We start from the raw sequence: 64,772 nt of genomic DNA on the forward strand, positions 1-64,772 counted from the left end.
TCCAGAATAGTAACCTTGTTCTCTGAGGTGGGAGCAAATGACAATGGACTTGTGTTGAATTCACCATTTTCAGGGATATCTGACTCAATGTTTGTCTCCTGGTCTTGACAATAGAAATCTGGAATACCGACCTAGCTCATGTGGGCAAAGTATGGATTTCTCACCACTTGTAAAAAGCTGCCTTCTGGCTTCTAGCAGTTACATCTTTGCTAGTCTTGGGTCCTTTGTGAGTTTTTGCTGTTTTCTCTCTGCCCTTCTTAGAAGGAGGCCGTCTCTTTTTCTCCTTTCAACCAGAGGCTGTCCACAGCTGGCTCAATGTCCCCTTGTGCTGTCAGGTCCCCTCCCCTCCTCCTTGGTTGGGGAGGGGAAGTTTCAGGCACTCCCTTTATTCTCCAAGCATGATTTGTACCCATAAAATGTGGTAGCTATGGGCAGTCTTTTTCTATAGCGGTCTTTCTATCTAGTCCATTTTAAAGACCTTGAGAAATGGAGATACCTTATCGTACTCTGACAGCTTATTTCTGCTATTCACAAAACAGCATTAAACTCCTTTTATGGGCTCATAACAAAATAGCCTATTGAAAGAATATAATGGCCCTCGTGCTTTTGAATGCTCATCATTTCACTATTACTAAGGATGCTTTATGTTTTTAGGGGCCTGATGATAGGTCTTCACGCTTTTCATTAGGGCATAATCCTTGGGAGAGTAATGCTGTATACCACTTCCAGGACTGTGGCCTGCAAATGTGAGCAGTCACCAAATATTATTGTTGGAGCTGATAAATGAGAACAATGACAATAGCTGTCATTCATATATTGAGCTCTTTTTATAGAGCAGATTTTGTATTCTTTATGTTGATAAGTGCTTTATATCCATTATGTGTTTGGATGCTCCTAACATTCTAAAAAAAGATATTATTATTCTTATCCCCATTTCATGGATGAGGAAATTGAGGCCTGAAGAGGCTAAGTACTCCCCCATTGTGAAAATCACACTAGAATTTAAACCCAAGTCTCTCTGATGCCACATCCTAGACTCTATGTTGTACTGTTACTGTGTCATCATAGATTATTAGATTCCCCTGTCTTCGCTATGAGGACACATATTTTCTTAGTTTCCCCCCCTATTTTCCTTCTCATGCTTTCTTGTGGTACCTCCTCTTCTAATGGAAATCTAAATGCTTGTGCCTCAGAGCCTGGATCTAGACCTCTTAGTTTTTCTAGCTATACTTTCCCCTAAGCAATTTCATCAAGTCCCATGAGTTTAATTATCACTATGCATATAGCACCTATGCGCTCATATAGCCAAAATCTAAATCTCTAGTCCAGATGCTTCCCTTACTCTCAGGTTCACACATCCAATTGCCTCTCCAACTGAGACTGGCAGTACCATTCAAGCACTCACACCAGAAATGTAGCATGGCTCTTGATCGCTTCTTTCCCTCATCTGCACTCGCAGTAATTTTTTAAAGTTCATTTTTATTTTTAACTTTCATTTTAGGTTTGGGGGTACATGTGCAGGTTTGTCATATAGGTAAACTCATGTCACGGGGTTTATTGTACCGATTAGTTCATTACCCAGGTACTAAGCCTAGTACCCAATAGTTACTTTTTCTGCTCCTCTCCCTCCTTTCATCCTCCCCCATCAAGTAAACCCCAGTGTCTGTTGTTCCTTTCTTTGAGTCCATGAGTTCTCATCGTTTGGCTCCCACTTATAAGTGAGAACATGCAGTATTTGGTTTTCTGTTATTGCATTAGTTTGCTAAGGATAATGACCTCCAGCACCATCCATGTAATTCTATGATTTTGACCTTTACCCATTTCTCTCTGTTTCCACTGCTGCCTCCTTAGTCCAAGTTGCTAATATTTCTTGTCTGCATGATTGCAATAGCTTCCTGACTGGCTTCCCTGCCTTCATACTTGTTACCCCCAGCTTCAATCCATTTTTCACATAGCTGTCTGAGTGACATTGCAAAACATTATTCAATGCCTCTCCCCTGCTTAAAACTCTTCCAAGTTTTTCTTCGGACTGGAGTCCAAACTCCATAGTTTGGCCTTCAAGGCCTGCATAATCTAGCATTGACTGTTTCTGCAATTTCATCTCATACTGCCCCTTCCTCATCCACTACTCTCTAGGTCTCTTTGCAGTTCCTCAGTGACACAAAACTCTTTCCTGCCTCAGGACCCTTGCACTGGCTGTTCCCTCTGCCTGGAATGCTCTTTCTCTGGCCCATGGGTGCTCAATAATGTTCATGGAATAAATAAGAATAGATTGTTTCTCTTATTTGAATACTATAAATAACTAATATGAGAAAAATAATGTGTCATTAAATTTTAGCCATTTGTATTTATAACATTTAAATTATATGGTCTTGATATGATAGACCTATGGAATTTCTGAAGCATGTTTATGTGTTTACATGGATGGAGTAGGGAGGATAAGCGAGTGAGAGGAAGGTATTTAGCATGTGGTAACCATGAATCATGCATCCTGTGAGATAGATTGCGATATCCCTATTTTTCAGAGTTCAGGTGGTTTGGGAAGTTAGGTCACTGGCTAAGGGTGAACAGGTAGAAAGAAGTGGGCCTGGAATTTACATGTGGTTTGACCCCAGGACCCATGTGCATTCCCCAGATCCTGGTGCCTTTGAGCAGACACAGCAGAGAGAGAAGTTTGAAGGTAAAAAAGAGGAAGGACACCTGGAAATACTGGCGTTTTTGTTCATCTGGGCAGTATCACAGGTGGTTGTGAATCAGAGACACTGGATATCTTAGTTATATCCAGTTCTGCCTTATTTGTCAAACATGGCCCAAAAGAGCTGAATTAGACCCCAACTTCAAAACCCAGTATCCATACACAAAGAAAAGGTGGTAAATACAGTTAGGTGTGGCAATTAATGAGCCACCATCTGCTAAAACATCACACTTTAAGTGGGACTTAACATGGTTATGGGTTTCTTTGAACTTTTTTTTTTTTTCCTTTCCCACCATATGTGCTTAAAGGCTCCAAAAAGGAAACAGCTTAATCCAGGAATGTGAAAAAGAATGGTGACATTCTGCGGTGTGTCAGTGAAATGAGAAACTTATCAGGCGCTGTCTATTTTGGGGGTTTTGTGGTATTTTATGGTTCCAGGCTTCTAGTCAGTGACAAAATGGCACTGCCAAGATGACTTACCACATGCGTGGGGTATAGCAGAGCACCATGATAGGTGCTGCTTCTAAAATTTACTTTTGGCTTTGCCCTGGACTGAGTTGACACACATACAGAAAATACTCCTTTTCCTCCAAGGCCTAACTAAGATAGCATCTTGGCTTACCCATATTCTTCCCAATGGAGAAACGAATCTCTCTGTAGTAGGTTTTCCTGTTGCATTGTTTTTGTACCTCGGTGACAGTACTAGTTTCAGGCTGTCCTCTTTGTGGCTTCATGCATTTCTATCTTCCTCTCCAACTACCCTAAAGCTCCCTGAGGGCACAGACCGTGTTTTCTTCATCTTTACAAAATCCAGTGGGACTTTGCACAATAACTTACATTGGAGGTGCTCAATAGATGCTGTTGAATTAAAATAAAAATGTTTTAGGAGAACAATTTACAGTGATGACTTTAACATAAGACACCTCAAAAATGTGCAAAATGCACATTTTGTATATATTGTACATATTTGTAGGTTAACAATATAATTGACTATGTCCTTATATTGAATGCTGAAAAAAAATCTGATATTACCAAGAGGAAACTTTCATACTCTTTATGAAACCTAGTGTGTAGTTTTGGTTAAAATGCATAGTCTAAACTGCAGAATCTAAACGTCTGAAATGAGGAAGGATGTTGCTTTTAGTCTGAGCACTGGTGCAACAGGGTGAAAATCTTTTAGAATATACATGGTTAGGATGGTTAGCTTAGCACAGGTATGTCAACAAAGCATTACCAGAGCTCTGTGTTTGAGATCTCTCTCTCTCTCTCTTTCTCACTCTCACTGTGTGTGTGTGTGTGTGTGTGTGTGTGTGTGTGCGCAGACTTTTTTTCTTAGGAAATATTTATTTAAATAACCTCCTGACTATAGAGGGAAATATGATGAATGCCATAGATATTATGGTAAGTGTGTTTGGAGAAGGCAAAAGTATTTTGTTTTCTAAATATTTAAACATGACCTGCACATCAGTTGTGATGTTTAGATGCCATGGGAATACCAGGAGCAACAAAGAAGGACTTTGGAATGGTAGAGTGGATAGTTCTCTATAACCCAGAAAGGAGAGGTGGAAGCCAAAAGATGACATAAAGTAACACTTGAAGAATATGCATTTAGCAACAATATGCAGGATAACTGCAGGAAGGTTGATCCTGAAATCATGGGGGCCAAGGAGGAAGCTGTAATATAATACAGATGTGAGGGGTAGAGGCATATTAAGAGCAAGTGGTAGAAATGTAGAGGAAGGAGTGGATATAAAAGAAATTTCAAAGGAAAAATCTCTCTAACTTTGTCAATGTGATAGATAATTCTAAAATACTGTGTCTGCATGAATTGAGTGATATAACACCAGCAAAAGAGTTGAGGAGGGCAGTTGGACCACAAGGAAATATGAGACTTTAATTTTTAATATCTTGAGCCCAATAATACAGTAAAATACCCAGGTGGAAATTCTCCGGCTCTCCCTGTCATATGAGGGATACTGTTTTTCTCTGAGGGATGCACTGCGGATATTGGATCTGGAGATGGCAAAGAGAAATTTAAGACAAGTAAAGAACAAGCCAAGTTTGAAAACATCGAGGTCATAGCATAGCCGAAGCTAAGATATGCCAGGTGTTCTGGCTGGATATTTGATCTCCCATCATCTTGACTCCATACTGAGCTAAATGGCCTCCTACATTGATTATATTCAGGCATAGACTTTTCCTTCCACACATCTACAGCTGTCCAGCTCATAGTCAGTCATTAGAACATGTTAACTTTACGACTTAAAAATGTACAAAAATACTTATTTTATAGTGGCCTAAGATATTGAAGCCTCCAAATGTATGAAGTAGACACTAGGCCAAAGAGGTATTCTCTGACCGCAGTACGAATATCTCTGATATCCTCTTGGCAAAGTTTAACTCATCCTTTAAGAACTAACTCAAAAGTTACTGTCTGTATGTAGCCCGCCTGACTCCCCATGGCAGTAGGCTCTTCATTGTCCGTGTTCCCATAACACGGTGTTCTCTTTTATTTTTTTTTTTAACTACAGCATTTACCTCTCATTCTGTCTATGCATCTGTTTCTCGCCACTAGGCTGGGAGTATCTTGAAGATGGGCACCACTTGCTCATCTTCATATTTTTCACTGCCCTAACAGAGTAGGGGGCTACTGGGTGATAGTTCATTGTTGGAAGTATCCAAAAGGGGAATCTGAAAAACATAGATGGAGCAATGTGCCGGTGCTGTAGCGAAATCTGTGTACACATCATATGCCACATCCCTGCTGGCACCGCTAATGCTGTACCAGCAGAGGCAGTGCTCCCATTACATACTGCTGGCCCATATTTGTAATGTGTGACATTTTTTATGAAATACTGTCAAGGGCAATCCATCATATAGTAACCTTTGGATTATATGCTGAGACTGGTCTTAAACATAGACATAAATGAACTTCAAGAATAATGCTATTTTCTAAAAAGAGTATGATCAAAGAGTTCTAGCTAGGAAAATGATACAGAATGGTAAGTCCTTTTAAATTAAACAGAAGTGCCTTAAAAAGAGGTTTTCTTCTGTCTAGCTCCAGCTGAAGATAGGGTTATTGTGTGAAGATGATTAGGCGACTCTGGAATGTGGCTGAGTATTTATTTCTTGTAATACATGAGGTGAAGACTTGAAAAGGGGATGAGGCCTTGCTAAAGGCTTGACAACCCTTGGGGCTTGCAAGGTTTTGATAACTTTATCTCAAGATGCATTTTTAAAAAATAAAAGAGCACATGATGAGTGAATTTCAGATGTCAACTGTGGACCCACAGTTAAAGGCATTCTCTCTGCCTATCCATTAAGAGCTAGGATTTTATACATATTATAGAGTATAAATTAAAGAAAGCTTCTAAATCTTATCATTTTTGTGTAAATCCAGATAAGACTCCTTTGATGAGCTTAGTGTTTCCTGTGAAGAAAAAGCTTATAGGTGAGAGGAACACTAAAATTATAATTCTTTGTCTTCCCTAATTAGACTAGAGCTCACCATAGATCTTGCTGAAACTGTGAGAAAGTCCAGGCAATAATTCACATTGTCAGGTCAGCAGAAATGGGAACCGGGGTCTGATATAACTGAAAGATTTGCTTAAGCGATCTATCTATGAACTGAACAGCTCAGAATAGGCACAGGATCTTCATTGGAAATGTACCCTCTGAAGATGCTAAACACAAACAGCAATGAAAATAAATCCCAGCAAGAGCCTTATACCACCTTTACAGATGTCATTCTAGAGGAAGGATATAAAGCATATTAATACCAATTGATGTAGGGCACTAATTAATAAGTCCCATTAAATCATGGAATAATGACATTTAGTATATAATGAATGCCTCATAATTTCTTCATCATTAATATTTCATAGCATAAGAACACAAGCATTTTCATCCCTGGGCCAATGCAGCATGGTTTTCTGTCTCCGACATGATCACAAGGGCACATTGAGTGGCACGAGTGTATTGCACCTCTGTGGTATAGACTGACTATACCGCGCAAATGATTAACTCTTAGCACCCCGGGTCCTAGCATTTCCTCATTTTAGAAAATGTGAATCTGCCTGTTATTCTTGGAAGTAACCTCTGTGACTGGAAGACGGCAGAACTGCCCCAGGCTCAGGTGTTGACTTTGGTGTGTAGCATTGCTTTGTTATTGACCCCGACCCCCCAGCCCAAGAGGGAAACCTACATAGGAGAAAATCATTACTTTGATTTATTACTGGGGACTTGCTGTATGCAAAGGCAATAATCACCTCATGGAGCAGGTGCCACTGCCAGGGTTCATTGATTCCAGGCTCCTCTAGAAATTCCAGGAGGCCAGTGAGTCTGGCGGGAGATGGAGGTAGTCAACGAAAAAAGAAGTCCATCTCATAGCAGGTTGAAATGAAGTGGGAGAAAAATCTCTGGTCATCATTCTATCGCTCCACTGACACTCGGTGTCTTTTCTTTCAGAAGAGGGGCTTGAGCAGAGAGAATGCTTAGAGGCTAAGCGATGGGCATGTGAGAGGGAAAGCAGCGACAGATAGAGCTGGCTGCCTAGGGGTCTCAGAGGCTTCATCCTGCAGGTGGCAGGACAAAGGGTCCTTCGAGCTCCAGATCAAGATTCCAAGGAGTTAAATGTTACCACGCAGCCCGACCTGGATGGGATTTGCTCCTGGGTACAAAACGGGACACTGATCAAAATCAACTTGGACAAGTGACAAGAGTGAGTCTGATGTCGGTGGATGTCTTTTAAGGTCGTTGGAGGGAAGAGGACGGGAGGGGTGTGCTGAGGGGTAGGTGGAGAGAGGCACCGAGTCCAGAGCCGGGATATAAAGGCACCAGGAGCCGGGGAGCAGAGGAGCAAATGAGTGGGGGAAAGAGCGAGAGGAAGAGTTGGAGAAAAGTCGAGGGAAAGTAGGGACAGGGTTAAGGAGAGAGAGGAGGATGAGGGCGGCGAGGAGAGATTAAAAGGGGAAGGGGGGGTCGCTGGAGAGGAGGGCGGACTGTGGATCGGAGGTAGGGAGAGGGGCGAGGGGAGGGCGCGGGGTGGGGGGCGCCGGGGCGAGGAGAGGGGGCTGGGGAAGAGGAGGGGGACAAGAAAGCGAGAGCGGCGCAGGGGAGGGCTAGGAGCCCGGGGGCCGGGCCGGGGGCGGGCGGGCGGGCGGTGGGAGGCGAGATCAGGCCGGGGGAGAGGGAGCGAGCCGGGCCGGGCGCGCAGGGTGGGGAGGCCGTAGGAGGGAGGTGGGGGGCAGGTGGGGGGAAGAGGGAGGGAGCGGGCGGAGAGCCGGGGCCAAGTGCATTGTGTCTGGCGGCGGCGCGCGAGCCCACCGGCGGCTGCGGCGGGGCGGGAAGCCATGGAGCCGCGGGCTCTCGTCACGGCGCTCAGCCTCGGCCTCAGCCTGTGCTCCCTGGGGCTGCTCGTCACGGCCATCTTCACCGACCACTGGTACGAGACCGACCCCCGGCGCCACAAGGAGAGCTGCGAGCGCAGCCGCGCGGGCGCCGACCCCCCGGACCAGAAGAACCGCCTGATGCCGCTGTCGCACCTGCCGCTGCGGGACTCGCCCCCGCTGGGGCGCCGGCTGCTCCCGGGCGGCCCGGGGCGCGCCGACCCCGAGTCCTGGCGCTCGCTGCTGGGGCTCGGCGGGCTGGATGCTGAGTGCGGCCGGCCCCTCTTCGCCACCTACTCGGGCCTCTGGAGGAAGTGCTACTTCCTGGGCATCGACCGGGACATCGACACCCTCATCCTGAAAGGTGAGCGGCGGGCGCTCCCCGCGTCCCCGGCGCCCGCGCGTGGAGCGCAGCCCGCGGCTTCCCAGGGGCGCGCCGGTCCCCGTGGCCCCCTCTCTGCCGCGGCCCCGCGCCCCGGCGCATTCTTGCATCCTTCCCGCCGCCTCCAGCCTTTATCTCGTCCCTTTCTTTCCCCTCTGCCTCCCCTCTTCTCGCTCTCCTTGACTCGCTTCTTTCGTCCTCACCCTGCGCGTCCTTTCAAGTCCGTGCCGCACCTCCCGCCTCTGTCTCCTTTCCTGCCTTCGCCTCCCTTTCCCCGGTTCTCTCTCTCTCCCCGTCTTCTCCGCCTTTGTACACCTGCCTGACATGTGTGTCTTTTCTTGACGCTGCTCCCCGTGAGGGGGACTAACCGTCAAAGACTCGACTTTTCTCAACCGGGCTCCTTCCTTCAAGTTGTGCTTTCCTTTTGGAAATACCGTTTGGAAGAAAAGTGGTGCCAACCTCCGAAGAGGGGGAAGGGGCTTTCCCTGTATTGTAAGGATGCTGGTGTCAGACAGAACTGATGTGGTCATCCCAGCCTGGCGGGGCTGATGGGCAGCGAAGGAGGCCCTGGAACCTTCCTCCACACCCCTGAAATGCAGGGTGTGTGTAGATTAGACTTCAGAGACCAATCGTTGGCTGGTGGAGGCTGCCCAAGGCAGATAGGACACCTGCTTTCCAACCTTCCTGAGGACCCCATGTCTCCACCCTTCTCGCTGTCCAGGCACTGAGGAGAGAAAACGCCCTCACCCTTTAAACTAGAGCTGTCCAGATCTGGGCACTCACTCTCTGCTTATCACTCTGTCTTCTGTTCGTGGTACCTTGTCAGGTTGTTTCTGTTGTTTGTTTTGTTTGGCACTGAGCTGTAGAGCATCAATTTGTTCTTCTGAAATCTGTGCAACACCTGGCTTCTGCGAATGCTATCAGATAGTTTGATTTTTTTTTTTTTTTGGTAATTCCATTCATGTAAAAATATTCAGTGTGACAATTTGTGAAGCTTCCTTTAACTTTCAGAACTTGATTCAATATATTTTTCCCCTCTGAGATGAAAAAAAAAATCAACATCTCTTCTCTTGGACTCATGATGTCAAAAAAGAAAAAGTCCAAAATCAGTACATTTTAATATTTAGTAGTCATTCAGGAAAACAAACGGACAAATTTGTGTTGAGTTACAGTCTGCAACGGAATGACATAGAAAAGAGGGGGTTAATAATGTGTTGGCCTTCAGAGTCTTGTTAGTTGGCGGATTCTTCATTTCTCAAACATGTCAACTTCCTCCTTCCCATGGCTAACTCAGCTGGGGACTGCCATCCAAAATCTGTCTGCGTGTGGAAGGACTCCAGCACTTTTGGGGGAATTGGATACGGTAAAATCTTCCTTTGGGAAGTGCACCATTTTCTTTTCTCTCCTAACTTGCATCCAAATCTGATTTCTCCTCATGAAGATGCTGCATAATTAATTCTGATAGTAGCATAGTACATGAACAAACTGTAAAAGCTGAATGTGGAGGCTCAGTTATGGAGTGCTCATTTAGGCAAGGCAATTTTGAAAGCTAAGCAGTGTAGTCTGTCTTTGGAAATGACAGAACTGCATTTCCTTACACTTTCTATGCTTAGAGTATTTGATTGCATGTAAATTGGATATAGAGCAATCCCTGAAACAGCAGGGCAGAGTCCAACCTACAGTAGAAGAGGGACCCCCACAGGATATTGCACCATGCCTCTGGAAATGCCCTGGCTAGCTGAGGTGCCTGTTCCTGGGCAGTCCAGGGTCAAATAATCATAGAGGTGGAAGGACTTTAGAGGTCATTGAAGTTGAACATCTACTGGTTGTTCAAACTCCCTTCTACAGTCTTTCTGACAAATGGTTACCTAGCCCAGTACTTCCATAAGACATAACTCATATACTCGTTAAAAGAACTATATTTTCCCAGTCATGAATGCCTATTTTTAGATGAGAACAATCTCAGATTTATAATATTGATGGTGTTTAGCTTATCTTTTGTGTAGAACACTGAAGAGTTCTAGGTTGTGAGCAGAAGATATGGGCCTCATTGCTGGCTCTGTTGCTAAATTGCAGTGTGTTCTCCAAGTATCAAGGCCTTCTTCGCCTTCAGTTTCCTTGTCTGTGGTATTATTAGGAGAGATGACTATTCTTTAGAGAATTTTCTAGTTCGCATATCTGTCATTGTTATAATTAAGAACAATGTAAATTTAGCTTCTTACAAAGTTAATGAGCTGACGCTATTAAGGAACGAGGAGTTTGGAGGAAAGAACAGGCATTGGTACATTATAGGATCATAATTTGTTGTTTGGGAGATGTCCAGAAATGCCTTGCAACATTGCTACTAACCAACCTTGGGCTAGTTACATAATTCTTCTAGATCTCAGTTTCATCATCTGTGAAATGTATGGGTGACATGAACAGCTTTAAAATTCTGAGTCTATGAATAATTTGAGAAAAGAAAATGTCACCAACATTTTCCTGTCTCAAAGATGATTTTGGCACCCATATTAGGCAAACATTGTCACCTTTGTTTTGGCATCTGACATTAGTGGCTGTGGTATGAATTTCTTAAATGAGCCATTTATAAAACTAGAAATTAACACTATGTCTAATTTTAAAATTTGAGCAACTAGAGTCCCAAGTTCTATTCTTTCTTCTATGCATTACCTTGTTTATGAGTCTTAGCATCGTTTAGAAATTTTAATTGTAGGAAATGAAGAAAAGTTTTTTCAGATTGGAGAGTGGGGAGGGGTGGAAAAAGGACTTAAGAACTGCCTAGCATACTTAGTGAGCTTCTGAGAGGCAAAGATGTCAGGTCTAGGTCCACAGGACCTAGAGGGCAAAGCTGGGAGTTAAATGAGGAGTACAGGGAAGAAAATGTAGAGCTGATAATATGGAAAACATTCTCATAATAGGAATTATTTACATTTCCTATCACTGGAAGCAAGACAAGAGAGAGATATTTCTGAGAGATGTACAGGACATAGAAACATGCAATGTGGGCAATAAGAGATTAATTTAGAAATATGCACAGACTCTACAATATTAGTCTACTTAAGATAAATCACTGGAGCTAGAAAAGCATTTATCTCAACGGGATAAATATTTAGGAGAATCATCAAATTCTTGTTTTCACACTCTCATTATGATGCTAGTTCACTTCTATCTAGCCTAGACCCTGGAATGGTCTGGGCTTGACCTTCAGCCAGAACCTTCAGTAAGAATAGAGGTAAAGTTATTGATAAGCTCATTAAAAACCAAGACTAGAACCCTGTGCTATTCTACCAGACTGACAAATAAAACAATACAAAATATTTGCCAGCATAGTTTAAACATAGTTGTCTTTCTAGCAGCAAATTCTCTTAACAGTACTATATTGACCAATCCACACTTCACTATCTTGTTCACTGGGATAACATGAGAACTTATCAAATGCTTTAGAGATATTACATTCATACTGTATTTCCATATTTACTATCCAATTCAGTAAATGCCCATTAGAAGCCTATTATGTACAAGGTAATGCTAGAAGATTTTGGCTAAATATGTGGGGGTTCTTTTGTGTTTAAGTTGGTCAGATGATTCTCAATTAGTCTTCCATATATGCCCTTTTTGCAGCACTGGCTAACTTTTGATGCCGAGGAAGCTTTGCTGGTCCAAGTAAGGACTGACTTGGAAAAGTATGCAAATGAAATCAGCCTTCACCCAACAACTTGAGTGCTGGAATAGTTGAACAAAATGGACTTAAAGCCTAGGGCTTCAGGTACCTCTGTGGCACTGGGAATGTTGTGAGGTGTGGGGATGGGGGTTGAAAGAAGTCTTTAGGTGTAAAAATCTGTAAGGTAAGTGAGTGTGTCATGGATTACAAAAGGATGCCAAGAAATGACAAGTGACCTAAAGATAGTTCTTCATTAATTCATCCATTTATTCACTCAACAAATAGACATTGGAGGTTGGTTATTGTATCAGGTGTAGCAGATACAGGAGTGAATAAAATGGATAAAAATCCCTGCCTTCATAGAGTTTATTTCAAGGAGTGGAGTTTGTATTTCCTAGTGGGTTATATTATAACTACTCTTAGTAGGTCGTAGGACCAGGGTGGGAGAATACTTGGGGATGGCTGATAGCACTGATGGGTAAACGACAGAAAATACAAGGCAGAGTGATTGCATGCAGCATCCTTTGGGGGACTCCTAGCTGTTCTCTCCCAAGTGCAGTATGTTTGTTTCAACTACTGGATGAATAGGAAGACAGGACAGATGGAAGGAGACTCAGTTGAAAACATTATGCAATGCTTCTTTCAGTTCTTGAAAACACTGACTTTAATAAATAAACATTGATGTGACTTGCAAATACATTATGTAGATCTTTGGAGAAATCAATTTTGAATAGAAATCAGAGTCATAGAAATGACATTAGAAGTTCAACTGTTCACACTAGCCTTTAACTTTTAATGAAACATTTTCATTAAAAACAATTAACATTATTTTCTATTATATATACTTTGTGCGTGTCAATGAAATTCTAATATTACATATTATCTGCAATAAAACTGAAAATTAATGTTGTGTTTTGTTTTTATAAAATTAAAAATCATAGGATTTCAGAAATGTGAAGATTCTAAGTCTGTATGCACAATGTCGACCTGTATAAATCATCTGGGTTTGAATTCTTGAAACTTGGAACAGAACGTGTTCTTGTGGTTGGAGAAGCATTTTTCCTCTAATGAGATAAACAGATATCAAAGACAGTGGGACATAAATACTTTGTCATTTTGTTCTCTGTAAGAAAAGGAAAGTGAGAGATTTGGTAGGAATTCACTGGGTCTGCTTTTCACTCTGCTCATGATTTATCTGCTTCTCCTATTGCTTATTTCCTATGAAATTAATAGTCTGTACAGGACCCACCAAGTTCTACCTGACACAGAAATAGATTGATGATTTTCTTCAGCTCGTTTGTAGACCAAAGTATAATTTGTGTTAGAATAATTATCTTCCAAGAGCAAATATATCTAGGGAAGCTGAGAAACCAGCACCGTTTCTCCTCCTTGACCCAGTGGTTCACAGATTGTTCTCAGACCTTCTCTTGGGCTAAAAGATGCTGCTGGTAAAAGGGATTCTTCAGTTTTGGGGGTTCTGGGGATACGATTAAGACTTCATTTTTCTTTCCCTCTTTACTTCTCAAGGCAAGTAGTCTCTGAAATTCTTTTGAGCATCACTCTGTGATTTATGTTTATTCATTTTTAAATTATGTGCATGGACTGTACTGACACATACATCATAAAACAGGCAAAAGCAAATTTTGAAGGGATGTGGTAATAAATAGATATAAATAGAAGTTCAACTATTTTCCTGCTACTGTCCAAAGAATTTCATGTGCACCCCTGGCATGTACACACCCCACTCTCAAGACTGCTTCTCTCACTGCTCAGAGCCAAGTCTCTCATCTGAGCAGAGGAGGAGGGATTTTTTCCTATCACAGCTGAAATTCATGGCGGGTATCCCAGTGTGCTGTTATATCACACACATTTATCTTGCACAGGGGAGAGAAGAAGATGCATTTTATTTCTGTATCAATTCTGACATTAGGCACAGTATTAAATGAGCCCTTTTTGATTAAACAACTGCTAGCTCATACTACACAACTCTTAATGACTAGATTTGTAGTTTTAGCTTGTTCCACAGTATGCTGAGGCTGAACATACCCAAGTGTGATATTCAATGTTTCAACACATTCTATTGCTAACAATCATGAAGGTTATCTTGAATAGAAATTAAATTCTTGCCACTCTGCCATCAAAAGAAGACACTTGCTTCCATTCTTACTATCAGCACACAGGAATTGTCTTTTAAAAGTAACTTATGAACACAAAAGTGGATGGTACTTTAAGTGGTTTGTGATCAAAATTGCCAGAATCAATGACATTTTCATTCACTATGTTTCGTGGATAACATTTAGCAATGGCCTTGAGGGGAAAAAAGGAAGAGTTTGCTATGTCATAGAAAGTTCACATCCAATTATACCCGAGTTGCTGTGGTTTTTTTCCTTAGCTACTGATTTTTCTTCTTCAGATAGCAAAAAGAGCCCTCCAACCCCATCAGGCAGACTGCTCATAATTGTAATTGCAAATGTTCTTTTTTCATTTTTTTGAGACAGGGTCTTGCTCTGTCTGTTACCCAGGCTAGAGCTCTGTGGCATGATCATAGCTCACTGCAGCTTTCAACTGGGCTCAAATGATCCTTTCACCTCGGCCTCCCGAGTAGCTGGGACTACGGGTGTCTGCCAGCACACCTGGCTGATTTAAACAAACAAACAAACAAACAAACAAACAAACAAAAACTTTGTAGAGATGGGGTCTTGCTATGTTTCCCAGGCTGGTCTCAAACTCCTGGCCTCAAGAGATCCTCTTGCCTTGGCCTCCCAAAGTGTTGGGATTACAGGTGTGAGTCACTGGGTTTCCCTCACCTAATAAATGTCCTTGATTGCTATAAAAGATCAGCTTTTGTTGGAGGAGCATCTGGACATTCCATTCCATTGAGAAAATGTCAATGCTAAGTGTGAAATGCTAGGGAATGGGAACATTGAAGGAATTTAGGTGGGTCACAGGGTTTCCCCAACAGTTACCAAGAATGAACTTTGCTTTCAGCTTTGTGTACATCTGTAGTGCTGTGCGTTCCAGATAATCAGATTATAATTACAGATCATATAATTGCAGATTATCATATTATAATCACAGATTATTCATGCCAAGCAAACCATGACCTCCGACTGGCCATCTCTTCATGCCCTGAGCCTTCCTTTCTTATGTTTACCTTATCATTCAGGGATATTCCACTGTCCTTTGATTCTCGATTGTGTGCACATCTATGGTCCATTTTCTTATATTATTTCCTGGTTAAAAGAATAAAAATAAAATCAGATTTGGTCTGGTCAGCCTCTTCATTTCCCATTCCCTCCCAATAGCAATGATGGGATGGAAGAAAAAAGCTGAAACCAGTGACAGTGGAGGATTGGCAAATAATACAAATAGCAAATGTGTCTCCTTTGGAGTAAAACAGCTCAGTATTTGGGGGTAGTTCAGGTAAGATCATATCTTTAGGTTTAAACAATTTTTTTTTTCTACAGTTACTATTTTTTTTTTAAAACCACATCATCGATATTGTCTAAAACTTTGCAAAGCTAATTGTAAAGATTTTTATCAAAATGAATTTGTAAATAGAAAGTGAAATTTATCTTCTTAAACTAGCAAAATTTATGAGTTTATCTTTTACTCTCTCATAGTGTTTCCCTGTGGTTAAAAGTGATTGCAGTGATTAGTCTGTTTTATTGCAAGTTTTATTCATAACTAAAAGGATGCAACAGAACTTCTTGGAGCATGAGAGAGTCCGCCTCGGCCGTCGTCATGAAGCTGACAGCCTTTGTTTGCTGTAGAGTCATGGGAAACTACATGCTGCACTCCATCTTTCTTGTAACTCCGCCAGGTAGCTGATTGCAGACCCAACAGTAATGTCATGGGGACACCCATCAGGGAATGCATTAGCAAGTGAACAAAGGGGGACAATATAAACCATATTTTAGTTTCTGTTATCTTTAATTACTGAGGACACAGTGAATTATTTTCTATAACTTGCTGGATGTCCTCCAGTGTTCAGACTTTTTAATATTTTGTTCATAGGTAAAAATCAATCAACTCATTTTTACCCTAAGAACCTGAAGGATGTAATATATTCCCTTTTGGTTTCACCAAGTGATTTGACATTCTATAGATAGGGAAGAGACTCCAGAAATGTAAGTAGGAAATTCTGAGTGTACAGATAATTCCAGAAGGCTTAATTGTCTCTTTACAACAGGTCACTCAAATGCAAACCCACACCATGCTTCCATCTGCCTTGCGAATAAGTACTAACTTGCATTCTTAAGGTCTGTGACAGCAGAACTAGCAGGGTAGGGGCAGTGGTGGATGGGAGGCTATATTAGGCTTGGATCTCTTTTGTCTACATTTTAAGGAATTTTTATTTGGTGTGGGGGATGTGAACACTTGCTTCACTCAACAAATGTTAAAAATGAATTTTTTTTTTTTTTTTTTTTTTTTATAGAAGGCTGCTTAGTGAAAAACATGGGTGTTAAGTCCTCCAGGTCCTATGGGAATGTGCTTTCCCTAACTACACCCAGAGTAGTGAGGAAGGGCGTCTGAGTGAGTGGGAGCAGGCTGCTGGTTAACTTGAGTTTCAATGCCTTTTTTTAAGCTCTCACAATTTTGAAAGCTGCTTACAGTAATATTTACAATTAGAATTTTAAGTATGTGCATCCTGTTAAATGTTATTCAATGAGCTATCCTGGAAAAACAACAACATCAATCACATGTCTTATGATTCGAAAATTATGAAACAGATGATCACAGCCACAGTTTGACATAGCAGAAGATAAACTGTAGGGTGGGGGGAACAAAAAACTTACAATGGCCAACTGGAACAACTGAACCTATGGCAATTGGAGCTCAATATCTGTTTTATGCCACTGATACTTAAGAACCATTTATTCCAGGTGATCTAATCCTTAGCATCCAACACATTGTAGGAAAACTTCTCTTGGTGTTCAGACAATGGAAGTTTGGTTGAAGGAAGCTACAACTTACAAGTATTGGAAAAACAAAGAGATAGGCTGAATTAAAGAGTGGCGGGAAAAGCAACAGTGACTGCCAACATGAACAGTTCTTAAAAATATTGTCTTTTTCTAAGATACTTGCACATGCATATTTATGGCAGCACAATTCACAATTGCAAAATCATGGAACCAACCCAAGGGCTCATTAATCAAAGAGTGGATAAAGAAACTGTGGTATATATACATACAATATAATATTACTCAGCCATGAAAAGGAATGAATTAAGAGCATTTGCAGTGACCTGGATGAGACTGGAGACTATTATTCTAAGTGACGTAACTCAGGAATGGAAAACCAAACATCGTATGTTCTCACTGATCTGTGGGAGCTAAGCTATGAGGACATAAAGGCTTAAGAATGATACAATAGACTTTGGGGACTTGGGAGGAAGAGTGGGAGAGAGGTGAGGGATAAAAGACTACAAATACGGTGCAGTGTTTACTGCTCGGGTGATGGGTACACCAAAATCTCACAAACCACCACTAAAGGACTTACTCATGTAACCACATACCAACTGTACCCCAATAACTTATGGAAAAACAAAATTAAAAAAATTTAAAAAATTTTTATTTCTCTTCGAATTTGAAACAAAAAAGACACAAAGAAACTGTTTACTATACAGCAGTAAAAGATAAAATCCAGCCAGAAGCTATCTTCTGAAGAAGCATCAAAGTCTTTGTATTCCTTTCTCTTTTTTTTTCTCGAGGGTTACCTTTTCCTTCTGAAATTCAAGTTGATAGGAGGAAAATAAGCACGTGTAGAATAAAAAATTCATAGAATTGAAAGGAATTTCAAGCAGTGATTCTTACCTGATTTTTATACTATAATGTGGGTGATAGGTGATTTGCACTTGGGCTGCAAAGTCCTGTCAATTACCCACAAAACCTGGCATACCAGCTCTAACTGCCTCCATTTCTCTCTGAAACCATATTATCAGAATGCCTGCGAGCAAGGGGGATGTTATTATCAGCATAATCTCAAATGGGTTTTAATTTGTAAGACAGAATATATTGCTTGGAAGGAGCAGGCCCTTTGATGTTTGTTTAGAAGATGTAGGGGTAGGGGCTTCATCCAGATTGCGCATTTTCAAGTGTTGGGGGTATACGGGGAGCTGCAGGTGGGTGCTTCAGTCCCCCAAAGTCATCTCTAGGCACCACCACTGATTTGGAAAATTGGCAGCTGTATAAATAATTTGTTACCTGCTAGTCCTCTGAACAGGTCCCAACACACCTGATTTGGGAAAGTTCAAAAATAATGACAGGAGAAAGCATAAAAGGGCACAGTTTTGCATGCCATACACATGTGACAGTTACTGAAATAAACAGGTCTGAGAGCCACTGAGAGGCGTGAGACAGAGTAGTTCCCTGTTTACTTAACCACTGATACGGATGATTCTGCAGTAATATTTTGATGATGCCATGGGGGAAAGTGAGTGCTGCTTGCTAATAGGCCCCAGATTGTAATTTTGGAAATTTGTGGCGTGGGTGTTTTTTAGAGCATGTTTTTATTTCTAAGTTATCACACAGTTCTTGTTTTCACGTTCTTCTGGCTGTATTTACAGGTTAAAATGCCAGACTACTTTTTTTTTTTTTTCCTGGTCAGGTATTCTTCCATACATGTAGTCTTCTGGAGTTGTTATTTATTTCTTAAAAATGATTTTCTTTTTTAGAGACAAGGTTTCATTCCGCTGTCTAGACTGGAGTGCAGTGGTGCAATCATAGTTCACTGCAGCCCCAAACTCCTGGGCTCAAGTGATTGTCCCACCTCAGCTTCTGGAGTAGCTAGGATTACAGGCATGCTCTACCATGCCTAGCTAATTTTCTTTTTAAATTTTTTTCTTTATTATTATACTTTAAGTTCTAGGGTACATGTGCATAACATGCAGGTTTGTTACATATGTATACTTGTGCCATGTTGGTGTGCTGCACCCATCAACTCGTCAGCACCCATCAACTCGTCATTTACATCAGGTATAACTCCCAATGCCATCCCTTCCCCCTCCCCCCTCCCCATGATAGGCCCCGGTGTGTGATGTTCCCCTTCCCGCATCCAAGTGATCTCATTGTTAAATTTTTTTTGTAGAAACAGGGTCTTGCTTTGTTGACCAGGTTGGTGTCAAACTCCCGGCCTCAAGCGATCCTCCCACCTCGGCCTCCCAGTGTTGGGATTATAGTTATTTCTAAACCAGGTCAGATACAGCAGTATTTCTCATTAGATATGAAACATTATAATTTGGGTTGTGGGTGTAATTTTAAAATATGTAGTTGATAAAGTGCTTGATAAACATTTATCCACTCAGTTGGGTGGGCCTTTAAGTGCCCAATAACAGAATACCCAAATAAAAATGACTTAGCCTACAAGGAAAATGTATTACCTGGTGTAACAGGAAGTCTGGAGAAAGCCTGCATGTGGCTAGTTAATTAAAGAGATTCAATGCTTTTGGGCTTAACAGACCCAAGGTAGGCAATTTTGTCTTGAGCTGTGTCTCTACCTGGTCATGACAGTTCTGTGAGTTGCTAGTTGTGAATTCTGTGAGTGATCTAGGAAACAGAAGAGGCCAGGCCCCTTTTTCTGATGTCTTCTTTTACAATAAATGTAATTTCCCAGAAGTCGTCCAGCAGTCTTCCCACAGGTCTCATTGGCCAGAATTATGTCATGTGACCATTCTTAAAGCAATCCCTGGCAAGTGGAACGGACCATGATTTTCTTAGACCAATCAAGCTGCAGTGCTGGGGCTGGAGAAGGGCCCAGTCTCCCCAGGAAGCACTTGGCTGGTTGACAGCTGAACAAAATCTGGCTTTGGTTAGCCAAGGAAGAGGGGCTCCAGCGAGGCACACAAGATAGAGCCTGAAGCAGCAGGGGTCTTCAGGTGGCAGCGCCATCCTGCCTATGGTCATTCCATAGTAGGAGAAGACTGAGAGGAGAACTCAGATTTCCTCCCAGCTTTTCCAGATCTACTGCTTTCTCCACATACTACCCTAATAGACACATGGAAGTGCCCTGAAAGCCCTGTGTTTTTCTTTTTGAAGAGCTGTTTGAGTCTCTTTAATCTCTAGAGACTCAGAAATTGCATGATTAGTTCCAAGGAGGCTTATTTATAATTGCACTATTAAAATGGAAGGTAAAATGTTCAAAATTGTGCATTTTAGGGAATATTAATGTACTCTAAGATCAGAAGGTGCAGTTGCTATGAATTTAATACACATTGGATTGGTGAGCTTGGTGCTTCAGTGCTTTCTAGATGCACAGCCTTTGTCCTCACTCTCCTCCCCATCCCCCCACCCCTGGATGATCAGTGCCTCCCAAGAAGAGCTTCATGGAGAGCATTTTTCTGAGCATCTCCCTTCACCCCCACTCCTCAAGCCAGGTTCATTTATAGAATCTGTTCAAGCCAGGCTATGACTTGTTTTAACTTCTTGATTTCTTGGAGGAAAACAACAACAACATATTTCATTTCTATCCTTTGACTGGCAACTGAGTGACCATCATTACAACTTCCCAGTGCATCTATAAATATAACAACTTTGAACAAGAAAATTAGCAAATCACTCCTTGCTATTGCCAGTGTCCTGGTGTGTTGATAGTGGCACGTGTTCAAAATTAGAAAGTAATCAATTCTAATTTGAAGAAAAGCCACTTAACTCATGTCTGTATTGCGCTTTCATTATCTTTGAAATTTCTGTGAAGAATCATCTGCTTTTGAAATGATAAGCTGGAAGACCTGGGGAGGAAGCAGTTGTTTAGCAGTGTATGTTTCTGTGTTTGGAGGAGTGGGATGGAGGGAGAGTATAGGAAGATAGACCCTGGTCATCTCAGCAGGAATGTTCAAATCAAAACCCTTCCAGCAAACCTCAGGTTTCCTATGCCAGGCTCCTCTTGGACCTCTCATTCAACACCAAGAGACCTATTTATTACAGCTTGATGCTTCCTCAGAGCAGGAATTATGAAGCAAGAAAACAATCTGAACTGTTACAGATGGGCTGAGCTAGCAGGATTTTAGCACAGAAGCCTCAGAAGATGGTGTAAAGCCACAAGGTATGTGGGTGGGCATATATTTGGACCACCATATTGCATGCCAACTTGTAGGTTCGACAAGAAAAAAGAAGCAAGCAAGCAAGCAGGCAGGAGAGAAAGGAAAGGAGATAGGAAGCCCAAGAAGGAAGGCAGGAAGGAACAGATGAGCAACTATTTGGTGGATCTTCGGGAAACCGTCTCTATAGATCTTGTTTCCTTAAATATCCATTAGGTACATTTAGCTTTCTAAAATACAATGTTTTGTCTTTCCTTTAACTAAACATATCTGATGGGTTCCTCAATAAGTTAAACATAGAAGAACCAAATAATCCAGCAATTCCACTAGTAGGTATATATCCCCAAAAGGTGAAAACAGATACTCAAGACAAAAACACTGCACATAAATGTTCACAACAGCACTATTTGCAATAGCCAAAATATGGAAACAATCTAAATGTCCATCAACTGATGAATAGATAAGAAAATGTGGTATGTCCATACAATGGAACATTATTCAGTCATAAAAAGGAATGAAATACTGACACATGCTACAACGCTGATGGACCTTAAAAACACTATGCTTGGCCGGGCGCGGTGGCTCAAGCCTGTAATCCCAGCACTTTGGGAGGCCGAGATGGGCGGATCACGAGGTCAGGAGATCGAGACCATCCTGGCTAACATGGTGAAACCCCGTCTCTACTAAGAAATACAAAAAATAGCCGGGCGAGGTGGCAGCGCCTGTAGTCCCAGCTACTCGGGAGGCTGAGGCCGGAGAATGGCGTGAACTCGGGAGGCGGAGCTTGCAGTGAGCTGAGATCCGGCCACTGCACTCCAGCCTGGGTTACAGAGCGAGACTCCGTCTCAAAAAAAAAAAAAAACAAAACAAAACACTATGCTCAGGGAAAGAAGCCAGACACCAAAGGCCATAAGATATTTATTTATGAAATATCCAGACTAGGCAAACCCACAGAGACAGAAAACAGGGAGGGGGATAACAGGAAGTGACTGCTTAATGGGTAAGTGATTTTCTTTTAGGTTTGTGAAAATGTTCTGGAAATAGATATTGGGAGTGATTGCACAATGTACTAAATGTCACTAAATCGTACACTTTAGCTAAGATGTAAACAAAAAAACCCCAAATCTCTGATCATTTCCCACTGCCTACAGCTACAAGTCTGAATTTAGCAGGTCATAAAAAAGCTTTTACCATGTGGTTCCGGCTACCTTTCTGGTTATATACCCAGCTACTTCTGCATGAAATCGAGGATCAAGTCACGTAAGACCATTTTCTAGTCCTTCAACACACCTGCACTTTCGTATCTCTGTGTCATTGTGAATATTCCTTCCTCTGCCTGAATACTATCCTCTCTTGTACATCTGGACAGTGTCTACTCTTCCTTGAAAGCTTAGTGTTATTCTTATTTCCTCTCTGGCTTTCCTTGCCTCTGTCCTCAGCCCCTCTCTCATTCCCTGCAGAATTCATTGCTATATTAACTGGGATGCCACTGTGCTTTATGAATACTTTTATGATAGCTTTTGACATTGTAATGTATGGTTTCCTTGTTAATTTTACATCCTACCTTAATGCCAGGGATGGATACCATCCAGGTTAGTATTGGGCACATGGCGATCTGCCATAGAATGGTGGTTGAAATTTGCCTTAGATTGATTCAAATCACGGTCATATCTGACCCACTCTCTTCTCACCCACTTCAGTGTTTTTGCTGTTGTTGTTCAATTCAAGGACAGGAGAAGTGAGAATTATTCTCTGTTTTCAAAGACTAAGACACTAATTATTAATCCAAAGAAGATAAGGTACTTGATGTTAAAAAAAAAATAGTAATAGTAGTAGATGGGTAAAATGCCAACATTTATTATATGCTTTTATTTTTGAAGTATTCAAAAAAATCAGTGTATAACTAGCAAAGAGTGCATCTTTCTGGAGATTTTCCTCATAAAATGTTCTTAATCCTTAATAGAAGGATTACGTCATTATGTAGGTGTTCTTGTCTCTCTGCTTATCTCCATAGGAAGTCACTACCTTCAAGAAACTCTTCCTTTGTCTCTGTTCTTTCATAGGACCTAGCAGGGCAGTTTTCAGAAGACAGGAACTCAATATATTGGTCATGCTTTGCCAGATTCATTCTATGTATGTCCTTTTTCTGTTTTGGTTCATTAAATGTTCTTTTTCCAGTAAAACGGATGCAACTCCAGTTACATACTTTCCTTGATCAGAAAGTAGAATAGCCGGAATGAGTTGCTGCAAGAAAGACTCTTGGTTGCTGTCCTTCATCAGGCTCTTCACTGAACCATTCTGCTGCTGTGTCAGACTTGCTACTAGGGGGGTTCCCGTATGCTGAAAAAAGCCTGGAGAATCATGTGGGGTGCGAGGGTGCTCTTCAGGCTCCTCAAGCAGAGGTGGCTCTTCAAGAGACCGGTGGTTTTCCTGGCATTCTGAAGCGATCTTCCTCCTAACAAGTTTATTTTGCAGTTTACTGAGGTGACAGGAGACTGGAGATTTGGGGCGTGTTCTTCACTCTGCTCTTAACTAGCTATGTGACCTTGGGCAAGTGACCTTACCTCTTCAGATCTTGATTTTCTCATATGTAAATATGGAGGTTGGATGAGTGTAATCTGTGTGGTCTCTTGTAGCTTTAACCAGCTGTAATTATAAGATGCCTGGAAAACAGCAGCTTAATTAACTCAGCAAAGTGTCAGGATGGGAAAAGGTCAGTTCTCTCTAGAAGTGGGTAAGCATTAGGACAGCCCAAGTTTAAGGGCCTTTTTCTGTTTTCAAATTGTTCACTCACAGAGCTTTTCTTTGCTCTTTTGAATGTGACATGCTTTCTTAATGCTAGTTTTCTTTTTCATTTCCTGAGGGATTCAAAGGAGAAACTGGAACTTTTCTTTCGCTCCAGGAATTCTGTTCTGTTGGAGCAACATTTACCGTTTGGTTAGAAGGACTCAACTGTGTAATTTATAATTTTTTTCTTAGATGATTTCATAGGGAATTGATAAGTTATACCTGGTGTCAGAAACTGGAATTAGAGTTCATAGTAGAAAATGCAAAAAGTGCATACCCTTTAGAAAATTGCTTAGTATAGTTTAAATTTTGCCTTAATTGCTCATTTTAAATTTCTTCGAAGAAGTTTTGAAAAGATTTTGATGAAAGAAAAAAAAAAACATGTTTTTGTTGTTGTTGCAATAGGAAAAACATTCTAGGTTTATTCCTTCTTTGCTTCATGAGAGTATTTAATACTCATAATTCATGTGAAGGCAAAGAGAAGTCTATAATTGTGCTTCATTTTATTCAAAAGTTTTAGGTAGTGCTTTTTGAATTTAATAATTCTGTGTTAAATACCTGGAAGTTGTATTTAATCGCTTTAATTTAATTTATATTATGAATCTTGATTATTCATTTCAATTTCTTCCTTTTTTTCCTTGAATGTTATTTCTAGGTAGCTTGCCACATATTGCAATTGGGATAATAGTTAATTTTATCCAAAGCCCTATTCAAGAAATTTGAACACGACATGACTTTCTGTGACCCCCAGTTTCCTCCTTTATACTGAGGAAAGGACATATCTAGGTAAACCTCTGCAGTGATACATGGCAATGATTATAATGGTAGACCTGCTACTCAACCTCTGATGCTTAATAGGACCTGTTTTTGCTTAAATCCTTCCACACAAAGCAGACACTGGGTAGACACGCCAAGAGATCTGTGGCATCTCCATCGGGGTCATGCTGGTCCTTATTGAGAGAGCCACAGTGTGAATTCCAGAAGACAGAATGTATATGATCTAAGGTATTGAGCATACTGCCCCATGTCTGCCCTGTCATAAGCATTCTGGTCATTTGGAAGACTTAAAAGATTAAGAGGAGAAAAATGAAAATGTGTGATATAGCTTTATAGAACTGTACTGGACAGTGATGGGAAAGAGGGGGAGAGAGACACCTCCATGAACGAGGGCCATTACATATTGGTCTTCGATGTGGTGTCTGATTTGAAAATATATTTCTTAGAATTGTTTTTTATTCTGTTGGGATTTTTGCTTGTTTGTTTCATTCTACTAACAGTCACACTAGGGAAGAGTGTTACAAAATCCCTGGGAGATTATGAACTAGAAAACTGAAATTACTCTGTAGCAGCCATATGATGAGTACATTAGTCAAGGAATGAAAGAAAAAGCACCTTAAATTTACACAGCAACTTTCTCTCACCTAACTCAGAGCAGTTTTTACAAAGAGAGAAAGGAGCTATGTTTCCTAACTAAGCGTATATGATAGGGAGAATAACATTGGAACTGCTGGTAGTTATCACTTGTCTGCAGTGGAGATGGTGTTCCTGTGCTCCAGTGGGGGAGGATTAGGAACCCTGAGAACCAGGAGCTGTAGGGCTGGCCTTGGCTCTTCCTGCTCCCTGTGGGATGTGGGCAAGTCATTTCAACTTCTGTGGACCTCAGTTTCTCATTTTAAAAGCAAAGGGTCAGACTTCATGCTTTCTAACAGTTTACCTTATTATTACATTTTATGACTTATTTGGAGCATCAGGATGCACAGAATGAGCTTTCCAAATAGCTAAAACCTACCTCTCTGTGCATCCAAACTTGTGTTTATCTAGCTGGATAAATATATTCATTCAGTGCATTATACACGTCTGCCTTCTAAAATGGAAAGTGCTAATTTTAACTTTTGCTTAATGACTCAAGGTTATCAGTGTGAACTATGATGTAATGCTTAGGTTCCCTTAGGGAATGCAGAGGTTTGTAGAACTATTTACCTTAAAACTAAAAGATGCAGTTTACTACTTTTTTTTTTTTTTTTTTAAAGATTGTGGTTGTTTTGATTTTTTAAAATGCTGATTGTCTTGCTAAATATCATATCCTTCTGCTTCTGTTGTCTGCCTCTGGCTGTCCCTTTGAATATTCCACTTTGCTGCTTCTGCTGGGCCAGGAACAGGGGGCCATAGATGAAGCAAGTAGATATTAGGTCTGAAATTAGGGCAAATATTTCCCAGGTGAGGTTTCAGGAGGTACTCCTGCTGGTGAAGACTTGGGACTTTATTGCCACTGCCTGGGGCCTTTGAGGTATTTTTCTGTGTTCTAATCAGTGACTCTTAGTAAGTAGAGTATCAAGGTATATGGCATTTCCTATTTAGAGAATGATGTAAATTTTGTGACTCTCCTTCCTAGAGGAGAAAATGAGGATGAAAGCAGGGCAAGAATTACATAGCCAAGGGATCTCAAGAGGGCTCAGAAATATAAAGGGGTCACAGGGTCTGTGAAAGTGTCCAGATGACTGACAGGTGTGAGCAGATCTCATCTGTGGGGCATCCCACACAATTCTCCTGTTCACAGCCTGGGTTTGCCAGCCAGTCTCTAACATGACAGCCCGTTACCACCTCCTCAACATAAAGCAGATACAGGGGGGATGGTAGTGGCAAAGGCTGAATTAGGACCCATGGATGCAGAACTTCTAGTTAATTGTTATTCTATTGATCTTCAGGACTACTTGCAGTAGATTAAGAAAATTTAAATTGGTTATTCATTTTCTCTGTATTTACAGGCAAATGCCGCTTTATTAGCTTGCAAAATACGGTCTCGTCCATTTCAGCATAAATCTGGACACTGACTAATTTGCACTTGTTTAATCTGCAAGGCTGGCAATTTTGGGAAGCCTCCTACCTCCTCCATCGCCCCTCCCCATAGTCTCACCTCACCCATCCAGCAAAGCTAAGAATGTTATTTTAGGCTATGGAAGCCATGTTAAAAATACCACTGGGTTTCTCTAAGCTTCTCTGAAGTTTTAAAAGAAATAAATAAAAATAAGGCCAGTCTCACATGGGGCTCTCCTTCGCTGCATTTTCTGGGCACCCACGGAAGAGAAGTAACATGCCCTGCCATCGGATCTGGTGCTGTTTCGGGACACAGCTTCCCTGTCCAGGATGTGGACAGGAGCTTATCCCAGGCAGGATGGAGCCTGGAGAGTCTAATATATGCAGCTGTAATTTCACCTAAGATTGGGTTTTTGTAGTTCCTAAAAGTGAAAGGGAAGTGTGGGAAAAGCCATGAGGTGATCAGCAATTAGGGAAATAGGGCTGTATGCCACCTATTTTGGCACGGGAGTTAAGTATGCCACAATCGTGTACCACATGCATTAGCTTTTCCCTTCCTTTTAACACAATCAGTATGGATGAGGATAAGCACAGTGTGGAAGCGACTTCTGCTTTCTTCCCTTCTAATACCAGCCCCCTCCTGACTTCTAGAAAAATACTGACGTACTTGAGATCAGGCGTCTGGAATTACAGTTCCGGTAGCAGTGGATGCTGCCTTATTTATTGAAGGCTTTGGATTGACTTCTTTATTGATTTGGGCTGATAATCATGCAGTCTGTTGGGCTGTTCCTAATTATTTTGGTTATCTTAATTATTGAATTGTGTATGATCTGTTCTGTTCAAGTAACTTTTCAGCAAAAATAATTGAACCAGCTGAAGAGTGCATGCATCTACCTAGTTCTGATCTGCTTCTGCCTCTAGCCCTTTGTGTCACGTTAAATGAATCATTTTGCTTCCATGTTTTTTATTTCCCCCTCTGTGAACATAGAATGATATTTATCTTGTGGTTTAAGATTTAGGGTCGCTAAATATCAGGTGCTATCAAAGTGTAAATTATTGCTGACTTCATGTAGTTTAAATCTTTTTTTCTGATTATGAACTTTTATATATACATGCTTATTGTGGTAAATGCAGAAAACTGTAAAGAAGGAAACAAATCATCTGTTATCCTGCCAGTTAGTTATATAAACCTGTTAAAAGATTTGTTTTCATTCAGTCTTTATGCTAATGTATATACAAACGTATTATTTGAGATATTGTGAGATATACTGCCTTGTATCCAGCATTAAGCCAGATAATTTTCCAGTTTTGATCATTTTTAATATCTGCATAGTAGTTTAATGTGTGGATGCATAGCCACCTATTCCCATATCTCCTCATATCCCTTTTTTACCCAACTGACAGAACCATCTATCTAAAATAAACTCGATCATATCACCTGCTTGCTTAAATCCTTCTGCAGCTCCCGATAACTTACTGGATGGAGCCTTGTCGCGTGGGGGAGGGAGCTCTTCCCGCCTGGTCCCTGCCGACCTTTCCTCTTAGCTCTTCATTTCTCATCACTCTCCCTCTCATGCTTTTTGCTCCAGCAATACTGAACCTTCTGTCGGTTCCTATGAACAATCCTGTCCCCTACACCTTCGCTTTTGCTGTTCCTCTGTCTGGAACAGTGCCACCCACACATGCCCCTGGACCCGGCTGACTCTGACACAGGAAGGATTCTCCAACCTCCTCTCACTGGAGCCTTTTTCTCTTGGCAGTTTTGTACTGGCCTGTTTATATTTCCATCCCTTATATTACTACCAGACCCTCTAATCTGTTCTTCATGCAGGGGCCAGAGTAAAATGCTTTTTGCTTGTTTAAAGAAATCAATTCTGATCATGCCTTTTCCTAGTTTATAATCTCTTGTGACTTCCATTGGGGTTCCCAATAGAGAGCAAGTCTCGGCCCAGCCTTCGTTCTCTCCATGGTCTAGCCGCCTCCTTCCTTTCTAGCAACTTCTTCCATGATGCCCCCTTACTCTCCGCAGCCCAGGCCTGCAGGTCTTCCTGTTCAGGAGTGAGCTGCTCTCTCACCACAAAGCCCTGTGCATGCTCTTCCTTCTGCCCTAAAGGAACATCTTGCTTATCCTGGGGATGTCAACCCTCTTCCTATTACAGCTCAGGCACCCTGTTCCATGATTTCGGAACACTCAGTACGTCTCCTTTATGTCACAGTTGTCATTTGACATCTCTTTGTGCTAGTCTTTCAATACTGCCCCTGTCCTTCTCTCGACTCTAAGCTCTGTGAGGGTAGGGCTTTTGTTTGTTTTCATTCATTTCATAGATAGGATTGAACTGAGGGAAAATTATAGGGTCTAATAGGTGAGGCTCTTCAGTAAATTGGGCTAGATAAGACTAATTAAGTTAGATGTGACCAAGTAAGGTAAAGGCAGGACGCATAGATTAAAGGTGATCACGCATAAGAAGTGCCTGGCCTCTTGTACTACTTGGAATTCCGATGAGATAAATATTGTCAGCCCCATATTACACATTAAGACTCAGAGACTTACTCTGCTGCAGGTAGAAAGCTAGTTAATGGGTAGTAGGACCATGATTATTAAGCCAAACTCCAGGATGGGGAGGCTGTGCAGACTGAAGAACATGCCAGGCCATGTGTGAGGAAGTGACAGCCTCCTGGTCTACAGTCTGAAGAGCTTGTTTGTTTGTGTGTCTCAGGAAATGGTTGGCTCACTGTCGGTCTGAAACCAGTCAGGCTGTGAAGTGGGGCATCCAGAAGCAGGGAGAGCTGAAGCTGATTTCACCCCTGCACATTCGTGCCTTGGTGATTAGTGGTCTTCTCTGAGACCTTTTGCATTGCCCTACACACGTGGGGGCAGCTACTAGCCAGGGTGCCAGTCCTCAGAGAGCACTCTACTGAGCCCAGAGCAGGAAGTCACCAGGTGCTCAGACTTTGGAAAATTCATGTACTTCTGAGCCCTGCAGGGAAACAGAGGTGGGCTTGCTACTCCTAGCCCAGGGCTCTGTAGTTACCCCTGAGGAGTGGGGAGGACGTGGGGATGCCCTAGAATAGTGGCTTTCCAGCCCCAGGCTTGGAATATCAAACAAAGGCACAACAGAGGTGTTCTGGTAAAAGGGAATAATCCATAAAGGATGTTGCTAGACAGTTTTTAAAAATGTCTTCAGAATTCTCTTAAATTAGGTTTTTCTTTTAATTACCTACTTATCCTTCAGAAACTTGGAACAGTCCCATTTCTTATCAACATATTCCTTGTCAATTATGCACAGGCACCGGCTTATGGTGCCGAGGGTGATGCTTAAGTACAAGGCAGCTGGAATGTTTTCCCCTTGGGTTGAGGGGAGTGATAGGAATGCTGATGTGCTGCAGCTCTGGGCTGCGGATGGTGGCTGGTGGCAGAGGGGAGAGTCTGAGTGCGGTAGGCAGTAACGCCTGGGGGCAGGATGGGGAGCAGGTGAGCGGGCAGAGCTGTGAATGACAGAGTGAGTGGGGGCTGGGTGGTAACCTCTGATTTTTGTGTTCCTCTAAACTCCTATCCACTGGTTCTTAGCAGTGAATTCCCAAATAGCTGATAGAAGGGATGCTTAGCAAAACTGCCTAATGGCACTTTTTCTCCTCCTGCCTGGTTGGCTATGTCATCATGCTGCTTGACATAAAATTAAGGCTGGAAACGTTTTGGGGGCCTGAGATGTAAGCCTAAAATATGGCAGAGTATATTTGCACGCATGCGTGTGTGTGTGTGGGTATGTGTGTGTTTGTATTATGAGATGCAGTGAGAAGGGTAGTAAGGTACAGGTCTGGACTGTTTGCAAGTTATCTCACCCTCTCCTTGTCCTGCAGCCAGGAAGTCTGTGTGTCCTTGTCGGGATTAGATGTGATAAGGATGGGTGGTAAACAGAAAGAGGATCATACCTCCCCTTCATGCTGTCATCGGAACTGGACCAGATGTCTATTTGTATTTTAGGGTCAAGCACCTGATAGTTATTCGGAGTGTTTGAACTATGTGGGGTGGGTGGGTACATTCAGGTAGGAGGAAGTATAAAGAATTCAGTTTAGAAGGCACAACTGTGGGGATGGGCCCCCTTTCCCCACTCAGAGAGAGATTTCTGTCTGGAGATGTCAGTTCCACTTGGTCAAGAGGAGGTTTTCCCTTCCCATCCTCATCAGGTATTGAACCCCTAACTCCCATCCCTGATCTGGGGCTCATGCATGTCTAGGGTTCTGAGGTTACAGAGAGCTGGAGTCCCTTCCCTTCATGCCCCCACTTTCCTGCACCTTTTTCTTGCTTCCTGGTCACTCCTGTGCCCCTTTTTGGGGTTTTCCTCAGCTCCAGTCAGGTGTTCAGGCACCTGAAAACCAAGCAGGGAAAGGAGCTTTTCTATGCAGAGCTTGATACAGGAGTTTCCTTGAGTCTGTTTCTGCTTCAGTGTGGGTAGAAGGCAGCCTCAAGGTATCAGTGTGAAAACAAAGGGGATGGAAATGTACAGATTGATATGAGAAAGCAATGCCATGTGTCAACACAGGCCTGCCTGCTCTATCCCTGTTCACTTGAAAGGGTTAACTGGGCATGATCAGATGTAGTCATAGTGATTCTTATCTGACAAAGTCTGTTTAGATATCTAAGAACTGATTTTGGAGGCAGGTGCAAATTCAATCCCATCTATGTCACTTGTTAGCTGTGGGACTGTAGGCAGATTATTTAACTTCTCTCAGCCTCAATTTCCTCTGTAAAACAGAGGTAACAATAGAACCTATTAGATGAGGGAAATGTGAGTAAGGCTCTCAGCACAGAACCTGACATATAGTACAGTTTTAGTAAGTTAATATCAGTCCTGTTTAATTATGTGGCCTTTGGCAGGCCATTTAAGCGCTCTATGCCTTGTTTTCCTTATTTGTAAAAGAGAAGAATGTCTGCCTTAGGTAACTAACAAGGATGTATGAGGATGCACTTTGAACAAAGCATAACACGCTATATAATCAATAAAAGCAAGATTATCATTTTCCTAGAACTACACTAAAGCAATTCTGGTGGTCTCAAAAGTGTGCTTATCTGGCTACAGACTTAGGTCGTGATTTAGAGATGCCTGTGGAGCTGTTGGAGGAACCAGACACATGGGAAATAGTGATAAAAGCTGCTAAAGACAGAGGGCCCTGCCCTGGCTGTCACTTCCTGCTGCTGCCACTAATGGTTTTGGGATTTGGCTTCTTCCTATCATGAGGTTCTTGCCACTGGAAGGTGGTGAGTGCCATCCTCAGCTCTTGTTGGAGCATCTAATTGAAAACACATCTAATTTGTACACTTTATTGCCCCTTTCATTCTTTAACTCTGGTACTTACCATGCTATCTAACTGTAAGAGGGTGTGCTGAAAAAGTAAAAGGAAATGCAATTCAGACTTTTCAGTTTTGCTTTATCATTGTTTAACCTTGATTATTGCTTAGACAAAGCTGAAAATATTGTTCATAATCAGTTCAGTATTTTTTTGAAATTGATTTCAATAATCTATAAAAATTCAGAAATACAACTTTATCAATTAACAAGCCAGCTATAGAACAGATTCTCTCTGCAGATCCTGAAGTCCAGCTTGAAAGGGGCTCCTAGTTTCTATTTATCTTGATTTGTATCTATAACATATCCCATCATAAATCCAGCAGCCCATCTGGTGAAGGGGACATGAGAACATTCTTCATGGTAGCAAATATGTTTAATTTTTTTCACACTCTGAGCAGAGCTATTGCCCTTGTCTATATTTTTATAAATTAGCTGTACCAAATGCCACTTTCCTATTCACCGTATACAGTAGTGATTAGTCAATTCAGCTTGATCCAGAGTTCATTTTCATAAAGGAAACAAACTTTTGAAAGCGTAGCTCAATATGAAGGATTCTATCAAGACACCTGGAAGGGACCAACAGTGTATTGTTTTTAAGGATAATTTGCTCTGGAACACTGCCAACCCATGCTAAAATGTGCAGCCTTTCTCCAGTAAGTTGCTCTTTTCTGAGTATTTGGGAAATGGCTAAAGCCGTTAATGTTTATGGATCATCATGTGGCAAGTAGGAGATTTCTTCCTCCCCTTCTCCCTCCCCATTTCAGAGTTCTAGTTTAGTTTCATTTTGTTAGGTTTTAGTTTTTATGGCACCGTACTCTAGACTCAGAAAGTATATCTTCTGTCTAAAAGGCATGGGCTAAATAAATGTTTTTTGAATGAATGAGTGAAAGAAAGAGTAAATAAAAGGATTGACTTTTGAATGCAAAAGGTAATGATTGACATGGAAACAGAATGGTGGTTGCTAGGAGCTGGAGAGGAGCCAATAAGGAGTTTTTGTTTAATGGGTACAGAGTTTTTGTTTTCAAGATGAAAAGAGCTCTGGAGCTGGATGGTGGTGATGGGTGCACCACAATATGAATGTATTTAATCCACAGAACTGTACACTTAAAATTGGTTAAGAAACAGTGATGTCAGCAAATGAAAGTATAGGAGGTTCCAACCCTCAAAGTCACACAAAAACATTGATTTTGACAATTATCCATGGTAAGAATACCCCTGTGGTAACTCAGGAGTCCAATGGAGAGATTCTAGAACCCCATTTGAGACCAAAAAATCTGAGAATAGAAGCCTTGAAGAGGATCATAAGAACAGTCTCACTTTACCTATGTCACGCCTTTCTCAAGGTGGCACAGCTCAATGCCAAGAGAGTCCACCTTGGTCTATGATTTATCCAGTGGGGTAAAGAGGGAGTGTAGTGACTATCTGATTTCCACAGCCTCACAGGACGTTGTCCAAGATGCTCATTTCTGCCTTGCCCCACTCCTAGATCACTAGGGGGATTGGCATGTTTGAATAGTCCAGGGGAAGCTAGGAGCAGGGAAAAGAGGCAGGAGCTCACAAAAACCATTGCATAGATCTCAACATATGGCCATAGAGCCTATTAACTGCCTGTGAACTCCACCAAGGGGCCCACCCATGAACCCCATGGGATGCCTCACCTGCAGTCATGTGCCCCCACAACTGGCTGTCATGTGCCCCCGCAAAAGATGGTGTACACAAGCTTCTGAGATGGTGTGTACATGCTGTTTCAGACAGCACGTGAATATCAGCACCTAGCTCAACTCTGGGATGCAGAGAAGGTGTACAAATGTGAACACTACAGGACACTGCCCTGGGGAAAATAAAGGGCAGTGCCCTGAAGTGTTGATTAAGCAAAGGCCAGTGCCCTAAAGTGGAATTGAGAGAAGGCCAACAATACTAAGATGCCCCCCACTGCCTGCAAGAGGGGACGAAAGAAGTGGGGCAGGTGTGTCCATAGATATGAACATCATTCTCTCCCTATACCAGTCAGTAAAGACAGGAGGAGGAGACTGCTTCTTCAAATGTGAAAATAGCAACACAAGCCTTCAAGGAAAATGAAGCATCAAGGAAACTTAACACTAATAAAGGAAAAAAATAAAGTCCCAGTAGTTGGCCCCAAAGAGGTGAATATCTATGAATTGCCTGATAGAGAATTCAAAATAGTTGTCTTAAAGAAGTTCGGTAAACTACAAGAGAACAGAGACAACTAAATGAAATCAGTAATACAATACTGAACAAAATGGTAAGTTCAGTAGAGATAAAAATCATACAAAGAACCAAACAGAAATTCTGAAGCTGAAGATACAGTGGCTAAACTGAAAATTCTATAGAGAGCCTCAATAGCAGACTCAAACAGAAGAAAGAATTGGTGAACTTGAAAACAGATCAATTGAAGTGATTCAGTAAGAGGGAGAAACAAACAAAAGAATGAAAAAGTGAAGACTGTATCTGTGACATATGGGACAGTATCAGACAAAATTCCAGAAGGAGCAAAGAAAGAAGAAAGGGACAGAAATCTTATTTAAAGAAATAGTGACAGAAAACTTCCCAAATCTGAGGAGGGCAGTGAACATCCAGATCCACAATGCTCAAAGAACCCTTAATAGGCTGAACATCAAGAGATCTTCACTGAGACATATCATAATCTAACTGTTGAAAGTCAAAGACAAAGAGAATTTTGAAAGCAGCAAAAGGGAATCAACTCATTACATACAAGGGAATCCTTATAAGACTACCAATGGATTTCTTAGTGGACTCCTGCAGGCCAGGAAAGCATGGGGCAATATATTCAAAGTGCTGAAAGAAAAAAAAATCTGGCAACTAAGAATACTTTTTAGAGTGCCTGTTGTTAAAACAAAACAAAACAAAACAAAACTGTTGGCAAGCATATGGAGAAAAGAGAACCCTGGTACACTGTTAGTGGGAATATAAATTGGTACAACCATTATAGAAAACAATATGGAGGTTCCTTAAAAAATTAAAAATAAAACTAACATATGACCTGGCAATCCCACTTCTGGGTATTTATCCAAGGGGATTAAAATCAGGATCTCGAATAAATGTCTACACTCCCATATTCCTTACAGCATTATTCACAGTAGTCAAATATTCACAATAGCCAAGAAGCAACCTAAAGGTCCATCTACAGATGAAAGGATAAAGAAAATGTTTAGTATATCTATATAAATATTTTATATATGTATACATAAAAAATTTCCTTTATCCATTCTTCTGTAGATAGACCTTTAGGTTGCTTCTTGGCTAAAGCATATATACATATATAATGGAATATTATTTATGTTGCCTCTTGGCTAAAAAGTATATACATATATATATATGTATATAATAGAATATTATTCAGCCTTAAAAAGAAGGAAATGCTGTCATATGTGACATGAATGAACCTGGAAGACATGCTAAGTGAAATTAGCCAGTTACAGAAAGACAAATACTACATGATCTCACTTATATGTGGAATCTAAAATATTCAGACTTATAAAAGCAGAGAATAGAATGGTGGTTACCAGAGGGTAGAATGGTGATAACCAGGGGCAGGGGGAATGGGAAGATAGATGTTGGTCAAGGAGTACAAAGTTTTGGCTATGCAAGATGCATAGATTCTGGAGATTTATTTACAGCATGGTGGATAGATAACAATATTGTATTATAGACTTGAAATTTGCTAAGAGGGTGCAACTTAAGGGTTCTCACTACACACACCCACAAAGGGTAACTATGTGGTGTGATGGATATATTAATTAGCTTGATTGTGGTGATTATTTCACAGTATATACAGGTATTAAATCATCAAGTTTTATACCTTAAATATATACAATAAAAATGGTTAAGATGGTAGATTTTATGTTATATGTATTTTACCACAATAAGAAAAATTGGAGAAAAAAAGACAGTGATTGATAGTTGGCCACTTTTTTTTTTCTCCTAAATGCTGGAGATGAGGATGAAATTACAAGTACTATAGTCCCTAGGTCACACTTTACTGGTCCTGCCTGTAAAGGGGGAGGGGAGAGGGACTAGATGGACACTAACAGTTATTAAGCATCAATTATGGGCTAGGCACTGTGTTAGGACAGTTTATATGTATTATCTCATTTGATCCTAGTGACAATAATATGAGATTGTGTGACCACTCTATTACTTTTATTACTACTATGTTACTTTTTATTATAGATACAATATAATAACTACATTAAAGGACATTTAAAAATTAATTCAGCAAGTCCGTGGTCAGTCTAACCCAATGACAGATTCCGCTTTTGCACAAGATCATGCCTTTTTGAACACTATTATTTCTGGTTTACTCCTCAGCCACCTTTTTTTTTTAACTTCTGTGATGATGTTTACTGTCTCTAAAATGGGTTGAATCTGTCTGACTTGTCATTGGACTCTCCCTCTTTGGCCCCTACAGATCATGTGTTTGCAGTTCAAGGAACTCACCTGAGTCTTGCCTTTAAGTCTTGCCTGGATTTGTTCAGATAAATAAAGTAGCAATAATAATAATAATAATAATAGTTAAAGCTAACACTAATATTATTATATTATTATTTCATTTAATCCTCCTTTGAGACAGATGAACTGTCATTGTCTACGTATTGGTGCTCAGAGAGGTTAAGTAGCTTGCAGGGGCTCACAGATAGTGAATAGTGAAGCCAAAATGCAAATCCAGCCTGTCTTGCTCCAGAGAGAATATAGAGTGAACACAGATAAAATTTCTTAGTTACCAAGAAGTTGAGTCTCCATTAATAATAAGAAACAATTATGGCAGAACCAGATATAGTATATAGTAGACAGAGGATTGAAAAAAAGAATAACCTCTCACCTTTCAGGCCCTTTCTGTATCAAACATGCTTGCTCCCAATTGCTTTTACTTTGGTTGGAGTCTTACTCATTTTCATCTGGTAACCTCCCTTCTCTAGGATGGAAGCCACATGAGACTATTGAGCATTTGAAATAATGCTTGTCTGAAAAGAGATGTGCTATAAGTAGGAAATATCAGATTTAAATTTGGAAGACTTAATATGAAAAAAGTATATAAAATATCTCATTAGCAACTTTCAAAGTATTGATTGCATGTTAAATTTAAAAATATTAAAATTAATCTCACCAATTTTTAAATATGACCATTAGAACATTTAAAATTCTTACGACTTGCATTATATTTCTACCAGACAGAGCTGCTTAGATTTACTAATTAGTATCTTTCTCCTTTCAGTTCTGTAGACTTGATGAAAGGTTTGTCCTCAAGAACTTTGCCTTTGGGACTGGGTTAGCCATTTGAGGCTCTAAAAGTCAGTGTTAAGCTCCTAAACTTACTGTATTTAGTTTATTTATTTTAACAAGTTTAACTGTTTATACCCAATACAGGAGGTGATAAGGAAAGCATTTTCTTTTGTCTGCTTTAGCCCCTGCTTTGCTCTGAAATTAAATCTCTGACCAGAACATGGTTGCTACCCTGTCTTATGACCCCACGATTGATTTTTCTTTTCAAACTGAGATGTGTGCTGGGGAAATAATTCTTTATTTTTCTGCTCAAGGGCCAGCTGAAGAATTCCAAGTTGCCTTTGAAATGTTTAGGAAATGGTATAGCCTGTTATTAACTCTCTCTGCTAGAGAACCTTAAGCATTAGTTATGCTGCTATTGTTATCAACTGTTTCAGACATCTCTCTTAAATGATGTATATCCAGAAGAAGTCACAGCCTCCCTGCTTAAGAAACTTGGGACATTAATGAAGAGGCAGACTTTCTGATCTATTAGGCAGTGACAAAGACTGAGTAATCAAGAGTGAGATGGTGAGGCTCAGTCTCTAACGTCAACATACAGCCAGCAAAGAGAGTGAGCTATGTGGTCTGCAGTATTTGGGGATGGCTTTTCGAAGGCAGTGAGCCTGGAGGGATGAGTGGTTTTTGGACTGCTCTAAAGTTAGTGATATAGGCTAGGATGGTCACAGAGATGGGCATGATATTGCCAGGGGACAATTTGGGGAGGGAGGGATGTAGCCCCTGGGAACAGTCACAGGTAAGTGTAAGTGAAGTTGGAGGTGGGGATAGATGATAGGGGTCTAGAGTCTGAATCTGACTCAGGAGGAACCTACTTGTATGTTCCTGGACAGAGTCAGACAATGAAAACCCCAGTCTTATGTTCTGAGGGATTGTGTGTGATTTTCGCATCTTCTGTTTGTCAGTATGGAAGTTGACACAATGGCAAAGCATTAAAACATTTAAATAAACAATTATATAGTACTTATGTGTATCAGACACTTTATTTTAAAATAAATAGATACTTTTAAAACAAATACATAATTATATCATAGCAAGTGAAACTGTTTCTTGCTTATAGTAATCAATTTAAAGCCACATATTAAGTTAATGATACTGTAAAAGGCAGGTAGATGTAACAAACATCTTAAAGGTTTTCTTTTTTCTTTTTTTTTTTTTGAGATGGAGTCTCGCTTTGTCATCACCCAGGCTGGAGTGCAGTGGCGCGATCTCGGCTCATTGCAAGCTCCGCCTCCCAGGTTCATGCCATTCTCCTGCCTCAGCCTCCGAGGAGCTGGGACTACAGGCGCGCACCACCACACACGGCTAATGTTTTGTAGCGCACCACCACACACGGCTAATGTTTTGTATTTTCAGTAGAGACGGGGTTTCACCGTGTTAGCCAGGATGGTCTCGATCTCCTGACCTCGTGATCCGCCCGCCTCGGCCTCCCAAAGTGCTGGGATTACAGGTGTGAGCCACCGCGCCTGGCTAAAGGTTTTCATATTGCATTTTACTGATGGACAACTGAGACTCCAGAGGCCCCAAAACTTCATACAGCAGATTTATCTAGCAGTGGCATGCAGGGTAGGTTGAGGGTTGAGCAAGGAGTTCAGTTAGCAAATTCTTCAGGAGTGAGGTGATGGGAGTCTTGTTCTGAAGCGGCGAGAATGGAGAGGAAACACGAGAGCTGTTGGTCGGGCCATTGTTCAGGAAGCTGTTGCTGCCTGTCTGGTTATTTCTCTGTACATTTGGGTTAATCTCTGATGACCATTTAAGGTGCAGACTCCTGGTGTGTGGCAGTGGTTCTGTATGTCAAATTGGGCGGGTGCCATGAGAGAACTCATAATCCAAGGCTGACATTATCCAGTGCTTACAGTGGGCCACACGTCCTATGCTAAGTCCTGAATTACCTCTTTCATTCCTCACCGTAACTCAGTGAGGTGTCTGCCATTATTTCCCCTCTTTTACAGACGAGGGAACCAAGGCTCAGCGAGCTTCAGTAATTTGCCACAAGTCACACAACTAGGACTCAAACCCAAGTCTGTCTGACTGCAAGGTCTTTAACCATCATGTATACTGCCTGCCTCATTATTGATTGATAGTAATGACTGTTTATAGCATCTTTCATGTTTCTCCCTCATTTAACCTTGAGTAGGGGTTTCTCTGACTTAGCTTGGAACTCAGGATTGGAAACTACAGAAATTCACCAGGCAAATCTCCATTTCTAACCCCCAGTGCAACATACTTATATATGTTATTCTATGGTTTATATCATCATTAAAGTGGCTCTACTTGGCCCTTTAAGAAGCTAATTAATCACTAAATATAAACCACAACTTGTTCTTTTCAATCCTCTGCATGTTTCTTCCCCCCATTGTGTGATGCCATCTGGTGCTATGAGCTCATGCTTTTTGTGTTCCTTTTCAGAGAGCCAGATTCATTGCTCTCTAAACCCAGAGAGCCAGTTAATTTCAAAGTTTGCATGTATGACTTTGAAAAAATTGGAATCTAATGCCTCCTTGTGGATTTTAACAGTATAAATTATTCCTTAACACTGCATGGAACTTCCATCTTTACCACCATCTATGTATATGTGTATGCTTGTCTTTTTATCAAAAAGACCTAATTTGTTTTTGGTTGCTTGATTTGTTCTGTCAAGCAACTACAGGTCTTTTCCTGTAAGATTTTTGTGGTTTCATTTTGTCAATTTAATGTGTGTGCTGTAGGGAGGCAAACCTTAATAATACTGCTTTCCTCTTCAAATCTATCTGACTTTCTGCTACGACAGTGGAACAAGTGTTTAAGAACAAGGACATAAAACAGCTAATGGCAGGTCTCTGACACTGCTGCTGAGCTGTCTTTCATTCCCACTTTCTCTTCTAATTCTGCCTGAAGTCTCTAATCATCTTCCAAGGGAGTGGAACACCTGGACCATAGAACATTTTCTTGCAAACTCAGCTGTGGAGCTCTGGGCTCGCTACCAGACCCCCACTCTTTGGAGTCCTTGAGTACTGCTTGTTACTGTCAGCCCAGACCTCATCATTTTCCCTACCCTCTTTCTCTTCTCATTTCAGAATTCTTGGCACTTTAAATTTAGCCTGAGAGCCCCATGGAGAAGGAAAGGCGATTTGGTGATGTGTGCACTACTTACCTCATTCCTGGCACATGCAGAGGAAGCAGGAGAACCCTGGGCCAGCTGCCACCTCCTTCCTGTTACTCTTCTTGCCCACTGGGATCCTGCCCATTACAAGCAAGGAGCAGAGGAGGAGATGGGTCTTGAGTATATTTGCAGTGATTTAAAAGGGACCACACGTTTCCCTGGCACAGAAGCTGTTCTAAGGCCAGCTCCTGTGAGTCTGAGAAAATAGTTTCTCCCCAGTTCACACCCTCTCTCCAGCATTTAAGCAGCTTCTGTGAGAGGCAGGTAGGATGAAGCCACTGAGTCAGCCATGTAGCCAATCCAATCTCCTTCAATTAAGAATCAACTTTGTTTCCAAAAGAGCATATGTTGGTGCTAAATTGGAAAGATTGTTTTTTATTTCAAATTGACAGTACATCTAGTAACTCTAGCTTAACTGTCCACAAAATTAAGATGCATGTCTAGAAAACTAAGGACTGCTAACTTTTCTGAGTAGTAGTATTTAATATATAAAGTTTGGGTAACAGCATTTATGTTAAAGCTTGGTTACAACTGAGTAATAGCCTCAGGCTAGTTACTTAACTCTGAGCTTCAGATTTTTTTACTCATTTAGTGTGGTTAATAATACCTTTTATATTTAGCTCAGAAGGTTGTTGATGAGTAGCAAATGCATTGTGTCAAATACTTTTTCTGCGTCTTTGAGATGATCAGGTGGTTTCTGACCTTTATTCTGTTGATATGGTATGTTGTATTAATTGATTTTAATATGTTGAAACAATCTTGCATTCCTGAGATAAATCCCACTGGATCATGACGTACAACCCTTTTCAAATGTTGCTGAATTCGGTTTGCTAATATTTTGCTGACGAATTTTGCATATCTATTCATAAGGAATAGTATGTATTTTCCTTTTCTTGTGGTATCTTTGGTTTTTCGTATCAGGGTAATTACTGGCCTCATAGAAAGAAGTACGAAGGTCCCTTCATTTTCTGTTTTGTTGTTGTTGTTGTTGTTGTTGTTGTTGTTGTTTTGAAGAGTCTATGAAGGATTGTTAATTCTTCCTTAAACATTTGGTTAAATTTACCAGTGAAGCCATCTGGTCATGGAATTTTCTTTGTGGCAAGTTTTTACTAAGTTAATTACTAAATCAGTTTCTTTACTTATTATAGATGTGTTCAGATTTTCTGTTTCTTCTTGACTCAGTTGTCTTGGAGTTTTATATTTCTAGGTATATGCCATTTTATCTGTTTTATCTAATTTGTTGGCATGTAATTTTTCACTGTGTTCTCTTAAGCTTCTCTATATTTCTCTAAGATTGTTAGTGGTAGCCTCTGTTTCATTTCTGATTTTTGTTGTTGTTGTTTTGTTTTTTTGGAGACAAAATCTTACTGCATTGCCCATGCTGGAGTGCAGTGGCGCCATCTTGGCTCACTGCAACCTCTGCCTCCCAGGTTTCAACAATCTTTGTGCCTCAGCCTCCTGAGTAGCTGGGATTACAGACATGTGCCACCATGCCTGGCTAATTTTTTGTACTTTTAGTAGAGATTAGAGATGGGGTTTCCCTCTGTTGGCCAGGCTGGTCTTGAACTGCTGGCCTCAAGTGATCCATCTGCTTCAGCCTCCCAAAGTGCTGGGATTACGGGCATAGCCAAATTTTGGTTTTGTTTACTTTCTCAATTTTTAATTTTTCATTTTATGTATTTCCACCCTAGTTTTGTAATCTCTTTCCTTAGTGTGCTCTTCTTTTTCTAGTTTTTTAGGGTGGAGAGTTAGGATACTGATTTGAGCTCTTTTTGGTTTTATTTTTGTTTTGAGATAGTCTCACTCTGTCCCCCAGGCTGGAGTGCAATGGCGCAGTCTCAGCTCACTGCAGCCTACATCTCCTGGGCTTAAGCAATCCTCCTACCTCAGCCTCCTGAGTAGTTAGGACTACAGGTGCATGCCATCATGCCTGGCTAATTTTGTTTATTTTTTGTAGAGACAGGATCTCACTGTGTTGCCCAGGCTGCTCCCGAACTCCTGGGTTCAAGTGACGCTCCCACCTCAGTTTCTCTAGTGTTGGGATTACAGGCATGAGCTACTGTGCCAGGTGAGATATTTTTTTAATGTAGGCATTTACAGCTATAAATTTCCCTCAAAACATTGCTTTAGCTGCATCACATAAATTTTGGTATGTTGTAATTTTGTTTTTATTAATTTCAAAATGTTTTCTAATTTGCTCTAGTGATTTCTTCTTTACCTTATCGGTTATTTAGGAGTGTATTACTTAATTTCCACAAATTTGTGAATTTCCAAAATTTTATTTTATTATTTATTTCTAATTTCATTGCATTGTGGTGAGAGAACTTACTTTGTATGACTTTAATGTTTTTAAATTTATTAAGATTTATTTTATTGCCTACATATGGTCTATCCTAGAGAATATTCTATGTGCACTTGAAAAGAATGTGTATTTTGCTGTTGTTGGATGGAGTGTTCATAGATGTCTCTTGTATCTAGTTGGTTTATAATGTTGTTCAAGTCTTCTGTTTTTTGTTGATCTTCGGTCTAGTTGTTTTACTAGTATTGAAAGAGAAGTATTGATGCCTCCAACTATTATTATTGAATTGTCTATTTCTCCCTTCAATTCTGTCAGTTTTTGGTACTGCATGTATTTTGGGGCTCTATTGGTCAGTATATGTTTATGATTACTATATCTTCTTGATGGATAAACCCAGTTATTATAAAATATCTTTCTTTCTCTCTAGTAACAATTTTTGTCTTAAATTCTGTTTTGTCTGATATTAGTATAGCCATTTCATCTGTCTTTCAGTTACAGTTTTCATGGTATATCTTTTTCCATCCTTTAAAATTTCAACCTATTTATGTCTCTTGTAGAGAGATCCTTTAAAATTTCCATCCTTTAAAATTTCAACCTATTTGTGTCTCTTGTAGACATCATATAGTTGGATTATGTTGTTTTATCTACAATGCCAATCTCTGCCTTTTTATTGGAGTTTATATTTATATTTAGTATAATTTTTGGTAAGGTAGGATTTATATATGCCGTTTGTCTATTTGTTTTCTATATGACATATGCATTTTTTTCCTGTTTCTTCATTAATGTTTTCTTTTGTGTCAAATACGTGTTTTCTAACATAGCTTTTTAATTCTTTTTGTTGTCATTGTTTCATTTACTACATTTTTTTTTGTTATTTTCTTAGTTGTTGCCCTGTGGATTACAAGTGACGTCTTAATTTAGTTGGATTAATACCAATTGAATTTCAATAGTATATAAAAACTTTGCTTCTATATAGTTTCATCCCCACTCTCCTCCTCTGTACTATTATTGTCATACAAATTACGTGTTTATACATTGTATGCTGATCAACCAAGATTTATAATTATTGCTTTTTGTCTTTTAAATCAGATAGGAGAAAAAAAGCTGCAAACAAAAATACATTTATACTGTCTTTTATGGTAACTTATGTTGTAAACTTTATATGTGCTCTTTATTTTTTAAATATGAGTTCAGTTATTATCCTTCATTTCACCCTGAAAGACTCCCTTTAGTATTTATTTTTAGGCCAGGTCTCTCAGTTTTTGTTTAGCTGGGAATATTTTATTTTTTTTCTTCATTTCTGAAGGATAACTTTGATGCATATAGGACTCTTGGTTGACAGTCTTCTTATTTCTGTGTTTTGAATATGTCATCCTATTCCCTTCTGGCCTCCATGATTTCTGATGAGAAATCAGCTGATTGTGTTTCAAAGATTTTTTTGGTGTATATGATAATTTGCTTTTTTCTTGCTGCTTTCAAGATTCTCTGTCTTTGGCTTTCAACAGTTTGATTATGATCTATCTGGGTGTGGGTCTCTGAATTTATCTTATTTGTAGTTCCTTGAACTTCTTAGAAATGCAGGTTCATGTTTTTAATCAAATTTGGGAAGTTTTTGGCAGTTATTTCTTCAAATATTCTTTTTTGATCTTCCTTCTCTCCTCCTTTCTGCAGCTCTCATTATGCTTGTGATGGTGCCTCACAGGTCTCTGAGGCCCTGACCATTTTTAAAATCATCCTTTTTTCTTTATTTTTCTCAGATTGGATAATTTCAATGGACCTGTCCTCAAGTTTATTGCTTTTTTCTACCTCCTCAAAACTTCTTTTAAGCCTCTGATGCATTTTTCTTTTCAGTTATTATACTTTTCAACTCCAGAATTTCTGTTTTTTTCTTTTCAAGAATATTTCTGTCTTATTACTAATATTCTCTATTTAGTGAAACAGCACTCTTGTCCTTTCCTTTAGTTATTTGGATAGGTTTTCTTTACTTTGAACATATTTAACATAGCTGATTTAAAATCTTTGTAAGGTAAGTCCAATATTTGGGATCCCTCAGTGACAGCTCCTATTGACTGCTTCTTTTTTCTTATGCTTTGCATGTCTTGTACTTTTTTTGTTGAAAACTGGGAATTTGAAATAACGTACTATGGCAGCTCTGAAATGAGATTCTTGTCCCTCTCTAGGGTTGATTATTGTTTTTATTGTTGTTGCTGTTGTTTCTTTAGTGGCTTTCCTGAATGAATCCTATGAAGTCTGTATTCTTTGTCATAGGAGGGCCCTTAAGTCTCTGCTTGATTGGCTTAGTGGTAAACTAATTGTACGGAAATGTTCTTAGCCTGCTAAAACCAATAAACCTTCCAGTCTTTGCCAATGGGGTTTGTTGTGTGCGTGTTGAGTATGCCTTCAACTCTGCCGTAGCTTTCACTTCCTGCTTACAGAGCCTCAAGGTCAGTCTCAAATGGAATGATAGTTCTGAAGAATACAAATGTAAGCTATTACTACGTTTGTGGTCCTTTATCTGTCATTGTTCTCATACTATATTATTTTCCCTTTGGAAGCACAGGCATTTCCTGACTTATAAACAGCTAACTTACAAGTAAACAGCTACCTTTAATGCCTTAGACCTCACAACCACTGCCATTGGGCTCATGTTGACAAAACAAATAAAAAAAAAAAAGAACTTTGAATTTTGAGAAAATGTGTGGTTTCATAAAAAAAAAAAAAAAAGCTTTCAAAAATCAGAGATAGTTTGGGTAGTTTTTCTCAAAGGGAGATTCAAAGACTACCTGCATCAGAATTACTTGGGATGCTTGTTAAAATTCAGCTTCCTGGCTCCATCTCAAAACTTTTGATTCAATGTATCTGGGGTAGAGTCCAGGAGTTTAAATTTTTGACGAGTCACCTAGGTGATTCCTATGTACACTAATATTTGAGAAACTCCTTAGGGAAGATGATCCTGTAGGTACATTCACAGGAGGGACTGAGGTTCATGATGCAAATTGTGCACAAATATTAATCTCTTCCCTTCACTGTATAATCTTTTTAAAATTTCACTTTTATACACACTAAGATTCCACCAATTAGAAATTTATTTGCATCTATGAATATTTTTTTAAACAGCTGGCAGTGTTAAAGGACTAACAGTCACTCATGCTTTTTAAAAAATTAGTTTAATCAGATTGCATTTATCCAAACAACTGGCCAAGATGATTTAAAGTGAGAGAAGAACATTTTATAAGTTTTATAAATTTTGAGACAGAGTAGATACTTTTCATGAAATTCAGAAGCCTTTAGGAGAAGAGAATAATGGACCCATGTTAATTTATGCAGTAAAACATGGGTGTGTGAGGTGGGTGTGAGGAGGTAGAGAGTTACTAGATTAACCAATGTGTACACCTGCCCATGTCAAAATATTGTGCCTGGAGCTGGCCATACAACCAGATAGGGGAGGAAAATTATTTTCTTTCTTGTTTCTACTTTCAGTATTACCCTTTTTCTCAAGATCTAGAATTCAGGTCAGTATAATTTTATTAAGGAATTATATCAGTTGCACTAGGGTTAAATAGGCTTTTGAGGGTTGTCTGGAGATATAATCACCACCTAAACCATGTGGAAGGTTATCTTTATGGAAAAATGTCTTCTGGTTTCCAAATAACACACTTCGTAATGAACTTCATGAGGCTACCCATTTGAGAGTTTGAGACTGGATCAGATTCAGATATGTGATTTATCTGTGCTAATTTAAAATTCTAAGCTGATTTTCCCAACCATCTGTGTACTTTTAGGCCATTTCTCCTTGAGGAGTTTTGTGTTTAGGTAAAACAAACTCCATATCGGAAAACAATTAGGGGAGTATAGATCCTTATACAATTTAATACATTAAAAAATGAAACCTGATTTTAAACATTATTTTATGTTTTAGGTTTTCATTGCTCTGAATCAAGAGATTCTTATCTCATCTCCCATTCAACCCAGGTTAGGTTACAGTATTCTGCCTCAGGTCTCAGAATTCTGTTACAAATAAGCAGACTCGTAAATCGCGTTTCTTATTTCCTTCAAGGTATTGCGCAGCGATGCACGGCCATCAAGTACCACTTTTCTCAGCCCATCCGCTTACGAAACATTCCTTTTAATTTAACCAAGACCATACAGCAAGATGAGTGGCACCTGCTTCGTAAGTATTTCCAGGACAGGTTCAGAGAGGAAATGGTGTCTTTCTGAACAAAATTCCGACCACCCCTCTCACATCTAGACAGCAGGATGTTGTTCTTATCCTCTGGAAGCCTCTGGGCCCAATCAGATGTAGTCAGAGACTCAGAGGATCATTTCCCTATGCTGTGGACACAGCTTGCTTAAAAATAAAATGTGTGGAAACCTGGTATGAGGTCTTGTGAGATAGTCTGCCCTGGTAGCATCCACAGCTGCCTACTGAATCTTTTGTTTGCTGAGTCGTTGGGTGTAAGGACCTGCTGTATCCCTTGTCTTAGTAAACCAAGGAGATTATATGTTAGGGCTCTTATTTTTGTTTTGTATATACAATATTTATTTTAGCTACTGTGTTTATCTCCAACCTTTGTATTTCTGCTAAAATACCTTTATGAGTGTATGTCATAATTTTCTCAGAGGGTGTCTACATCTCAATGAAAGGAGCTACTCTTTTTCACTGTCAGGAAAATGTGAAACTCTAGAAAGGATCATGCAGTGTGAAACTAAAGAGGGCTGATATTTACCTAAAAACTGTTGCTTTAAGCTGCCTGATGATAGATAGCTCCCCAAAACAAAAAACTAAAGTGATTTTTTTGGTCTTTGCCCCCATCAGAGATTGACATTGTCATTTTCCAATGAAATAAGTAATGAGGACTTCAGGATCTTGTGTGGTGGCCAAAGCCACTGTAGAGAACTAATCAGAGTCTTATTCTGTAAGTCAATCTCTCTGAGGATTAAAAGGCTCTGTTCTGAATCTCAAACATATAAATGGAAGCTCTTCTGATATTGCCAGAGCAGTGGTCTAATATTATACATATTATGACAGGCAACTTTAAGACTTAATCATCTTTCCAGAGAGCTATGTAGTTATTGGCTCAGGTCAGGGAAGAAAAGATCATCATAGGAGCCTGAAAAAGAACCTTAGCTCTTTAATAGTTTGTAGCCTGTGATTGCCCAGCAAGCAATATTTGAAGATTCTTCTTTTAATCCTTCGTGGAGTTCTCATGGAAAGATGCTTTCAGCAGTCTCATGCATGTCTATTTCTAAGAAAGTCACACTTGGTGATCTGTAGCACATTTACTGTGTAAGATTAACATGACTGGTACTAATGCAAATCCCATGTGGATTATATCTGAACCTTGTGCCTTTTCAGAGTCACAGAAAATAGACTATTACTCAAACCACAGGAAATTTGGTAGGCTGTAAGATAATAGTGACTGAACCATTACATTTCCCCTGCTCAGATGTGGATGTCTCAAAAACTACTTATACCCTTAACATTAAACTCAGCATCTTCATATTATCACTGCCCCTGGCCCCTTGTTCATTGGTGTCCACATTTCTTCTTCTAGGCAGAAATACTCTCTTTTAATTTGGATGCTCTGAACTGGAAATGAGAAATCCCCCTTTAAAAAAGGGATGGTCTCTCTGTGGCTAAGATGCTAAGAGCAAGACTGGAAGCTGCTGTAATCCATCCTCGATGAAGCCACCCCTAATGCCCAGGAGCCACACAATAAAGTGATGGCTGCATGGGCACTTTCACTTTAGCAGAGCAGCCCACACTTCAAACAGTGTGATGTGCACCTTGTCTTGGCCCCATGTGTACACAGGTGTGCATGATCCACGTGCATTTGCCCACACCTGTTACCTGGCCTTGGGGGCAGCAGATGTATGCTTGGGATGTGTTGTTTTAAGAAGGATGATTGAAATTTAGCTAACAATTTTTAAAGTTAGATTTGTTTAAAAAAATCCTTTGAGATGGAGCTGTAAGGTAAATAAAAAAGATTAAAAAGTGTTTTTTTTAAAAACAAGGAAGAAAATGGAAAAAGTAAAATAGCTGGAAGGTAGGCAAGGTAAGTGCCGGTTTAGTAGTTGGAGGCAATGTCTGTCCAGGTACATGTAGTCAGCCTGCCTCTTGGTTTTGCCAGGGAGGTGGGGAAAGAGCTGGATTTCTGGCTCAGTAATCACAGTTGTGATTTTGCAATAGGCCAAACTTGATGGTTGGGCCACTGTATAGTGGAGACTTATCCTATTGGAATAGTACCTCCTTCACCTGGGTAAATGGATGCCCAGGTTGTGGGATCTATGCTTTAGGGGTGAAGGCATTTATGAGCAGATGTTTCAGAGGAAAGGGTGTTTATGAGCACATGTATCCTGTGTGCACTTTGCACCACTGTTCCAGTCACCACAATTACCTTCACTTTCTCAAATCGTTTTTGAAAATAGGCAGGAGTAGATTTAAATGAAGAAGTAAATAATTGGCATCTGTGGTGATCAGATAAAACCCTATTTCACAATAGCTTTTTTAGGCTCTTTCTCGTAAGCCAGATTAAGTACAGCCACTACCATGGGGATAACCTACATTTCTTTTTTTTTCCTTTTTAAAATTTCAATAGTTTTTGGGGTACAGGTGGTTTTTGGTTAACCTACATTTCTATTGCTCTGTTAAGGCTAACAGATATTTCTCAAACCCACCTCACTCTTGGTTTAAGTCATTTGACGTCTGTTACTCAGGTCTATCCTGGGCTTGTCCTCTAGTCTATTCTCCACTTGGTGTGGACTTCTCCATGGACTCAGAGAGGGTAGAGTCTGACCTTCCATTGGTTACACCCCATTAGTCCTCTTATGGAATGCCTGGGAAGAGTATTCCCTAAGCCTCCTCGCCCCGTAGGCTCTAAGCCTGTCCATGTAACTTGCTAATTTTCACAAGGTATACAAAGCCCTAATTCTCTAATTCTTAATGACTTTCCTGAATTCTGATTGTGAATGTCTGTGTCTGTTTTGAGATTAGATTTAAGAAGAATCACTGCTGGCTTCCTGGGCATGGCTGTAGCCGTCCTTCTCTGCGGCTGCATTGTGGCCACGGTCAGTTTCTTCTGGGAGGAGAGCTTGACCCAGCACGTGGCTGGACTCCTGTTCCTCATGACAGGTAGGCTGCACGTCTCAGGCCGTCCGCCCCGGCCAAGGTGAAGGCTGCTCTGCATGCGGCTAGCTAGTGTCGCTTTGTTATCTCCCTGTTAATTTTGTTTTCACCGTTAGAAAAACAACCAGAAGGTCATTTTGGCTTTGCTGGGAAATACAGAATTTAAGGAAAACAGTGGTGTGAAAAATGCATCCTCCATATCCCCACTGTGGCCTGTTAGTAGATTAGATGGAAGTGTCTTGGGTTTAATCTCTAAAATGAGCCCAGTCTGTTTTTTTGCTCTTCTTTCTTTTTTTGAGATGGAGTCTCACTCCGTCACCCAGGCTGGAGTGTAGTGGTGCGATCTTGACCCACCGCAACCTCTGTCTCCTGGGTTCAAGTGATTCTCCTGCCTCAGCCTCCTGAGTAGCTGGGACTACAGGCATGTGCCACCACACCTGGCTAATTTTTGTAGTTTTAGTAGTGTTTCACCATGTTGGCCAGGCTGGTCTTGAACTCCTGACCTCAGGTGATCCCCCCTCCTCAGCCTCCCAAAGTGCTGGGATTACAGGCATGAGCCACCACGCCCCGTTTTCTGTTCCTTATTTCTTACTGTGCCCCAAACCCTGGCCTGGACTCTTGGCAAACATGGGCCATTGCTTATGAGGTGCCCTCAAAGACAGAGGGGGATAGATCATCGCAACCCATCCCCTGGCTGGATGTCAATTCAAAGGTCATGCTTTAGTGATGTTGTCACTTTTACATACACAACACTCATTCATTTCACTCCACAGATATCCTTTGAGGACTTACTATGTACGAGGCACTGCTGTGAGTGCTAAAGACACACAATGAATAAGGCAGGCAAAATCCTTGTTCATTTTTATTGTGGAGAGACATAAACAATGATTTGTGGTCGTGATAAAAGCTGTGAAGAAAAGAAACAGGGTGAAATAGGGACTCAGGGAAGATCTTGCTGAGGTGGCGATTTCTGAGCTAATTCCTGAGAAGCAGCCGGTGGTGGGAAGAGCGCAGCAGACTGAGGAAACCACTAGTGCCAAACCGGAGAGAAGCAGCCAGTGGGACTGGAGGGGGTGAGGGACAGGATAGTATCACCTGAGGTGGGGGAAGTGGGCAGTGGCCAAAGCTTCAGGGCTTTGTCGGTCATGGTGGAGAGCTTGGATTTGAAGCTACGGGTGACAGATGCCCCTAGAAGGTTTGAAGCAAAGGAGTGACTTGATTTTTAAACAAGGGATTGGAAAGGGTGGGGGTGTGGAGACAGGGCTAGGATGTTTTTGACTAACAGCTAAAGGGTAGTTTTGTCTAAAAAGGTGCCAGGTGCTGAGTCGGTGGCTAATACTGACCGACGGTAGCTTCAGGGAAGAAATCTTTCCTTTCTTCTCCTCCTTCACAGAAAACTCCTGTATTAATGATTAGTGAATGCCAAATTAACTGGGCATTAACAGTTTCACGAAGTATACTCAGCAACAGAACGAATATTCCCCTAGATAGAGGGCCATTTTAAATAGGCTTATTTCCACTTGCCTGGAATTCTGTTATTCAAGTGACCACGCCTAGATTTCCTAGCACTTGTCACTGTAATGGGTCACCTAATTACGCCTGTGTTAACAGGAGGCGGCCACACCCCACCAGGGTTGCCACTGTTTGCTGACTGACTGTCTCTGAGGGCTGACAGATCGGGGGTGCTTTGCCCTCTGGCACGGTCAACCACCCTGCAGCCTTAAGGAACCCACTTCACAGGCAGGGATCCTTCCTTCTAACTCCCACTCGTCCCTGTCCCACTCCACGAAATGGTGCTGCAATTGGCAGTGATCTGGAATGTGGGGCATCATCACCAGCATCCTGGAACATTCAGAAGTCACATGGATCCTGCCTAGTTCTGAGCAGAAAACCAATTTAGGTTTTCTGGATTTTGGTGAATACACAGTGGCCACCAGGATTGTAGCACAGGGAGGCTAAAATGTTAGTTTCTGAGGTTTTAGAGGCGGATTTGGACCCTCAAGACCAGCCACTGGGTTCTTGCCCAAGGGATGCATTTAAAATCCAAATTATAGAGTAAAGCAGACAAGGGCAGCAAAGAATCAGAGAGGACTGCACTGCACGGAGGATTCCTTTATGCTTCTGCTGGGGCTTAGTGATTATTTGAAAATCTCCCCTGTTTTCTTCTCTCCCTTTATTTAAGCCCCCATTTTTCTGACTCTTGTCTCCATAAATATCGAAGAGGTACAGATGTGTTGCCTCCCAACCCTGGAAAGGCCCCATACCACTCCTCTTGTCAGGGGATTTGTTAGAACTTTTGTTAGAACTAAAGATTCTAACAATTGCTAGAACTAAAATAAATTGCAAGGCCATGAAAGCCTACTGAGTGCTCCTTGGGAGACTGAGGGGCCAGTCTGGTTTTAAATGAAAGGAAGTTGAAGGTTCAATGGCAGGTGGGCACAGAGGAGAGGCAGGAGTTTCCTGGGCGAGCTCCACCTCTTCCTGTTCTCAACTCTTATTTTGGATCCATGTGTGGATTGTACCTCCGGACCAGAGGAGCTCAGGAGTCCTCAGGATGGAGCATGGGAAGCTCCTATGTAATTGTTAGGCAACATCAAAACAAGCAAAGCAATACCCACAACAGAAACCACCACCACCACCACCAACAACAACAACAACATCAAAAACCCAAATAATAAACTTGAAGTTTGATGACCAGTTCTGAAGGACTGATAGATACAACCTAACATTGTTAACATTGTTCTGTTGTTTTGTTTAGTTTCGGTTGCCCAAACAGCATTATTGAAATTAAGGGGGAATCCACTTACAGACCTCATCACCTGAAAACAAAACAACCTTTTTTCAATATTTCCCTTATTCTGGACCAAATCTTGTCATGTATTTGCTTCATTGTAAGCAAAGAAGAAAGGAAAAGGAAGGAGAAGAAAAGGGGAGGGGATGGAAGAGGGGGAGAGGAGAAACATGTTTTTCCATGGAGTGGATATGCTCTGCTGGATTCACCTGTTCTGTTGCTATGGGATTCAGGGGGGTTTGTTTTGTTTTTGTTACTACAAATAATGCCTTGAAATTTCCTTTGCAAACACTGAGACAACCACGTCAATCTACTGCATGAGATAAATTAGCTGTAGAACGTTCATATGCAGGAGATGAGTGCAAAAAAAGGGTTAAAAGAATCCATTTTAATTAAGCAGAGTGTCTTTAGCCACTCAACTCAGCATCCTTCCCACAGAGTTTTGATGCTAAACTTAGCCCCTTCTAATGCTCTGCCATCTTCATTCTCTGCCTGAACTTATTAGCTAAACTTTCAAATGAAGAACATCAACCATGTGACAGGTTGGGCGGTTAAAATGGAAACGTTGGAACAATCTTTCTCCTTCTGCCTTATTGATTGCACAGACAGGTCTTGATTACCACATGTGACACAGCAGCCCTGCTGACTGTCGATGCACATCTGGAGCCAGGTCTCGCCCCCTTTCCTCTTCCCTGGGGCCATGCAAGGGTCCTCCCAGAGGGCCAGGGCCAGCTTGCACATCCCCCATGGGCCTTCAATTTAGACTTTGGATGTCACACCCTCTGAGGTTACACACACACAGGCACAGAAATATACACAGGCGATTGAGGGAATAAGATTCTCATCTTCCAGCCTTGAGCTTCTGCCCATTACTAGACTATACTGCTTTCAGTGTACTGTGAATGAATATTTCCACCTATATTATTAAGTGATGCATTCTATTTGATGGATATAATAAATATACTTATTATAATTTAAGTTACAAATCTTTTAAAAGGTTATTCAGTGCAAACATTTTTAAACACTTTTTTAGGTCTCTGTTGTAGGATTTTTAGTATTTTTTTAATTCACTAGGTGTCTTAAAAAATGGATAAAGCTTGGGCCTCCCTTGGTGGGGGTCTCACTGCTCACCAAATTCATTCACCTTCACAGGCTGCGCCTTGAGTGGCCAACTGGAAGATCACACACAGCATGAAACACTCCCTTCCTGACAGCAGAGACAGAGAAGACAGAGTCCAGGCAGCCCTAGCAGAGCTCCAGGGACAGTTAACACCCACCCACACTGGTTATTCATTCTTTTGTTTCAATGAATCAAAAAAAAAAAAAAAAAAAGACTCCGCCATGGTAGGTGTATTGAATTATCTAGATTATCCATTGATTATGACCTGAAACTACAGGTCCATGATACTTTTTCTATAACCTTGGGGGCCAGGTGTGTTTTATAATTCAGGATTTAAAAAATTTATTTTAGAAGAGTAACACAGTGCATATATCCTGTGTTATTTAACACCCTCAGCAAGATCTGGGGTGGCATCTTGCAATCAAATACATTAACATTCCTGTAGCTAAACACATGAATATTCACACTAAATGGGATCAGTAAGAACTAGAATAGCCTATGTCAGACCAGGCCAGGATTTGCCACTAAAGAGATTGCTTCAGTCTTTCAGATTGGATGCTTTCAGATTGGATGCTTTTGGGATTTAGGAATTGCATTGTGTGTGTGTGTGTGTGTGTGTGTGTGTGTGTGTGTGTGTGTGTGTGTGTGTGTAAGAGTTTGTTTCTCTCTGTTAGTACTGCCAGTCAGTTAGGACAATATAGGAATGGCTTTTTGAGTAATCTGTGTGAAAACTAGCAGAAGGCATTTGAAGGAAGACCAAAGAGATCAGAAGGATGGGCAGGCCACCTTTTGAAGGAGTAGGGGGAAAAAAATCAATGTTCATGCCTTTGGGTGTTGTAGTTACATTATTTATCAAGCAGGCTAAACAGGGTGAAGCAACTTCCACTCCTTTCAGTCTTTTAAGGACATTAAAAAATGGTGATCAAAAGAATGGGCCCCGTTACCCTAATTGCATCTTACCAGCTGGTACCATGAAGATTTTAGGGTAGGAAATTAGGTTGATGATTGTGGGGATGGTAGCACAAATTTACTTCTGTCCTGATGTGAAAATATCCCTTCTAGCCCTATAATTCTGTGATATCGTGGTATCTTCTAATTATGAATATTGGCAGAAAACCTTTTAATATTTTATAAGAAAAGTAGTTGCATGCAGGGCTTGTCAGGAAACCAGTAATTTATTCACTTTTTTGAAGATGCTGCCGGCAGTAGTAAGGACCGAGCTCAGGACTCAGGAACCTCTCTCTCTCTCTCTCTCTCTCTCTCTCTGGGGGCCACCAGCTGGCTGAAGAGTATCAGCTAGGCAGGGGAGAAGTGGAAAGGAAGGGAAAGCCTCAGAGAAGAATGGAGGAGAGACCACCTTTCTCCCCATGGATCTTCAGGAAGGACCATTAGATTTTGAACTTTCAGAATGCAGAGGTGATGCCTTATTAATCCTTCCATACTCCTTTCACATACCTTGCATTAATTAGATTGCTGCCAATGAAAATGCAGCATTATCAGAAATAACTTGCTACATAGGTAATCCCTACTTGGGGTAGTTTGCGACGAACTGACTCTTAAGTTGGTAGAACTCAACGTATGGCAGAATTCAGTTTCATTCAGGTTTTCTTGACTCCATGTGCCCAGCTCTGTTGGACTCCACGCAGAACTTATGGGAAGTCTAAGAGATCTCTATGACCTCTTCCTGAGATGCATACAGGAAAGTGGAGTGGAGAGGTTGCTTGAAGTTCCTGACCACATCAGTGTTGAACTGAGTCCAGCTGTGACCAAAAAGAGCTCATGAAACTTAACTATCTCTAATATACCAGAACTAGGTTTGGGACATGGTAGATACTCGATAATTGTTGAATAACTTATTGAGTAACACCTAGAATAGTACAATCTTGCTAAAACCTATAAAAAAGCTAAAAATATATTTTGTGCATGAGTACACACACACACATACACACACGTGTGCGGAACATTATGGGCTTTGTGTCCCCTCAAATACATTTGTTGATGTCTTTGCCCCCACCTCAGAATGTGACAGTATTTGGAAAAAGGGTCTTTAAAGAGAAAATTAAGTAAAAATGAAGTGATATGGATGGGCCCTAACTCAGTATGACTGCTGTCCTTATGAGAAGAGGAGATTTGGTCATGGTGATAGAGGAGAGACTGTGTGAAGACACAGGGAGAAGATGGCCATTGACAAGCCAAGGAGAGAGTCCTAAGTTTAAAAAGCCAACCCCGCTGACACCTTGACCTTAGACTGTAGCCTCTAGAATTGTGAGAAAACAAAGTTCTGTTGTTTAAGCCACCTAGTCTGTGGTAGTTGGTTATGGCAGCTCTGGCAAACTCATGCATATGAGTACTATAAGACATGTATGTGGAACCTAACGTAGAATTCCACACTCTCAACATTGACCTAAAACTATTAATTCAGCTACAGTAAGAATGCTTTCGTCATTTCAAACAATGCTTTTTCTTGATGTCTTTGAATTTAGATTTTTTGTTTTTTTTTTTAAAATATCTTGAATGGGTTAGGCTTCTTTTACAAAAGCCTTGTTGGAAAAGTTGGAAACAATGCTTTTCTCCTCTTAGTACATTTCATTGTAATCATCACACATTCCTGCCCATCTCACAAATCATAGTGGTGGCAGCTATGCATGTGCAAACATTCTTAGAAATGTGAGGGTCTGAAAAGGAAGAGCTCCTAAATATGGTTTTCTTGTCACTCTTTCCTGCCCTGCTTTCCTCTTACTAAGAACAACTTCGAGAGCACTTTGAAAGGAGAAGAGATGTTACGGAAGGGCAAGCTATAGGGGCATTTGTGGGAAGGGGGATGGATAGAGAGGGGACATACTTGTGGGCTGATAGGCCTCCTCTCCACCACGCTCAGCTGAGTGAATAAAGGCAACAATAAATAAAACAAGTCTGCATCAAAGTTTGATGCATGCCGTGTTCCGAAAAAACTTAACTGGCATAGAGATGCCACTTAAATTAATACAAATAAATAAAGTAAGACAAAGGGATAATCAGGTTTCCAAGGCAAGATGGATCCAAGAGTGAGATTAGAAGCCAAAAGCATGCCATGAAATCCCATACTTTTGCTCATGGTGGGCTATAGATTTAGCTTTAGGGAGCGTCAGTGCTCTGGCAACTTGGACAAAGAAAAATTCTATTAGTGACATCATTCACAGTGTCCATGAGGTAAGCACAAATCAATTCCCCAGGAAAAGCACAACCATCCATGACATTGAGGGCAGAGAGAAATCATTCTGGTTAAATCCTCAGATTAGATTCTTTCTTGTAATTCTTTTCTATTCAGTATGAACCGGTGGTGTAATGATAGAATTCATGTCATGAAAAGCAATTTTATGGGGTTGGCAGGTGAGAGGAGCTAATAAAATAAATGTTAAGTGTAAAATCAAAGGGAGTATATATAGAAAGATAAGTACATAGGACATTCCATTTTCATTTAATTGCATAAGCTGAGTACTAGATTCACTAGGAAGTTTTAATAAATGTTCTTGTTTCATGTTTCATTTTGGAATAACAGAATCACAGAAATTTGACACTTTTAGGGACTTCAGTAATCAAGTTTCCTACTCTTTTTTTCCTAGATGAAGAAACCAAGGCTCAGAGAGGTTAGGTAATTTCAAGTTTGCACAGTGTTTAGTAGAGCTGGAAACTAGAATACTTACTTCTCACATCCCAACCCAATGCACTTAGACATCAAAGGATGCTTAAAAGTTTAGGTTTGAACTCAAGCTTTCATAGGTCATTAAAACTATGTTACTTGTAAACATGCTTGCTTTTAGGCGTTCAGCTGTGTGCAAACAGCTAAATGCAGAATACAGTTGTTTTTCCTGTGAAGATGTCATTGTTCTATTATTCTGTTTTACTTGTTGATGCTCCAAAGATTATTTTTTTTCTAACTGCCTATTGTTCTACTACCAGCATTTATTAAAAGGGCTTTGTTATAAATAAAAACTGCCTTTGTTTTGGTGCCAGTGAAAACATTTGTGTAGATCTAAGAACATTTGCTTTTCACAAGGTTTGAGAAAAGTGGAGTATTCTTTTTTGAATGGTCCATTACTTTATGAGAGAATTATTTCCATCTCAATTTTTCTCTTTGAGAACTCAAAGTGATACGTTTGCTATAATAAATTGGAGCAAGAAGTCAGAAGAAAAGATTTTATCCTTTTTAGTAAAACAGAATCACTTTAGAGTTTAAATGCAGAATTAAGCAAAGAGTAGGAAATATCAAATTATCTCAGATCAAGTGTCCTTTTAATTTAGGACATTTATTTTCTAAATGCACATTTGGAAAAGGAGTCAGGCAGTGTGCTCTTACATGATTTGAATGGAGGCAGAATTCTAACATTTTAAAGATGGCATTAAGGTGGTCTTTATTTCCTCCAAATTGCTGCCTGCTCTGAATTTGTTTTTCTGCTAGCATTTCTAATCTCCAAAGCTATAGGTTAAAAAAGGGTGGTGGGTAGGGGGTGGGGAGCTTTGAGGGGGTTGGAGAGGTAATCTGCTACTTTTAGCTCTCTCTTTTCAGTTTCAAAATCTGTGTCTGTTTCCAGTGGAGATGCTACATGTATCTGTAAGGATGCCAAAGGAATTTTCCAGCCAATAAATGTTATCTCTGTTGTATGCAGGATAAACCAGACATGAAGAAGAGATGTGTAGGATTCAGAACAGAACTGGACATTCTGATACTTGATTGGGTGCCAGTTTCTGTTTTTATTATTCACCACATTCTGATCCTCTGCTTATCCAAAAGGAGCATCTTGAGGGTTCATTGTGGTACAATAGAAGCACCTATATCCACATGACTTGAGTAGTAAAAATCCTGTGTTTGGGGCTTATGAAGCATTTTTAAAATCAGTTCTGATTTTAGTGTTGCAGAGGGAAAATTACATACACACGCATTGGTCTAAAAAGCAATGCTTTGGATCTGTCCGTATTCCTTATGTCGCTCCAGTTGCCTCCATTTTGAATGGTGAAAGTGGATGATCTCCTTAGTCAGCTATTTTACACCAATTCCATATTGCTGGACTTAATTTATACTATTTAAAAGCATTCATTCATTGAAAAAACCCATTTGTTGAGGCCCTGGTATATGTAAGACTATGCCTTAACAAAAAAGATTTAGCTACTTGTATGAATTCATCTAAAATATTATTTAAGGCAACATGATAAATACTTTGATAATGTTAATTGAAAAAGAAAGCATACTTTGTATAATGATTATAACAGAATAAGTGTATGAAAATAGGTGGAGAGTGAAGGAAAATGAAAACTATTTTGTGCTTGATTTGATGATAGAAGTTTTTCTTTTAAAAATACAACTTTTGCTTTTAATAATAAACAAATGAATTCCAATATATATAACCATTCGAATTAGATAATTCTGAATAATGCAGGTTATCAGAATTTTCCTATCTTTTTCACTCCTGCGTCTCCACTCCCTAGTGTAGGGTCTGGCACACAGAAGTGTTGCCGGTGTTTGTCAAATGAATTAATTCAAGTAAAAGAATTACAGATCATTTGTGAATTTGGAGTGACCGCCTCAATGGTTGATCTGATTTTCATAAAGGCCTGTCTGGCATTTGTCTTGTAACAGGCAAACTGTAACTAATCATTCTGTTCTCTTTGTATTATTTATAGGGATATTTTGCACCATTTCCCTCTGTACTTATGCCGCCAGTATCTCTTATGATTTGAACCGGCTCCCGAAGCTAATTTATAGCCTGCCTGCCGATGTGGAACATGGTTACAGCTGGTCCATCTTTTGCGCCTGGTGCAGTTTAGGCTTTATTGTGGCAGCTGGAGGTCTCTGCATCGCTTATCCGTTTATTAGCCGGACCAAGATTGCACAGCTAAAGTCTGGCAGAGACTCCACGGTATGACTGTACGCACTGGGCCTGTCCACAGTGCGAGCGACTCCCTGAGGGGAACGGCGCGGAGTTCAGGATTCCAAGCACAAAGCGGTCTTTTACATTCCAACCTGTTGCCTGCCAGCCCTTTCTGGATTACTGATAGAAAATCATGCAAAACCTCCCAACCTTTCTAAGGACAAGACTACTGTGGATTCAAGTGCTTTAATGACTATTTATGCTTTGACTGTGAGAATAGGGAGCAGTGCCATGGGACATTTCTAGGTGTAGAGAAAGAAGAAACTGCAATGGAAAAATTTGTATGATTTCCATTTATTTCAGAAAGTTTGTATATAACAATTACCTGAGAGTCATTTCTATTTGCAAAAGGATTCGTAACAAAGCAAGTATAATTTTCTTGTCATTGTATCATGCTTGTTAAATTTTAATGCAGCATCTTCAGAACTTGTCCTGATGGTGTCTTATTGTGTCAGCACCAAATACTTGTGCATTATTTGTGGATGTTCCTTGTCACAGGAAGATTCTTCTTCTGTTGCCTTATTGTTTTTTTTTTTAATTGAAGTCTCTTCTCCGTCTTTGTACTGGAATCGAAATCATAAGATAAACAGATCAAACGTGCTTAAGAGCTAACTCGTGACACTATGCAGTATTGTTTGAAGACCTGTTGTTCAACCTCCGTCTCTTTATGTTAACTGGATTTCTGCATTAAATGACTGCCCCCTTGTTAATCTGGGTGTGTTTTCCTATGTCTTTTAGCTGTATCAACAGGTCTCCCTAGCTACGAGGACAGATGAAAACTCCGTTGTTTTAATAAGACTCTTATTAAGACTTAGTAATTGCTTCATTTCAATTAGGTTGGGCATCATTATCTTTTGTAGCAACCACACACTTGCTGTTGACAAAAGATGTCATTTTCAAACTTGTTTTTAAACCTTACTATACTATTTAAAATTTTCTTCTCTCATTCTGTTGCTCTCCCTTTTTCCCCCTTTCTCTCCCTCTTCCTCCCCTGTTTACCATCTGCCTGGTATGTATCCAGTCATAAGGGTACATGATCTTTGTTTTTGTTCTTGGACCTCTTACAGCAGCGATTTTCAACCTTGGCTGCCCAGAATCACCTGGTGAGGTCAGCTGTACCTAAACTGGGCCTCACCCCAGAGCAATTAACTCAGAATGTCCACAGCTGGGCCTAGGCTTGAGCATTTTTGAAAAAACATCCCAGATGATTCTGATCCACAGCTGCGATTGAGAGCCACTCGTTTGGGCCAGAGCTGTGGTTATCTCCTTAGCTACTAACCAAGTGAACTCGCTTATGTAGCAGTTACTATGTGCCAGTAACTGGGCTGTGGTGTCATTTCCCGTAATCCTCTCCAAAGCTCTATGAGGTAAGTGCTGTTATTTTACATTACTCATAAGCTGAGGATCAGACTCAAAACATTCGCTTATTTTTTTCTCAATCCTTTTTCCTCTGTGTGGGTTTTGGGACAACAGTTAAAATTCTTCCGTTCTCTTATCTTTCAGTGGAGGGGTGGGCACTCGCCGACTTCTAAGTTTTTCCTTTTAACTCCAACCCTTATCCCCGATTCTATACACAATGTAGGATAAACATGGCCTATAAAATAGAAGACGCCATGTCCAGAAGTAAGATGCTGTTTCAGATTTTAATTTCATAAAAGATTTTTGTTTCTTCTTTATAAAAACTGATTTCGTCCTCATAAAAGGAAAATGATCATCTACTCCCAAAGAATAGAGTCTGATTTCCAAGTGGCAGTGTCCACATATTGTCACGTAAGGGCCGAAAGGGGCTGGAGGATGCCGGCGACCACACCATCTCTGGCTCCGTGGCTCCAAGGCACAGCACAGGCTTGTGAGTATATTCACTGGCACTCTCTCAGGCCTTTTAATATACCAGTCCCTCTGGATGAGAAAAGAGACGTTTAGAAAGGGGCAATTATTTTCACTTATTATGTGGGAAATTCTCAAAGCAGGAGAGCTCTTTCTTTGAAGTCTTCTTTAAAGATCCCCATAGAAGATGTCAAGACTCTTGGACATTTATATTCCAACCAACAAAGCAGTGTCTGAGTGAGTAACTTTTGAAGTTTCAGAGAAGTTTCCTAGGGGTTTGAGGTGAGAGTAGAAGAAAGCCTTGCGGTGGCAGGAGGTTGAAGGGTTCACACACCAGAAAGATTTGTCCCGAAGCCAGGGGAGTTCACTTAGGATTCAAACCAGTGCTGGCAAGGACTGAGGCTCCCTGCCTTCCAGCCGAAGTGAGCTTGAAGCAACCAACGTGCCAGGCCAAGGTTCCTTGCTTTCTACGTACTGTCACGGAAGTGTGGGCAAATGTTGCCAGTGCTGGGCATTTGGCCCTGAGTCCTTGGGCTTCTCTTAGGAGTTTTTTCTTAACTGGCTTGTGAATGAAGAATGATTGAAATGATTGCACAGTACTGTGTGGGACAGAATAATGTATTGAAATCCTTTGTTCTATGTTCTCTCTGTCCACACACTGCTCTTTTTTAACAGCCTTGTCCTTGGTTTATTTGCCGTATTAGAACCGCTGTTGTCCATTCTGGGGAAACCCTCCCTCATCTTTCAAGGACCACCATGGTCCTTGATAATCAAGATTTCCCAGGATATGGGAAACCTCCATAGAACATAATAGCCCCCATAACGTTTCTTATGTAGTCAACAAATATTTACTGAATGACTATTATGTGCTTACATTCTAGCACTTGGGAAACATTAGTGAGGCAAAACAAAGGTTCTTGCCCTGGTAAAGCTTATGTTCTAGAAAAATGCAGTGAAGGACAAGTGAAAAAAATTAAGGTTACTCTTTTTGGCCCTAAATTGTTTTATAAGTCCAGGGTTATTCAGTTATTAAAATAAGTTTCTTTTAAATTACATTCCCATTGGCTGTGCATTTCATACTTCACAACATTCTCATTATTTGAATCTAGCCCTGGCAAGATAAAAAATACTTTTTTTGTGGAGGTTGGGGGTGGGGGCTGGGGGATGCCTCTTAAAGATTTCTTGTTCGAAATTGAAGTCTGAGAATGACAAAAGTGTGCCCCACAGGTGAGCTAGGGGAATAAAAATCTGGGAACCTGCGACTCAGGTGAATGGGGATCCACGAGCTCAAAATATAACACCTGATGGAGGCTGGCGCAGCTGGGATGCTCACGCTGCTTGGGCACCCACCCCCTCCGGGTCTTTGCTCAGGCTCTTTCCTCTGCTGGGGACACCCACTCCTCTGCCTGGCTTATTCTGACTTTTCCTTGTGTCTCAGCTTCTACACAACACTCCTGGACACCTCCTCAAACATGCTGCACTGCTTCAACTCCTTTCCTGATCAGTTACGCTCTGCATGTGAATTGCCTGGTAACCCCTAACCAGATCATAGACTCTTATAAGGAGGAATCTGTGCCTTGTCCTGGTGCTCAGCCTGCCCAGTGCCTGGTACACCATAGGTGCTCTTCAGTCTTTGTGGAATCAATACATGGATTCAGAGTCACAGATAAACTCTTTTCTTTCCTGGACAGAGCTGACTCCCTTAGCACCAATTTTAGGGAACCCATAAAAAATATACAGTAGTGTGATGAAGCTAAATGGAAAGAATATAGCTTGGCAAGCAAGGAAGCCTCATTAGAATAATTAAAGGGACTATTAACCCAAACCAACCTAGACATAACTTAAAATGTGTTATGAACTACTATGGAACATTTATTTGATGGCTCAAACATTATTAAGTTAGTAACCTCAATATGGTTCTACACCTTGTTTTAAAGCGTTCTCATTTACGTGCGTGTGTTTTAAATCTCTAATTGGAATTCTGAAAGGAATGCTTCAGAAATGACTTCCTTTGAATGCAAATAGCTATCCTGACCAAGAACACACTTAAATTGCATATGAATTTCTCTGGGGCCTTGTCCTTTGACTGGAAGAAGAGGAAGTTTTCTGTGCTGCATGCAGGACAGACACAAATGCTTGAAGATGCTCAGGGCAACCAAATGCATACTGGCAACTTGGCCATGCAATACATGCTCCTCTTAATGTGCAACCTGTATTTTGCCAGGCATCAAAGCAAGATTTCTAATTGTCCTAAAACATTAGAATATGTCTGCCTGGAACCCCTGTAAGAGGAAAACAGATTGGCTGGCTATAAAATAAGATAGCATTTTTACTGTTTTTATTTCCCATTTTTTTCTCCCCTTCAGCCTTCACTGTAAAGTATCGCCTGCTACTATAAGGTCTGGCTATGCTTGGTTTCTCTCAGGTCTCTAAGTGAATGTTTTGCAGAGAGGAAGGAGACAGGACCATGAGTCTAGAGCAGAAAGAACAACGGAACAGTGGTGCAGGTGAAGTTGCCGAGATAGGCAGAGGCTTGCTGGCCGCAGCAAAGAGTCTGGGTTTTACTCTGCTAATAGAAAACAAATGGCCTAAAAAAGGATAATGATGTGATATGATTTCCACTTTAGGACTATCAGTTGGCCAGGTGTGGTGGATCACACCTGTAATTCTAGTGTTTTGGAAGGCTAAGGCTGGAGGATCTCTTGAGTCCAGGTGTTCAAGACTAGGCTGGGCAAATAGTGAGATCCTGTCTCTCTAAAAACATTTTTAAAATCAGCTGAGTGTGGTGATACATGCCTGTAGGCTTAGCTACTCGGCAGGCTGGGGCAGGAGGATTGCTTGAGTCTAGAAGCTATTGAGCTATGATCACACCACTGCACTGCACTCCAGCCTGGGTAACAGAGTGAGACTAGTCTCAAAAAAAAAAAAAAAAAAAAAAAAAAAAAAAAAAAAAATTCAGTGTTGCCACTGCTGCTGGATGGAGAATGGATTTAAAGAGGCACAACTAGAGGTGAAAAACCCAGTTAGGAAGGAGGATGTTGCACAGGAACCCTGGAAACAAAATTGCGCCTGGATGGAGAGGGTGGTGATGAAAATGCAGAGGAGTAGGTGGATGTATTTTAGAGATGGAA

The 64,772-nt window shown here is 40.7% G+C and overlaps 1 protein-coding gene across 6 annotated transcripts; it reads left to right on the forward strand.

Annotated features, from left to right (window-relative positions):
* Window positions 1-7,027: 7,027 nt before the first annotated feature.
* LOC105464884 (transmembrane protein 178A) lies at window positions 7,028-60,524 on the forward strand. 6 transcript variants are annotated; one of them, XM_011713000.3, is made up of 4 exons: window positions 7,028-7,415; window positions 46,929-47,042; window positions 49,866-50,003; window positions 59,567-60,524. In XM_011713000.3, the coding sequence occupies exons 3-4, from the start codon at window positions 49,898-49,900 to the stop codon at window positions 59,806-59,808; spliced, it is 348 nt and encodes a 115-aa protein (XP_011711302.1). In that variant the 5' UTR covers window positions 7,028-7,415; window positions 46,929-47,042; window positions 49,866-49,897; the 3' UTR covers window positions 59,809-60,524. The 6 variants fall into 6 exon arrangements, with proteins under 6 accessions (XP_011711302.1, XP_011711299.1, XP_011711300.1 ...); XM_011712997.2 differs by lacking the exon at window positions 7,028-7,415 and adding an exon at window positions 7,988-8,446; XM_011712998.3 differs by lacking the exon at window positions 7,028-7,415 and adding an exon at window positions 12,086-12,230.
* Window positions 60,525-64,772: the final 4,248 nt, after the last annotated feature.

This window comes from Macaca nemestrina, chromosome 13 (assembly GCF_043159975.1).
Source record: "Macaca nemestrina isolate mMacNem1 chromosome 13, mMacNem.hap1, whole genome shotgun sequence".
NCBI classification, from domain to species: domain Eukaryota; kingdom Metazoa; phylum Chordata; class Mammalia; order Primates; family Cercopithecidae; genus Macaca; species Macaca nemestrina.

Bases quoted from the DNA above. Each gene is read 5' to 3' on its own strand.
- LOC105464884 (XM_011712997.2), top strand. From the start codon at position 8,047: ATGGAGCCGCGGGCTCTCGTCACGGCGCTCAGCCTCGGCCTCAGCCTG. The intron at 47,043-49,865 runs GTAAGTATTTCC...TTTTGAGATTAG, and splicing joins AGATGAGTGGCACCTGCTTC to ATTTAAGAAGAATCACTGCT. The intron at 50,004-59,566 runs GTAGGCTGCACG...TATTATTTATAG, and splicing joins ACTCCTGTTCCTCATGACAG to GGATATTTTGCACCATTTCC.